The sequence below is a fragment of the Cervus canadensis genome, chromosome 12 (assembly GCF_019320065.1).
Source record: "Cervus canadensis isolate Bull #8, Minnesota chromosome 12, ASM1932006v1, whole genome shotgun sequence".
Taxonomy (NCBI): Eukaryota; Metazoa; Chordata; class Mammalia; order Artiodactyla; family Cervidae; genus Cervus; species Cervus canadensis.
The window spans coordinates 36,632,540-36,704,628 of record NC_057397.1 but is presented as its reverse complement, the minus strand read 5'-3'; the positions used below and the strand labels follow the sequence as shown (position 1 = coordinate 36,704,628).

The 72,089-nt window shown below is 37.8% G+C and overlaps 1 protein-coding gene across 3 annotated transcripts; it reads right to left on the bottom strand.

The window, feature by feature from the left end:
* Positions 1 to 16,040: 16,040 nt before the first annotated feature.
* Positions 16,041 to 67,753, bottom strand: CRISPLD1 (cysteine rich secretory protein LCCL domain containing 1). 3 transcript variants are annotated; one of them, XM_043483987.1, is made up of 16 exons: positions 67,623 to 67,753; positions 66,984 to 67,271; positions 65,729 to 66,048; positions 36,951 to 37,069; positions 36,468 to 36,600; positions 35,207 to 35,322; positions 34,327 to 34,427; positions 32,458 to 32,598; positions 32,233 to 32,293; positions 32,058 to 32,124; positions 31,750 to 31,880; positions 29,552 to 29,595; positions 29,384 to 29,456; positions 25,585 to 25,660; positions 20,170 to 20,300; positions 16,041 to 17,149 (listed from the first exon to the last, which is right to left on the bottom strand). In XM_043483987.1, exons 3-16 carry the CDS (start codon positions 65,984 to 65,986, stop codon positions 17,098 to 17,100), a joined length of 1,503 nt encoding a protein of 500 aa, XP_043339922.1. In that variant the 5' UTR covers positions 65,987 to 66,048; positions 66,984 to 67,271; positions 67,623 to 67,753; the 3' UTR covers positions 16,041 to 17,097. The 3 variants fall into 3 exon arrangements, with proteins under 3 accessions (XP_043339922.1, XP_043339921.1, XP_043339923.1); XM_043483986.1 differs by lacking the exon at positions 67,623 to 67,753 and having other exon boundaries at positions 66,984 to 67,455; XM_043483988.1 differs by lacking the exons at positions 35,207 to 35,322; positions 36,951 to 37,069; positions 65,729 to 66,048; positions 66,984 to 67,271; positions 67,623 to 67,753 and having other exon boundaries at positions 36,468 to 36,535.
* Positions 67,754 to 72,089: the final 4,336 nt, after the last annotated feature.

Below are 72,089 nucleotides of genomic sequence, written 5' to 3'. Positions count from 1 at the left end.
AGTTTTCACATCTATATCTGTTTCTCCTTTCCAGTCAAGTGCTCCAACCGGTGGGCAAGGCTGCCAGTAAGCAAAGATTTACTCAGCGTGTGAAGACGTGGAAGAGTATTTGGCTGGTGTGTGCCCAGGCTAGCTTTCTCTGGCAGTGCTAACTGAAGGCTACTGTCAAACAGAATGTCATATTGACCAAAAGAGCTGGGGAAGAGCCATTAGAACCAGCAGAAATTATCTGTGGGTTGGTCTAATTTTTTTTTCCCCACTGTGGAAGAACATTTCTTCTTTTCTTTGTGGATTGTTATATTTCTTCAATTGCCATAAGAAAAATGTTTAAATGTTTTTTAAAAAATGAATCATATAAAGAAAACACAGTACATGCAATAAAGTTGATATTTAATAATACCTGTTGATAAAGAACACATAACAGATTTCCTAATTTATATTCTGATTTTTCAAATGTTTGTCAAGTTTCACACTGATTGTATTAAATGTCAAATGCTATAATTTTAACATTTTTTCATCTGTGGTACTGTAAGGGAACAGAGTATGTGCAGATAAAAAGAAAAAATGCATACATAAGAAATAAATTTATTGGTCTGGTCTTGCAATCACACATAAATTGTTTTTACTATGCACATACTATGTGTGTGTTCTTGTACAAAAACCAAAAATGTACATGTATTTATAAACTCTACTCTATGAATAAAAAAGTAATGATTATAATATGTAAGTATTCAGTGAATCCCTGATTTATAATGTAACAAGTCTCAAAAAGGTTGAAATATCAATCATCAAAGTAGATACTACATAGCAATAAACTAATATCCTCTTAGATGATCTTAGGTGGGTCCACACCAGATCATATATATCACTACTTCTTTTATACACAAAACAATGAGAAAGTCAAGCATTTCGGTTAATAATACTATTTCAACAAGGAAAGGTATAGTGATAAATATTCCTGAAGTAATGTACACAAGGTACACATTAACACACTTATCTTTGTTGCATTGATCCTAAACAAGCTTTCAGGGCTGCTGAACCATACATTTTTCTTTGACACCACAGACAAATAAACCTGTCCAGACTATTATCCTTTTCTGCATTATCACTGTTTTTGTATTTCAATTATGTTTATTTTACTTTATCAACTTTAGCTATTCCAGACACTGGCCTAATTCATCAACCACGTAATTTCCCAACACTTTTGATCTTCCAGATCTTGGGCTCCCCTATGACCTGAAACAATGAAAGCTCTCCACTGTTAACTTGTCAGCAAAACTTGATAACTCATTGACTTTTGAACCTAAGTGTCCACCCTATTTATCTGACTGCAGTAACCCTGTATTTCAATATGGCATCAATCAGACGAATGAAGGATTTTCTCCAAGCATTGATAGATATTTAAAATGGTCTCTAGTATATATCTGATAACTCTGTGGAAAAAATATATATAAATGCATGGAAAATTTCAGAATCACTGCCATAGGTTCTTAATAAATTTTTTAATAAACAAAATTAGTAGCAATTATATTTAAAACAGAAGTGTTTTATTTTATTTTCAAACCATTTTGGAGTTCAGTGAGTAGAGTTTTAATCTAAAATCATCTAAAAAATTCATTTAACATCTCTGTTTCTGCTCTTCTTATTTATAAAATGGAAATATAAACATCTATTTCATGGAGGTTTTGTCAGACTCAAATACTATACGGGAAAAGAGCCTGTAAGTTTTAAGACATTACTGGAATTTGAAGAATTATTAAGTGACACGTTCATAACAAAACTCAAACAAAACACTAACAAAAACTAACAAAAATCAAATTAAGATCATTTTCCTCTATTAAAATATGTGAAAGAAAAATTAAATATTAAATGAGCTTTTTGGTGTTTATCGCTTTCATAAAATATAGGCTGGAATCATAACTTAAAAGATGCGAGCTACGAAGTTTTAGACTTTGTGCTTATCCCAACACAATACGTATTTACAGAAGACATAGTGAGAGCCTAACACTGGGTGAAAACATTCGCTCAACAGTTCTCGATGTTGAAAGATACTTGGCCACCTTACTCTTCTCAGTGTTGATGACAACTTCTTGCCTATTTATATCATGTACTCCTCTGTAACATGTTTTATACATTCATGTCATCTAAGTCCTACTTGGGCTTCCCTTGTGGCTCAGCTGGTAAAGAATCCGCCTGCAACGCAGGAGACCTGCGTTTGATCTCTGGCTTGGGAAGACCTGCTGGAGAAGGGAAAGGCTCCACTCCAGTATTCTGGCCTGGAGAATTCCATGGACTGTACGGTCCATAAGATCGCAAACAGTCGGACACGACTGAGCGACTTTCACTCTCAAGTCCTATTATAAGGGTCAGAGTTACCGTGTAACAAGGCAGAAAGAGAAAAGGATGATCTCTCCCAAAAGGATTCTGCTGGGCAATGAGGATGTGTACAGGGAGAGAAAGAAAGTCACCACATCATGAAATGCATATGACATATGACCTCCCATCACAGGCTCTGGGGATATCACTGATTCAGTTTAATAAAAAGTAGAAAATATGGCAAGCAGGAACTGCAATTGTGACCAAAAGCATAAAGTATCCAATACTAAACCTGTTTCTCAAACTGGACTATTTAACTGGCCAAAAAAAAAAAAAAAAAAGATTTTACACTTCCTATGAAAACATTAACACGTGAGACTAGCTGGGAAGTTTTTTAAAAACATGAGTAGTAAGCCACACCAAACATTAAAATATATTACAAAACAAATTAATAAAACATGTTAGTACTGGCTGATAGATAGCTAGATCAATAGATCAGAAGATACAGGCAATAATTATATCAAATATTTACGGAAATTTAGTTCAAATAAGGCAGCATTTTCAAATTTATGTGGGAAAGGTGAATTATTCAAACAACAGTGTTAGGAAAAATGGATAGCCATTTGGAAAAATATAGTTGGATTTCTCCTTCCTCAGTCCTTATACCAAAATAAATTTTAGATTGATCCAATATTTAAACATAATAAACAAAAACCTTAAAATGCTAGAAGAAAACATTGAATTTTTTTTTTAATATATGTTTGAAGTAAGAATTGCTCCTCTAAGCAGAATATCGGAAACCATTAAGGAAAAGATCTAAGAAATTTAACAACACACAAATCCAAGTTTAAAAGCAAAAAGAAAAATGATTGGCAAAAATGTTTCAAATTAATGAGGAAATATTAATTTCTTAGAGTAGCACAGTGGTTAAGAGTTCACATTGCATGTATGCACAAGTCCACAAATACAAAGACATGCAGATCTATGATTGTTAAGCCATATGAGGCCTGGCTGAATTTATAAAGGGAAGTTGGGTGTCGAAGTAATATATTTTTCATGATATAACTTCAGAAACTCTCATTTTCTTTTATTGTTGTCCTGGGTTACATTGCCTCTTCCAAATAAAATACAGCTTATAAAAACAAACATTTGTAACTTTTTGGTTCCAGCCAGAGTAGAATAGCCTGTTTTGGACTAACCTTCCAGCACAGAATAACTATAAAAGTGGATCTATAAAACATGGATCTGAAAGTTTTGGAAAGCATCAAACATAGGGATTGAAGGGCTAAAATCTTTGGGAAAAGGGAAGTGTGTAATGAAATAGCAGACCAGGGAGACAGCAGAAGCCCAAAGTGCAAGTCTTACCATCCTGAGAGGACTGAGGCCAGATGCTGGTGCTACCATACTGGCTCAGATTTAGTGAACAATCACCGGGGGAGAAGAAAACCTCAGAGACAGGGCTCAAATATTAGTATACAAATCTCCCCTAAATCACTGGCTGACTTCTACTGTGCACTCACAGAGTAAGACTCAAAAAAATTTTTTTAACTTAGAAATAGCAATCTGGGAGGTTAAAATGCTAAAGCAGAGATGGCAGTAGCCACATGATTTAGAGAGAAGAGTTGGAGTTCAAACCCTGCCAAGGTGAGGTGGCTCTGGTTACTATCCAGTGCTTTCATTTGAGACCCCAGGAAGGCTATGCTCTAATAGTAAGGGCCACAGAGGATGAGATGGTTGGATGGCATCACCAACTCAATGGACATGGGTTTGGGTGGACTCTGGGAGTTGGTGATGGACAGGGAGGCCTGGCGTGCTGTAGTTCAGGGGTCGCAAAGAGTCGGACATGACTGAGCAACTGAACTGAACTGAACTGGAATAAAATAAAAAATAAAATAACTAGCCCTAACAAAGATAAACACCAAGCCTCAATAGGACCAAGGTGATCCAAGAGTGCTCTGGTTGTTTTCCAAAAGAAAATTTAGCCCACCTGGAGGAAGAGAACATCACTTAGAATTTCTACTATATTCCTCCAATCCAAATATATGAAGAATGCAAAAAAGAAAAGAAAGAAATGACCCCAGATCAAACAAAAATAGAGAAAGAGAAATCTACAGGTGATTTAGATATTTTAGTTACCAGTTACTTATTAGTCTGATTGCCAAAAAATAAAGAGAAAATTTTAAGAGCAGCCATATTTTGCATTCAAAAGAACAAAAATAAAACTTAAAACTTAATGGACATCATCACTATGGAAGGCAGAAGACAATGGAATATTTTAAAGTGATCAAAAAGAAGAAAGACAAGTTACCTAGAGATTTCTCTCTAGCACAAATGTCCTCCAAAAAGTGAAGATGAAGTAAAGACATGTCAGATAAATAAAAGTTGAGCAGATACACAAGCAGTCAGCCTATACTACAGGAAATTATATTTTTCATATTAAATAAATATAACCATATATTTCCACACAGAATTTCTGAAGTGAACACAAACACTGGAAAAAGTAAATACAAATAAACATTTTCTACTTCAGTGAACAACAATAATGTCCTGTAAGGCAAATCACAAATGCAGAAGTAAAATTTACAACAACATGAGCACAAAAGGCAGGACTGCTGTTAAAGGAAGTTAAACTCTTTGAAGGCCACTTGCATTTAGAAGTGACAAATGCGCTAACTGAAGGTAGACAGTAATAGAATAAAAAATGCATATTAGAGTCCCTATACATTACCACTATGAGAAAGAGCTAAAAAGGTAATGGAAAAGGAAAAATGGAAAAATTAAATATACTCAGCTAATCCAAAAGAAGACAAGAAAGGAGGAATAAGGAATAAAAAACATGATCAAATGGAAAATATGTACCAAGTGTAGGACATTTCAGAGCTAATCAAGGAACAATAACCACAAGGTGGCAGAAGCACACACAAACCTTACTGGGCAGAGCATGGATAGGTTTTCATGGGGTGGGGGAGATCCTCACAACAAGAAGCTTTGGAGTGGCTAAAATATGGGGAAGAAAAACAGGAAACTTACTTGTCTAAGTGATGTCCCTCACAACCCGGTGAGCGGCTCGTTGGCCTGGTTATTGAAGCTTCCTCTACAGCAGATGACTTTGCGGGGCATTTGCTTATGACAAAAGTTATCTTCATACTTGGTACCCATTCTGAAAAGTGAAAGTGAAAGTGAAGTCACTCAGTCCAGTCGTGTCCGACTTTTTGCAACCCAGTGGACTGGAGCCTACCAGGCTCCTCTGTCCACGGGATTTTCCAGGAAAGAATACTGGAATGGGTTGCCATTTCCTTCTCCGAAAGATCTTCCCCACCCAGGGATTAAACCTGGGTCTCCCGCATTGCAGGCAGACGCTTTACCATCTGAGCCACCAGGGAAGTCCTCTGAAAAGTATATGTGCACAAAAAGATTATATACTGTCTATATACCTCTTAAAAGATGCTGACTGAGGGAGAGAAATAACTAATAAGAGCACAGAATCTAGAGCCATATTTTAGGAGTTCAGATCCTGGTTCCAATATTTATTTTCTGAATGATTTTGAGGAAGTTACTGAACTCTTTATCAATCTATAAAATGACCACGATAATAATGGCCCTTTCCTCACTGGATTGTAATATGGATCCTGTGAGTTTACATACGAACTGTTTAGGAGGGCACATGGCACAAAATAAGCACTCTATAAAAATAGCTATTACTAGTACTATTCATAAAAGCACTTGCTAAGCCTCTTAGTATTTCACACAGCAGTATGAGTGGTCTGGCAGGTTTTTAATGTCTTAGAGTCTGAGTGTGTATGTTGTAATTTTTTTACTTTCTAAAAAATACTTTCTGATGCAACAAATGATTATGCTTCTAAACTGACCCACTAAACTACCTAATTAGGTTTATTCATTATTAGTGCGGTGTTCATCCTTACAGGCAGAGTGCATGTAATATTAATATAATCACTGACTTGATACTTTGTGAAGTTTGTAAGGATGTAGTCAAAGTATTTAGGCATTGGGACTCTTAATTGGGTCGGATGGCATCACCGACTCAATGGACACGGGTTTGGGTGGACTCCAGGAGTTGGTGATGGACAGGGAGGCCTGGCGTGCTGCAGTTCATGGGGTCGCAAAGAGTCAAGACACAACTGAGTGACTGAATTGATTGATTGAAACTGGGTCTGTGTGCTTATTCCTGGCTTTATCTCAGGGAAATAAAGAAAATGTGATTAGAAATCTTGAGATATTTAAAATCAGTCAAAGTTCTATAAGACTTGGGCCAAAGTAATGCTATTCAATTTTTCCACCTGAAAACTGAGAGGACGAATGGTAGTTAGAATACTAAGTTAGAATGGTAGTTAGAATACTAAGACATTTATCTAACACACTATCAATCTAGGAAAAATATAAATTTATACACACAGAAATTCATTCACAACAGAGGCGGAGGTTATCCAGCTATAATTCTCAAAGGAACCTAAGATTTGTTTTGCTTTGCTAATTAAAACGGTATCAAAGTTACAGAACAATGTCCAGCTCATCTGTTCTGGATAATATTATCATAATTACTTCCTTCCATTGAACATCTCAGTTGCACCAGAGTAAGGAGCCAAGTAGGAGTAAAAAAATCTTAACTATTAAGCAGGAACAACAGTCCCCTAATTCTTTTCTTCGCTGATGTTTGATAACTGAAGTCCATTAAAAACTTCTGGTGGGATTCTTTAAGTTAAAAGAGGAGCCTGGCAGGCTACAGTTCATGGGGCTCGCAGAGTGGATATGACTTAGTGGCTAAACAACAACAAAAATTATTTGTATTTAATAGCTATAAGGGGACCACACCTCCGAGGTTAAATGCAAATACAGGATGTGGCCTATTTTGATGACCGTGGGGTCCAGCAGGCCAAGATCCAGCCCGCTGCCCAGGCGGATCTGGGCAGTGGCGGGAGAGGCTGGCCTGTAGGCTAGGGCTTCTGGGAAAAAACGCTGCCAAGATCCAGCCCACCTCAAAATAGAGATGCCTGTTTCCCCGAAATCTTACCTCAGGAGAGCGCCTCAGTCTTGCTGTCCAGGGACACATGAGGAAGAGTCCTCCGTTGCTGAGAGACGCCTGGGAGGCCTGACTCCCAGAGGCCCTGGTGTACCTTCCCGGCACCAAGAACCTTCTCTTCTCTGGGTCAGGAGTGGAAGAGGGTAACTGCTGGCCCCAGGAGGATGGACTGGGGACCTAGGCCGGCCCTCTCTGCACAGTCCTAGAGCTCAGGGATGCCTGAGAGTAAGTGCGGGGTGTGGAGGCTGAGGGCGCGCGTGAACTGAGGGGAGCGCGTGGGCAAGAAATGCCGAACTGCGCATGCGCCTCCTGCTGACTCAGCATCCTGGCCCCTCGGAAAAGAAAGGGGTCGCTCAGTCGTGTCCGACTCTTTGTGACGCTATGGACGGTAGCCCTCCAGGCTCCTCTGTCCATGGGATTTTCCAAGCAAGAGTACCGGAGTGGGTTGCCATTTCCTTTTCCAGGGGATTTCTCTAACCCAGGGATCAAAGCCGGGTCTCCTGCGTTGCAAGCAGATGCTTTACCCTCTGAACCATCAGCGAAGCCCCTCCATCGCAAACCCACACCTCATGGGGATGGTTAGTATGAAGATCCAACCAGTCCATCCTAAAGGAGATCAGTTCTGAGTGTTCTTTGGAAGGACTGATGTTGAAGCTGAAACTTCAATACTTTGGCCACCTGATGCAAAGAACTGACTCGTTTGAAAAGACCCTGGAGCTGGGAAAGATTGAAGGCGGGAGGAGAAGGGGACGACAGAGGATGAGATGGTTGGATGGCATCACCGACTCAATGGACATGATGGGTAAACTCCGGGAGTTGGTGATGGACAAGGAGGCCTGGCCTGCTGCAGCTCATGGGGTCGCAAAGAGTCTGACAAAACTGAGTGAATGAACTGAACTGAACTGAAGTGTGGACAGAGGAGCCTGGCTGGCTACAGTCTATGAGGTTGCAGACTCGGATACGACTGAGCATTTGTCAGCAGCAGCAAGCCATAGGTAGGGACTTTTAACCAGGTCTCTGGAGAATTCCTTTGCATCCCAGGCAGCACCAGAAAGTTGACTGATGAAAACTACCTGGGAAGCCTGACTCAAACTGGCTCTATGTGTGCCTTCATAGCTCCGAGCCTTGAGTCCGGCTGCAAAGCCGTTCTTCTCTCCTCTTCTAGAGTGCAGTTGCGGGAACTGCTATCTACCTCAGGAAGATAACGGGATGGAAAGAGTTGGCCCAGGTTCACAAATTTTCATGGAACGCTCTGGAGTGTTTGCTTAATACTAGCCTGATTCAAAAAGAGCCATGAGAGGATAAATGAAACCATTTCCAGAGCTCCCCAGGACCCAGGAAACAAGCTCTGATCAACCAGAGGGGCTATTCCTTGCATATCAGTGGGAGCACTTAACAGAGACCCCAGAAAGATTAGACTTTAGTGACTAAACAGTCTCTGCATAGTGATAAACAGAAATATCTTAAAAGGTACCAAAGGAAAAAGAACTGTTATGCAGAGAAAGATACAAGTAGAATGACCACAGAAATCTCCTCAGAAAATGTTAAGCCAGAAGCAGTCAATGACATGATATCTTTAAAATGATAAAAGCAAGCAATTGTGAATGCAGAATTTTATATCCAGTGAAAATAGTTTTAAAAATTAAAGCAAAATAAGGACTTTTGGAGAACATCTGTAATAAAACACAAAAACCAAGAGTAATTTGGACTCCCTCAAATTTACATTTTCTGCTTTCCACAAAACACCATTTCAAAAAGTAAAATATATATGTATGTGTGTGTGTATATATACACACATACATATATATAGTTTAAGATATATATCCTTATATATATATGACAAAAGCCTTGTATCCAAGATATATAAAAATCTTGCTATAATTCAGTCATAAAAAGATAACCAATCTAATTTTAAAATGGGCAAAAGTTTTGAATAGACACTTCACTGAGTAGATATATAAATGGCACATGAAAAAAATCTCAACATCATTCATCAGGTAAATGCAAAATAAAACCACAATAAATCAGAGAGAATTACATGTGTGTTGAACAGATAAAATTAGAAAGATTAAATATAATCAAGTTTGCCAAACAAGCAGAGCAACAAGAGCTCTCCTACATTACTTGTGGGACTGTAAAATGGTACAACCACTCTGAAAAAATTTGGACAGCAATCATTGAAACACATATTTGTTATATAACCCAGAAATTTTGCCACCTGTGTATCTAAGAGAAATTAAAATATGTGTATAGACAAAGTCTTGTACTTGAGTGTTATTTGTTACCTAAAATATGGAACATTCATCTGCAGTAGATGAACGGATGAATGAATTGATGGATATTCATACAATAGAGTACTATTCAATGATTAAAAGTGAAAAACTACTGATAAATGTAACAACACGAGTAAATCTTAAAAACATTATGAAGAGCAAAAGGAGCCAGACGTGAGTATTATATACTACATAGATAATTATATGAAACCCTAGAGAAGTTAAATCTATTCTTGATGAAAAGCACAACAGTGATCACTGAATCTGGGGGCATTTGGCAGATTGACTGGGAATAAGCACCACAAAATTGGGGCAGGGGGATATGGAAATGTTTTATATCTACTTATGATGGTAGTAAATGCAAGTGTATACATTTGTCAACACTCTTGTAGTTTAATTGTGTTCTCCAAAATTCACATTTAAATCTTAATCCGCAGTACTAGGCATGTGGTACCTTATTTGGAAATAGAGTCATTGCTGATGTCATCAGTTAAGATGAGGTCATTGTGGATGACTTCTGTACTTATAAAAAGGGAAATTTGGACACATGCACACACAAAGGAGATGTCATTTGTGTATTGGGTTTATGCCACATGCCAAGGAAAAACACAAGAATGTCATCAAACCAACAGAAGAGAGAAGCGAGACATGGAACAAGTCATTCCCTGGAGCATTCAGAGGGAGCATGGCCCTGCCAGAACCTTGATCTGGGACTTCTAGTCTCCAGAACTGTGACTAAGTTTCAGCAATAAATTTCTTTTGCTTTAACCACTCATTTTGTGGTACTTCATTACAGCAGGACTAGGAAACTAATACAACTCATCAAAGTATATAATAAATGCATGTTAAGTCGCAACAGTAGTGTCCGATTTTTTGTGGCCCCATGGACTGTAGCCCTCCAGGCTCCTCTCTCCATGACATTCTCTAGGCAAGAATACTGGAGTGGTTTTATTCCTAGTTTTTTAAGGAATCTGCATACCATCTTCCATAGTGGCTGCATCAATTTACATTCCCACCAACAGTGCAAGAGTGTTCCCTTTTCTCCACACCCTCTCCAAGATTTATTGTTTGTAGGATTTTGATCATGGCCATTCTGACTGGTGTGAAGTGATATCTCATTGTAGTTTTGATTTGCATTTCTCTGATAATGAGCAATGTTGAGCATCTTTTCATGTGTTGGCCATCTGTATATCTTCTTTGGAGAAATGTCTGTTTAGTTCTTTACCCCACTTTTTGATTGGGTTGTTTTCCTGGTATTGAGTTGTATGAGCTGCTTGTATATTTTGGAAATTAATCCTTTGTCAGTTGTTTCATTTGCTATTATTTTCTCCCATCCTGAGGGTTGTCTTTTCACCTTGCTTATAGTTTCCTTTGCTGTGCAAAAGCTTTTAAGTTTAATCAGGTCCCACTTGTTTACTTTTGTTTTTATTTCCATTACTCTAGGAAGTGGGTCATAGAGGATCTTGCTTTGATTTACGTCATCAAGTGTTCTACCTATGTTTTCCTCTAAGAGTTTTACAGTTTCTGGTCTTACATTTAGGTCTTTGACCCATTTTGAATTTATCTTTGTGTGTGGTGTTTGGAAGTGTTCTAATTTCATTATTTTACATGTAGCCGTCCAGTTTTCCCAGCACCATTTATTGAGGAGGCTGTCTTTGCCTCATTGTATATTCTTGCCTCTTTTGTCAAAAATAAGGCACCCATAAGTGCATGGGTTTTTTCTGGGCTTTCTGTCTTGTTCTGTGGGTCTATATTTCTTTTTTTGTGTGAGTACCATACTGTCTTGATGATTGCAGCTTTGTAGTATAATCTGAAGTCAGGAAGGTTGATCCCTCTGGCTCCATTCTTCTTTCTCAAGACTGCTTTGGCTATTTGGGACCTTTTGTGTTTCCACATGAATTGTGAAATTTTTTGTTCTAGTTCTATGAAAAATTCTAGGAATAAAATCACCATTTGACCCAGCAATCCCCCTCCTAGGCATATACCCTGAGGAAACCAGGGTTGAAAAAGACACATGTATCCTATTGTTCATTGCAGCACTATTTACAATAGCTAAAAGATGGAAGCAACCTAGATGCCCATCAACAGATGAATGGATAAAGAAGTTGCAGTATATATACACAACGGAATATTACTCAGTCATAAAAAGAAACACATTTGAGTCAGTTCTGATGAGGTGGATGAACCTAGAACTTATTATAGAGTGAAGTGAATCAGAAAGAGAAAGATAAATATTGTATTCTAACACACATATACAGAATCTAGAAAAATGGCACTGAAGAATTTACTTACAGGGTGGCAAGGTAGAAATAGACATAGAGAATAAACTTATGAACATGTGGAGAGGGGAAGAGAGGGTGAGATATATGGAAAGAGTAACATGGAAACTTACATTACCATGTGTAAAATAGATAGCCAATGGGAATTTGCTGTATGGCTTAGGAAGCTCAAACAGGGGCTCTGTATCAACCTAGATGGGTGGGATGGGGAGGGAGATGGGAGGGAGGTTCAAAAGGGAGGGGACATGTGTATACCTATGGCTGATTCATATTGAGGTTTGACAGAAAACAATAAAATTCTGTAAAGCAATTTATCCTTCAATAAAAAAGATAAAAAGAAAAGAAAAAGAAAAAAGGATACTGGAGTGTTTTGCCATTTCCTCCTCCTGGGGGATCTTCTCGACCCATGGATTGAGCCCGCATCTCTTACATCTCTGCATTGGGAGGCAGGTTCTTTACCACTAGCACCACCTGGGAAGCTGTCAATAAGTGCAAACATCTTCTTAAATGTAAATTACACCTCAATAAATTTGATTTAAAAATGATTGACTCTAGTTCATTAATATCTGAAATAAAGTCCTTATAACTTTGGAGAGTTCACATGGAGATAAGTTATATAATCTTTTAGAATCTGCATTCTAATACATAAATTTGGGAAAGTAATCTTGCCTCACAAGTTTGTTGTGAGAATCAAATAATATGTATGAAATGTAAAGCAGTGTTTCTAACACACTATTGGAGCTCAATACATTTTATTCCTTCCTCTGGAATGAATGAAAGCAGAAAGCTTCCCAGGGCCTGGAGGGGAGGGCTGCTATTTTTTGTTCTGTTTATTTATTTCTGTTTTTCATTGTATTGTTACTAACGAAGTTGTTCTCATATGACTTAAAAAAATATTTATTTGTTTTAGCATAAGTTACTGTAGCCATGAAATTACAAGATGTTTGCTACTTGGAAGAAAAGCTATGACAAAACTAGACAGCATATTAAAAAGCAGAGACATCACTTTGCTGGCAAAGGCCCATACTGTCAAAGCTATGATTTTTCCAGTAGTCATGTTTGGATGTGAGAGTTGGACCATAAAGAAGGTTGAACGCTGAAGAATTGATGCTTTCGAACTGTGGTGCTGGAGAAGACTCTTGAGAGTCCCTTGGACAGCAAGAGCAAACCAATCAATCCTAAAGGATATTAACCCTGAATGGAAGGACTGATGCTGAAGCTGAATCTCCAACACTTTAGCCACCTGATGCGAAGAATTGACTCATTGGAAAAGACCCTGATGCTGGGAAAGATTGAAGGCTGGAGGAGAAGGGGGTGGCAGAGGGTGTGATGATTAGATAGCATCACCAACTCAGTGGACATGAATTTGAGCAACCTCTGGGATATAGTGGAGGTCAGAGGAACCTGGCATGCTGCAGTCCATAGAATTGCAACTCAGCAACTGAACCACCACAAAAGACTTCAGTCAGGCTGGGACTTAACATTTTTGAAGTTATTTTACATCAGCGCATACAACTTTAAATATTTATTCTTGATTTCCATTTTATCTTACATGCATTTCTCTTTCTAAAAGTGAGCTTATCAGATGCAGTCTTGGATAGGCCCTCTGTTTTCATCTTCATCGGTGTAGTCATAAATATAGTTGGCAATTAGAGTTTCAATTAGAACATATTTTCAGCAATTGCTGAAAAATATTTTTCACAATTTAATGATCTAGTACAAAGATATTTGCTTATCAGCATTGTTTTACACTCTGATTATTTTGCAGACTATGGCAGGGAATGGAGAATAAGAAGAAAGGAGAATATCTAACTGCTAAGCATAATAGTAGATTTCTAAAAAGTTTGTCTTTTAAAAATCTCAAGCATATAATTTAGCCTTTAATTCCAACAAATTAGTGGAAGTTCAGATAATTTCACTAAACTATTTCTTCAGCTCCTAAATATTATGGTGCCAGGGATGAAACACCACATCAGATAAGGGTTTTAAATCAACTTAAACAGTGTAATTCTGTGCACAATAGATTAGCTGAAACCCCAAATCAGAAGTTGGTATATTTGTAAAAATTATAGATGTTTCTTTGCTTAGTTCACCATGTTCTTCAAAAAAGAGTTTATACTTCTTTTAAGAACATTGTAGAAATGCTAAAGTCAAGACTTCAAATTACAATAGTGAAATAGAAAAACATAAAACATATAATTTATCAACATATTTAGGAGAGAAAAAAATTTTTGACTACTTTATTCCACTTGAAATGCACAAATGTTTTGTATTAGATGAAGATATTAAAGTAATAGTTAACATGTGGTCTGGTAAACTTTGAAAGCTAAAATAATGATGTTAATACTACTGTGTAAGCATTACCTCTGTTTTAAGTCTACATTTAGAATATTTTATCAATAAGCTATTTTAATTAGCTTTAATATTTTATCTGCTGCTCAGCTAACATGCACAATGTCTACTTACATCATCAAGAATTAAATTTGGGATTGTTGGAATATTCACTCAATAATCCTAACTGTTTATAGAGGATATATACTGTTTCTGGAGTAGAGAGACAGGTTAAGCATATCACCATTTTCAAGATTATCCCAAAATTTAAAGAACTAAATATAAGGCAAAATTTTAAAATTAATATGGTTAAATTAAAAAAGCCTATTAGAGAGCATTATTTTATTCTTACCAAGACAATTGCAGAAAAATTCCTGGAGTAGTTCACATTTAGTTAAGTGCTAAAGGATCAGTACTATATTATGACAGATGCATAGTTTCCCCAAGCTAAATAACAACAAGTATTATTATAAAAATACTAGTAATAAAAACTAATGTATTGTTAACATATGTTAGTCAACATACTGACCACATATTGTTTAATGTTCTTTTAAGTAGGTTATGCATGATATCTCAATTAATTCTTAGAGCAATCCCTATGAGGTATTATTTGTCCCATTTCTCAATTGAGGTAATTGAAGCATGAAAGTGAAGTGAAAGTCACTCAGTTATGTGTGATTCTTTGCGACCGCATGGACTATACAGTCCACGGAATTCTCTAGGCAAGAATACTGGAATGGGTAGCCTATCCCTTCTCCAGCAGATCTTCCTGACCCAGGAATTGAACCAGGATCTCCTGCATTGCAGGTTTCTTTACCAACTGAGCTATCAGGGACGCTGATATTGAAGCATAAAAAGGGGTATAACTTATTCCAGGCCACACTCTGTGAAGAAGAGCACAGATAGGGAGCAAAACTTGAAGGGGATTAAATGCTTTTATAGATGATTTGGTTTTCTTAAATAATGGAGTCTATGGAAGAGAAATTACAGTAAAAAATTAATGATGTACTGAAAAAGAATGGAGAGGAACCAAATGAAAAGGGCCCTCATGGAAACACTGCAATGGTACAGAAAACTGATGATGAGTAGCTAAACCAGAGTCAAATATAACAACTGACAGAACTGATGGAGTGTCCCTGCTTGGGGTAGGAAGTGAGGAACAGAAGCTGAATCTGACTAAAGTTTACATTATAATCACAGTATTTAAGAAGGTGTATGTGTCCTTCAGATAAAAGATGATCTTATAAAATTTGCTTTAAAATTCTTAATAAATGGATACTTTTTGATTACCTATATTTTGAACCAATTTGCAGCCAATATTTGATAACTGATCATGATGTTAGTTTCTTCATCATTCGCTCTTCAGCAGCTATTTATATGAGCCCTTCTTTTCTTTCCATTTTTGGTATTATCCAGCTATCTTGCTTTCTCTGATCCCTGCATGTAATTTATCTCTCTTCTATCTGTTACTAAATGCCTACTCATTTCCTTTCTAAAAATATTTGAAGTATTTGTTGTCAATTTTTTGTAAATACTTTGTATCTTTCAGATTCTTTCCTTCTGACTTATAACCCTTTTTCCCCAAAATTTTCCTGTGATACAATGCTTCTAAATATATGAAATATGATCATCTGTCTTCTCTTTCACAAATACCTAAATAATCACAGTGACTCTGACGACAGCTGGTATGAGGGGTGTTGTTTAGATTAATGTTGATAACCCAAATTTAAAAGACTCACATAATTTTGCTAACTGAAAATAATTTCTAAATCAAAATAAGGATACAAAACGGACTAAAGAAAATACTTTGAGACATGATTCATTTTAATATGTTTACAGGGAAAGAGTAAATTCACCAGCAGAAAAAAAATTACCAAAATTAACATTTTACAGTTTTATAGTCTTAAAGCACAATACATTTTCCATACAAACAAATATATCACCATTACAGATACAATAATATGGCAACATTTATACACAAGGCCATTTGCCAGTAAGAAAATCAGTGGCAATGGTGATACAATACATTAGTTCATCTTTGTTAAATTTTTTGCTATTATACTTCCTGGCCTGCAGGAGTATTTGCCAGGATAACACTATAAATGTGTGACCTCAGTTTGAACAATACATAGAAGGCTCTGGTTGCCCATGCTTAATCCTAATCTATTATAGGATCACTAGAAATGATTTCGTACCACTACTCTGACATAATTCCATTTATTATTAAGGTCATTCCCAAAGGAATCAAACATTTTAACAGATTCACTTGGATATTAAGAAATTATTTTATACAAAATAAGTGCAATATCAGGATTTAATATTCTATATACCTAAACTTAATAGAAGAGAAAAACTATACAGGTATTTCATTGAAAATTATTTGATATTATATGAAGTAGGTAATTATAGCACTGAACCTGGGAAAATAAAATCTTTTTCATCCTTAGAGTTACCATTTTTATTATTGTTTTTAAATGCACCAGGTGATCTTCTGAGGACCATTCACATTCAATGTTTAGTTTCATCTTACTAGTGGCATATACAAAGCACCATATAACATAATATATGAAATGTAGAATAATTATGACTATGTAATACTGTAGAAATAACTGCTAAGAAAATATAGCAATATTTAACACAGGATTTCTAAAACCATTACATATTCATTATTTTTCCCCAAGCTAATAATGTCCCATGTTTTATTTTACAGATGTAGTCTATCAAGATTTATACGCATGTGGCCCTTTTGGGGGACTGAAAATAGTTGATATCTTCTGTACAGTAATGTTACAGTTTTATACAAACTTCATAAATGTGGTATTTGGAATAGTCTTTACAATCCTCTTCCAACTGTTCCATTTCACACAACAGCAAATACTCTGAATGCCTTTCCTCCTGGAGGATTCTGTAAGCTGCAAAAAAAATACACAAAGTACACTGATGTCATCTCCATGCATAATCCTTCAAACAAATCATGCTTTCTTATGACAGTCAATAAAACAGCTCTGTGAATCCAGATGGTCATCTTTCTCAAGACTACTATAATTTATAGTTCTTGGAAAGCTTGAGTGGGGATGACATAATTCTTTAAATTATCTGCTGGCTACAAGTTTACTAAAGAAATTTAAGGTGCACAGAAGTAATATTGGTACTTTATATTAAACTTCAAAGATTCCAGGTCACGTTTTCATACATTACCACCTTTAGTTCCAATAAAGTAGAGTTAAGCAGTTCTTATGCCATTCCACTAGGGAAATACTAAGATCCAGGTTTACAACTGACTGGCATGGTTAAAAGCTTGTGGTGTTGGTGTTCAGCCACTCAGTTGTGTTTGACTCTTTGGGACCCCATGGACTACAGCCCGCCAGGCTCCTCTGTCATGGGATTTCCCAGGCAAGAATACTGGAGTGGATTACCATTCCTGTCTCCAGGGATTCTTCCTGACCCAGGGATCAAACACACATTCCCTGTCTCTCTTGTATTGGGTAGGCAGATTCTTTACCACTGAGCCACCTGGGAAGGACTATATAGCTGGCATACTTATTAATATTTTTAACATATGTGGTTTAAAAAAAATCTTAGGGAATTTAGTGGTCAAGTCTGGAAGGTTCTAAATATTTCTTCACCGAAATGGAAACACGAATACAAACACAAATCACTCAATCTCTTTTCAGAAATATTTTAAAACAGAACTTCAAAGCAATGCAGAATCATTCCTTTTACTCTTTAATAAATTATTTATATGCTCTTTCACAATATTAATCAGGGTATGTTTTGCTTAAATGCCTCAAGTTAAAACCAGTTAATAATGCCACTAATCATCATTTATTCTAATCAAATGTAAACTTTTGAAGTCTATACTTTTGAATAAAAGTTTATTTTCTAAACAATACAAAAAAGCTTTTAGAGATAAATACAATAAATGCTATGGGGATACAAAGTGCAATTTCTTTTATATATTTATTCATGTACTACAAAAGGAGAGAATTTTAAAATAAAGAAAAGATTGTTAGAAGTGTGCACACACCACATTACACAATAACACACACATACAACAGGTTTTGCATACAAGCAGATGGATAATTGAAAGGCATTTTTATTTGTAGGAAACAAATTGACAAAATGCCCAAAAAGTGTCTTTGTACACACTGATACACTGGAAAAATGTGTTATTTCTGAACTTACAGAACTAGTGCTAAATCTGATCTCTGAGACTGACAGGTTATATGACCTTGGGCATATCATTTAACCTCTCTGAGCCTCAATTAACATATCCGTAAATCAGAGTTTATAAAACCAACTTTATAAGGGTACTGATGGAGCCAAGTTCACATACTTAAAGGGCCAACAGCATTTGGAAAATTCATGGTAGGTGTTCAAAAACAGTCTTAGTTTTCTTAAGATACCATCTACCTTATTCTTTTTAAATGAATTTTTAAGATATGATAGGTAAATAAGGCCACATTACTCAATTTAATATATAAAACTGCATTATCATTCTCTTTGACTCAATCTCCTTTGAAGTGAAGTGAAAGTCACTCAGTCATGTCCAACTCTTTGTGACTTCAAGGACTATATAGCTCACTAGGCTCCTCTGTCCATGAGATTCTCCAGGCAAGAATACTGGAGTGGGCAGCCATTCCCTTCTCCAGGGGATCTTCCCAACCCAGGGATCGAACCCGGGTCACCCTCATTGCAGGCATAAGCTTTACATCTGAGCCACCAGGGAAGCTCTAATGTACTTTACATAACATATATATATGTTACATCTGTTATACGTTATATATATGATGTGATATATAAAGTAGAGAGCGAGGGTGACAAATGGGGGAAGGGGTATAGGGAATGAGCCTGTTTACATTTCATTGAATAAATTCTTAGGATCTTCCATGTTTGACCATTAAATTTTCTCACCAAATTTTTTCTTAAAACCATTAATGTTAAAAATATTAGTAAGTATCATGGCAATACAATTTCAATTTTGTCAGATTTAAGAAACGGTAAGTTAGTACTCTAGGGCGAGCCAGATAAGTCAAGTTATTGAGAAGTCAACTTCTTAACAATAGCCTCTTGATGATACAGTCTCATTGGAAACTAGATGCTAGATATAAAGCTGTCATTTGATGAAGAATGGCACCCAGGTGCTTATGTGAAGGCAATCCAGATAACCTGCATGGCACATCCTTTGGTGTTCTTTAGAAAAACTTTACCATATATGCAAACAAACCCTTGAAGAACTCAGTAAATGTTTAAAAGTTAGGAATTTTCCTGTATCTATACACAATGCACAGACTTAATTCTACTTCCACAAGTAGCAATGATTTGAAAAATCACTACCGGGATTTTGTTTTCTTCTCTTAACTTTTATTATTACTTGATAAAGTAAGTTACATGCATTTTTCTCAAACCACTGAAATATGTCATACTAATGAGCCAAACGTAAGGTAACTTGAAAGGGTTCATTTATACCATACTAGGCATCCAACTTCCAATCAAACAGAGAATTTGGTTCCAGGGAAAATTGGACTCATTGTTTTTGGCAAATACTTTGTCAGATAACTGGATTAGAGAAATATTCAGTGCCTTGCTTACCTAGAAAGAATTACATGTAAAAACTAATCTAGAAAATCCGAAAGAGGATGAAAGAAATTTCCTTATTATAAGATCAGTTAACAAAAGAATGGTTCTGACTCGTAATCCGATCTTCGAGTTGATTTTTATAAGCCTGCAGGAGACAGGCACCTCTGGTACTACGGCTCCTCCCATCCCTGGAAGGCCAACTAGTCTACAGCCTGCAAAGGAAGCACACTGGCTTAGTTACAAAACCTCAAAGCCATGCAGGTTGGCTGTAAAGCCAGCATAAAGGGAGAGATGATATATAAATATATATATATGTGTTTACAAATATATAGGTACACTTATGTTAATTTACCTTTCTGAGAAGATTCCATTCTGAAATGAAGCAGTGTAAGTCTTTCTCTTGTCCACAGGCATCACATCAACGTAACCCCCATGGTTCTGAACCACACCAGCATGTACGGCAGCTCTGCAGATACTGGACAGCTGAGGAAGCAAGGAAAAACCCACCATCATTAGGAAATGCCTGCTGAATTTGTCCAGTTTTCTCTTTGATTGGACACAAGGTCACTGACATCCATCTCTCTACGGATTCCCAGTGAGCAACTACAGGATGTTTTGTGCATAAAGGAATCTTTCAAAAGTCACAAAGTATTAGTCAATGAGTTGTGTCTGACTCTTTGTGACCCCATGAACTGTAGCCTACCAGGCTCCTCTGTCCTACCCATGGAGTGGGCAGCCATTCCCTTCTCCAGGGGATCTTCTTGACCCAGGAATTGAACCCAAATCTTCCCGCACAGCAGGCAGATCCTTTAACTGTCTGAGCCACCAGGGAAGCTCATTCAAATTCACAAAGTTAAAACCAATTTTGACCTAAGACTTGGTTTGTGTATTTTTGTAAATAGTGTGATTTATTTCTTGACCCATATGTAAATATTTACAGTCTCATTTCTTTAAAACTTATTTGAAGCTAAGTTGTGGATTTGGGGTTTTGTTTGTTTGTTTGGGTTGGGGGTGGGGGGAGGGAAGGTATTTTGTACTCTGATAATCCAGGTAGATTTGGAAATCAACCCTGAAGATTCATTGGAAGGACTGATGCTGAAGCTGAAGCTCCAACACTTCACCCACCTGAATTTGAAAAGCTGATTCACTGGAAAAGACCCTGATGCTGGGAAAGAATGAAGGCAAGAGAAGGGGGTGACAGAGGATGAGCTTGTTGGATGGCATCACCAACTCAATGGACATGAATCTAAGCAAACTCCGGGAGGTAATGAAGGACAGGGGAACCTGGCGTGCTGCAGTCCATGGGGTCGCAAAGAGTCGGACACAACTTAGTGACTGAACAACAACAAATCCAGTTGGAGATATCTTGTGGTTTAAAGCAAATGTCCTATTGAAAGCAATTCAAATATCAACAAAATTATTTCAGGTTAAAACAGAAAATAAATAAAAGCCAATGTTGAGCAAGTGGAGACCTGAAGGCCAATCTTTAGGGTGGCTGCATGGATAAGATCCCCTCACCAGCTAACCATCCAAACAGCAAACTTTTACTATTGTCCAAGCAATAAAATGCAAATTAGCTCCTTTTATCTCTTCAAGGGCCTATTTATTATTCTTAAATTTCAGCCTCTGGGACTTTGGTGGTCCAGTGGTTAAGAACCCACCTTGCAGGGTTGGGGGACACATATTCTATCCCTAGTCTGGGAGCTAAGATCCTACATGTCACAGGGCAACTAAACCTATGCTCCACAACTACCGAGCCCGCATCACAACTAGAGAATCTGCGTACTGCAGAGAGGGGTCCCACATGCCACAACTAGGAACTGACGCAGCCAAATAAATAAATAAATATTTTTTTAAAAATTGAGCCTTTGCTAGTCCCCACTCCAGTCACTGAACAAATGTTCCCAGGCTGGATTATCTGCACCCTATTTATATTCAGTTTTGACTAAACAACTCACACATAGTTATGGATATCTCTATAGTCCCTTTTCCAACATATAAGCATGTATTAAAAATGGGGTGGCTTTTCCTATTAGATAATAAAATCTATGCAGAGAAAACCTGCCCAAAAGAATAACCCCAAGAAGAAAAACATGAAGTAACATCATAGTTTCTACCTAGATGTGGAAGGTCTATCACTCTGTTTTGAACATTCTGACAAGAAGTACCAGGAAAGTTCTATGTTTGCATTCTACCAGTTATATAATCAGAATTGAATGAAATTTCTATAAAGGAGAGAATTGTTTCAGGCCCAACAAACACTGCCATTTTTTTACACGACTTAATTCTAGAAGTCAACGCTTTTCTTTTGACCAATTAAAGTCTTCTGTAGATTTTAATATCTGCTTTCATCCAAATGTTCTACCAAAATTTGTCAATAGCTGAGTAGAGTCTGAGGAAATCCCACAAAAATGAAACACTTAAACTGTTTCAGTATAAAGCAATCTATGCCATAGCCCCAAGGGTCTTTTCTGAACCCACTGATTTGCTCTTTTCTTAGCTCTATGCACATATGAGTGACTTAATGTGCTTTTTTAAGTTCACATAGGCATGTGCATCTTACATGACCTTGCTTTATTACTGTGCTCTGAACTCTGCGGCATCAGTCAGTATTTATTAGATCAGAGAGACCGAACGCCAAGCTGTTTAATCCTTTTCGTGTTTTCGCTATATCACAAAATACCATACATCTAAAACCTTGAATCCTTACTCTGAGGAATCATTTTACTCACCATTTAAAGTCCCTCACTGAATTAATATTTATGTCCAATAGGGTTCATAACAGATGGAATTAAAAGTAACTCTGTACACATTTCAGTACTCATCCTGTTCTGTTAAAAGGGTATTATCAGCATTTTTCCCAAGGCAATAAAAGTGCTTAGATATAACATTCACTAAATCCAAGCACTTAATATGGTTTGAAACTATTGTTTTGCCCATAACTCTGCAGTCAGCAGGCATTCCAATTTGAGTTCAAAGGTCAGAGGAGATTTTCTTTTCCTGGCCACACTTTATAAGAACTAATATATCACAAAAAGAAAAAAAAATTTTCTCTGTGAAATCAGCGGAACATTGTTAATGAATGCAGAAATTCACTTCATCTCTAACAAATGAGAAATAAAAGCTCAATGAAAGAGGTGTACAAGTTGTAACTCTATAAATGGAAAGAAAGAGAGAGAGAGAAAGATGGGGAAGGGAGAAAAGTTGGGAGATCGTTTCTCATTTGTCCATATCTTGTATATTTAAAGAGATAATGTATTTTGCAGGGGAAGTGTGAAGATTATTTCATTAATGGTTGCTTCTGTACTTAGCACATAAAAATATTTATATTTCTAACTTACTCTGCATAGTAATACATAATATTTTACCCCATTTCACTGAAATAAGGTAAAAATAATCTCAAGTTAATAAACCCTTAACTCTATCAAAGAGATGGCTTATAGGTATAAAACTGTATAGGATATTTTGAAAGATTTTCACTAGACATGAATAAAATTAAAGGGACAATTCAGGAAGAATGATTTCTTTAGAAATGTCTGATGATTTCATATTTGCCCATTCATATATATCTATTAACTTATTTTTTTAACAAACTTTTCTGTGCAAGGTGTTTGCTGAATCACTGAATGTTCTAAGTTCTGTTAAAGCAAGAAGTAGGAGCCACAGATTCGACCACTGGGTTGGGAAGATCCCTGGAGAAGGAAATGCCAACCCACTTTATAATACCTATGAGAACCTGTTAACTGCTAAATAAAAGGGGGAAAAAAACTAATAGAGTTAAAGAAAAGCAACATCATACTTAGCTTCTTTACAGAGAAAGAGGCAGTAATTTAGGATGTAAAGAATGACCATGGACCATGATTTTGACAGAAAAATCAGAGAAAGGATGTTAACAAACAGAAACAAGAAGCTAAGCACAAACAGTGAGGACCACCAAATTAAGACACCAGCAGGATTTAAGTTGCAGATAAGAAGACTTCAATTCTTCCCTGCTGGCTCAGATGGTAAAGAATCTGCCCACAATGCAGGAGACTGGAATTCGATCCCTGGGTCAGGAAGATCCCCTGGAGAAGGGAATGGCAACCCACTCCAGTGTTCTTGCCTGGAGAACCCCATGGACAGAGTTGCCTAGTGGGCTACTCCATGGGATTGCAAAGAGTGGGAAATGACTGAGCGACTTTCACTACTAAGATGACTGCAAACTTGGAGCTGGAGAGAGACTTAGATGTGGAGAATAATTTCAGGGATAAAGGTGAACTAGGAAAAAACAAACAGACAAACCTGAGCATAAATAAATTCACCAAGAGAAGTACAGGGATAATACATACATTTCAGGCCTCTTTTCCCGATCATATTCCCATAGTATTCTATTGAATAACTGCATCAAGAATATACTTCTTAAATTTGTTTTTGTAACTCTTTGAATGAGATATTGGTGAAAGTAAAAGTCACTCAGTCGTGTCCGACTCTTTGCGACCCTATGGACTGTCATCCATGGAATTCTCCAGGCCAGAATACTCAAGTGGGTAGCCTTTCCCTTCTCCAGGGGATCTTCCCAACCCATCTGCCATTTAAAATTTAAACTTATTAGCATGGATTGATATTTAGATTCTCCAATTACATGTTTCAAAAGCTGGATCTCTCCCTTTATCCCTCACACTAAACTGGATGCAGCCACTTTTAGCTCTAATTCTCACCAGCTCAAATATAAGCAAACCTGCTGTGACCATTTGAGATTTTGCCATGCCCACACAATTGGATGTGTGCCAAGCTGTAAATAAGACAGGCTTTGTTGCTGTTGCTCAGTTGCTAATCCATGTCCAACTCTTTTGTGACCCCATGGACTGCAGCCCACCCGGTTCTTCTGTCCCTGGGCTTCCCGGGCAAACGTGCCATGCCCGCTTTCAGCTCACTTGCTCTCACCTCCACGTCTCTGGAGCAGCCTTTCGCCCCACCTAGAATGTGCACTACTCCTCTTTACCAACTCACTTGAAACCTGGATTGGAAAGCACCATTTATCCACCCTGAAGCCATGACAGCTACACTTGCTGGTCCACCCCAGTGCTGGCATCCATTACAATACACCGTCAACTGGTTTGCTTTTGTGTGTCTTGTAACGATTACCTGTTTTTGATACTATGCTACTTTTTAAATACTCATTTGGCAGTGGAGAAACTGTTTATAAATTTGACAAATTCTTAACTATCCAGTTTATACTTCAAAAGCCGAAGAGCCAAAAGGAAGATTAAAGAAAAGCAAAATGCTTTATCCTTCTCAAGGATGCATCCAAGCTATTTTAGTGTCTGATATTGAATACAGTATGCAAAAAATTTTAGTCAACATAAATTATGCATGCATATTTGCATATGGATATTTATTTTCACTGCTATTCATGACTGACTCTTTTGAGAATACGTATATCAACACAAGAGTCTGTCCCTTTTTTGTATACAAATTATATACATTTGAAAATATGTACATTTAAATACATATGTGAGTATATTTGGATGGACAGATAAATAAGTGCTTGTAGGCTTAGTCCTGTCTGACTCTTTGCAATCCCATGGACTGTAGCTCACCAGGCTCCTCTGTCCATGGAACTTTCCAGGCAAGAATAGTATTCTTTCCATTTCCTACTCTAGGGGATCTTCCGGACCCAGGGATCAAACCTGTGTCTCCTGCATTGACAGGTGGATTCTTTACCACTGTGCCACCTGGGAAGCCCAGATATACAAATACCAAGACGTATATAATTTAGGATACTTACATCAGAATAAATTCGAGTTCCAATTACACGAGCATAATGTGGATTTGCCTGCATACAGTTACGAGGACAGTATACTCTGAAAAATAAATACATATTTACAAATACTAAGCAGCTGGTTATTTTAGTCTTTCTTATTAGTAAAACCATAGACAAGTATACACAAGAGTAAACTCAGAATTCTAAACCCTACTCATTTTTTTATTGAAGTATCGATGGTGTATAAAATGTCATAGGCATAGAATAGGGTGATACACAATTCTTATAGGTTATATCCATTTATAGTTATTATAAAATATTGGTTATATTCACTGTGTTATACAATACACCCTTGTAGCTTATTTCATACCTAATAGTTTGTGCCTTTTAATGCCCTACCTCTGTATTACTCACCCACTTCCCTCTCCCCACTGGTAGCCGCTAGTTTCTTCTCTGTATCTATGAGTCTTTTTCTTTTTTTGGCTATATTCACTAGTTCACTGCATTTTTTAGATTTCATTTCTCTGTATGACTTATTAAACTTAGCATAATGCCCTCAGGGTCCATCCATGTAGTTGCAAATGGCAAAATTTTATTCTTTTTTATAGCTGAATAGTTTCTTTCCTTCCGAAATAGGTCAATTGTAGAAGCCAGGCAGCAGACACAACTGCTTCTATTTATTTATCCACTTCCAGCTTTTGGCACAAATGTGTTTCTTTTGTCTCTCTCTCTTTTTTTTTTGTTCTTCTCTCTCTTTCAAAAGAAATTTAGCCAGAAAGCTTTCTAACTTGTGAATTCAAAGCAGAAAGATATATCAGGAAGTATCGTTCTCTCAGTATCTAGGAATTTGGTAACTCATGTGGGTGCAGAAATTAGCAAATATATAACTTGGAAAAACTGAACGACTGTCTGCCACATATATCTCATAGTTTCTTTTCTCTATGATCATATCTTTGGTATCTCATCCAATTTCATGGTTTTAACTGTCATCTATAAACTGCTGATTTCCAAATTTACATCTCTAAATCTTGGGATGTAGAGATTTAGAGTTGGAATCTTGTCTCTTAATTCTCAATCTGTATTAATATATCCTGTTGTTTATTCAATATCTCCACTTGTTTTTGTTGTTGTTCAGTCGCTAAGTCATGTCCGACTTTTTGCGACCCCATGAACTGCAACATGCCAGGCTTCTCTGTCCATCACTATCTCTCTGAGTTTCCTCAAACTCATGTCCATTGAGTCAGTGATGCCATCCAACCATCTCATTCTTTGTTGCCCCCTTTTCCTCCTGCCTTCAATTTTTCCCAGCACCAGGGTCTTTTCCAATGAGTCAGCTCTTCACATCAGGTGACCAAAATATGGGGCTTCAGCTTCAGCATCAGTCCTTCCAAAGAATATTCAGAGTTGATTTCCTTTAGGATTGACTGGTTTAATCTCCTTGCTGTCCAAGGGACTCTCAAGAGTCTTCTGCAATACCACAGTTTGAAAGCATCAATTCTTTAGTGCTCAACCTTCCTTATGGTCCAACTCTCACATCCATACATGACTACTGGAAAAATCATAGCTTTGACAATATGGGCCTTTGCCGGCAAAGTGATGTCTCTGCTTTTTAAAACACTGTCTAGGCTTGATATAGCTATTCTTCCAAGGAGCAAGCATCTTTTAATTTAGTGGCTGCAGTCACCATCTGTGTTGATTTTATCTCCACTTAGGCCTAATAAACATCCCAAATTCAGCATGTTTGAAACCGAATTCCTAATCTCCTCCTCCAGTCCCCAAAATCTTCCTTCTTAAATGTCAACTCCATTATTTGGTAGCACAAGCCAAAACCTTTATTCTAGCCTTAATCTCCCTCCTTACCTCAACCTTATATTCAACCCACCAGCAATTTCTATTGGGTGTACATTGAAATAAACTCAGAGCATCCTGAAGTACCATGATCACTGTGACTCTGGACTCTATCATCTGACTCACTGCAATAAGCTCTCCTATGCTCTCTGCTTTCAATCTTGCCCCCTCCATTCTACTTTCCCCACACACTTATACTGAAGAATGTAAGTCCAATCATATCATTTCTCTGCTCCAAATATTCTAGTGGCTTTCCATCTGATTCAGAATAAATGATAAGATCCTTACAATGACCAATAAGCCCTGAATATTGTCTTCCCATTTCCTCTCTGACATTATATCCTACCCCTCTTCCACTTTCTCACCCAGCTCCAGTCACACTGGCCTAATGGTTATTCTTCAAAATATGGAATAATCTTATCTTCTGGGTCATTATGCTTATCTTCCCCTCTGTATGGAACGTTCTTTCTCCAGATATCCTACTCACTTACTGATATCTTAGCTCATTCTTTCAAAGTTTCCAAAAGGTTTTTGATTTAAACATAGAATTCAATCATCAGCGTTCAGTCAGTCACGTGACATTAAAAAAAATCCACTTCCAAAATTAAGAAACTGTCAAGTGGCACTTTTTAAAATTGATTGGCTCTTCAAAATCCATTCACACACACACACACACTCATAAACTAAAAGAAAACCAGAGCTAAGACTGGGGAAAACATAATTCATTCTACATAGTAAATCAGACTCTCAACAAAATGCATGCATGTGTGCTCAGTTATGTCTCTTTGCGACCCCATGGACTGAGGCCTGTTAGGCTCCTCTGTCCATGGGATTCTCCAGGCAAGAACACTATAGTGGGTTGCCATGCACTCCTCCAGGGCTCAGCAAAATGATCCTATGAAAATCATTATTTGATGAAAGTATCAATTATTTTCCTAAAAGTATTATAAAAAATGTATCAATTGCAACTATCTTTACCAATTGAAGCAGGTCTTCTGCAAGGCAGTTTTTAAGAAATGGCTACAATTCTTATTTACATTTCATGTTCCTAAAGTCTGTATGACTCCAGAGTGCATATACTTCCTGGAGCATCTAAACCAGAGCCATTTAAATATAAGTAATATGTGAATCTGAGTTTTTATAACTTTGAATTAAAGGGTTGATTTTAATAAAAGATGCCTTCTGTTGGAGGAAGGGTATCCCCACTGACAACAAAACTGTTTTTGTATCTGAGAACTGTTGGGCATTCCCTGCCCACCCTACAGTGGCAAAACCACCTGCTCTGTCCTTAGGACCAGGCTGTGCAGGCTCTGCCTTGACCATACTTAGCACTTGGTTTATGGAAGACCAAGTCAAACACAGTTCAAACTGAGTTCATTTCTACTTAGGTAAGTTCAGTTCAAAGGAAGAATGTAGGAGCTTTTTGCTTGTTTGTGTTCCAATCTCTGGTTTTAACACTGTTATTATATACACTTGTGAGAATGTAGACAGTGATCTAGTATTTCTTTCCTTTGACTACAACTTGCATTAAGCTTGAATAAAAATGCTGACACATTTCAACAGTACCTCTTTTTACATCTAATCTTAAGGAAAGATGTTTGGCCCTGATGTGATCTGGATCTGTGAAAGAGTCATGCAATGACCTGACAAGTGACTGATGTGTGTAACATGTCACTCATTGGGTGGCCAAGCCTCCGTAAAGCTGTCAGAATGAATATATGGGTCTTTTTTTTCCAAAGTGAAAATAAATATTTTTCATAGAGACAAAAACAAAAAATTTTAAAAACCTACGTTTTTTGGAGAAAGGACACTAAGAATGCCTGGAGTGCATGCAGTGTGTGGTGCCTACTGCTGGCAGTTCAAGACCAAATTCCCTTGAGTCCTAGAGGCACGAGGATCTCAGGCAAAAGCAGTTATCTCGGGTAAAAGTCCCCCATTCACTGGTTAAAAATGAAGAAAATTTAAAACACAGTACCTCGGGCAATGTGAAGCAGGCTTATGGAAAGGACAGAGCTGTTCCACAGTTGTTTCACAAGTGACAGCCTGAACTGAAGTATTCAAACACAAAACAATAAGTGAATCCTTTAGAAATGATAACATGCAACAGAGTGATAAGAAAATAAGACGAAAAAACAGTGCTAACCTGTTACTTTAGAGACTGTGAAGGAATTGGCAGACTGATATTTGCTGAAGATAAAAATATAAAAATTTCAATCATCAACATCTTACATGCATTGACATCAACATAAATTCTTACATTTTTAAGTCTGTAGAATTTGATTTCATCTTAAACATTTTTATTTAAATATCTAGACATGGAGTAGTATAAGAATTAATCATCTATTTTATGCCAAACCTGTATGACCTTCAAGTATGAACCAAGTTGATATGATTCTTGATATCAGAGAATGACCTCTTTTCATTATCAATCTCAAAAAGTTATAGGTAACAGCAAGAAATAATACACATTTGCATCTATATATTTGTTTCTTATTAAAATTAAAATTCTCAATATACTCATGCTTTGTCATCACAGAACCAATTTATTCTTTCAAAACAGTCAGTACAAGGCACTGTAAAAAGACTGCTAAAAATAAGTACCTTAAAGGAATGTGCATTATTCATTTTTTGTTCCCTCTAGTACTCCTTATATGCATTATAAAAGCAGGAATAAAAAAAAAGGTATACCATTATATATGAAATTTTTAATTGGTTTATCTATACCAGTTTTCAGAAAAACATCTATTGCAAAAGGTAAGGCTTATTTATGATAGTACTTTAATTTGACACACTCTGCAAGTTTCAAGAGAGTTTCTAAAATAAATAATAAACACTAACTTAAGAGAAAAAAGTAAATAATAGGATAAATGTTCTCTTTTTTGTTATTTTTTGTATCTTTTAGTAATCGGATAAATGTTCTTTAATGCAACACCCAGTGTTTGCCTTCCTAAAGTGAATACTTAACATTGATTACTTATTGAAGGTAATTAATAAATATCTGCTGGGTGAGTAAGTTAATAAATGTTTCTATAAAACTTTTACTTAAGAGCATAATTGCTAATGCCTGAAAAACACACATCAAGCCTTTGAACAAAACTATATATACCACATCATTCTACCAGTGTTTAAGGATCTTTAATATAAAAAAATTCTTTCTAATCATTGTGAATTCCCTACTGTGGAGTTTTTTGCAATTGTATAGTTACAAAGGAAGGGCAACTATGTCATATTTCCTAAGAAAAGGCATCCCAATATGAGATTCAATAATGTTTATTATTTTACACAGGAGAAAGAGCAACTACAAAGCCTACATTTCAAAAGCCTACATTTTTCCATTTTCTACAGAGACTATATGAAAATATTTTGTTTTAGAATAATATATTTACTATGTTTAATGTGACAAACATTTCAAAAGTTAATCAATACTTTTGTTGTTGTTTAGTCATTCAATCGTGTCCAACTCTTTGTGACCCCATGGCTTATAGTGCCCGCCAGGTTCCTCTGTCCCTGGGATTTCCTAGGCAAGAATACTGGAGTGGGTTGTCTCCAGGGGACCTTCCTGACCCAAGGATGGAACCCATATCTCTACTGGGAGGCAGATTCTTTATCACTGAGCCACCAGGGAAGTCACCAGGGAATTAATTCTTTTATGTTGGGTCAAATTACATTTTAAGGAGGAGAAGAAAGGTGACATGATACATTACATATTTAGAGACTTTTCAAAATGCTTTTTTATCTAGTACTTAATTTATCTTATTGACAAAGTTAGTGTTGCATAAAATAAATAATTGTCTTTAAACAAGAAAGGAAGAATATGCGAATCAATTAGCCTTCTCGGGCATTTTCTATCACAGGTGAAAAATATACTATTTCACAATGGGAAAAACTATAAATTTGTACATTCTTAATGACACGAAATTTAAAATTTAAGAGTTTTAGCATTATCTGTATAAGGTGGCTCAATGGTAAAGAATCCACTTGCAATGCAGGAGACACAGTTTCAATCCCTGGGTCAGGAAGAGCCCCTCGAAAAGGCAAGGGCAACCCACTCCAGTACTGCCTGGAGAATTCCATGGACAGAGGAGTCTGGTGGGTTACAGTCCATGGGGTCTGCAAAGAGTCAGACACACCTGAAGCAACTTAGTTAGCATGTATAAGCAAAAGGGTTCAACTGAATTTAGAGACTTTTCCTTCTTCTTGCCCATGGATATTATGTAGCGGAAATAAGCCTTTCTATCTTCTCTCTTTATAAATTAATTTCTTCTGTGCTTTGTTCTAAAAGAATGCAACTCATTGTTGCAACTTAAAATCTCTGGTTCAAAAGACTATTCAGGTACTTACCCAATTGTTTGAACACCATTTCTGTTGGATTTGATGAAATAATGTTTCCTTCCTTGTCTAGTGATATCCACCCAACCACCATCATTGTCTATTATCCCATAATGAATTGCAGCCCTACAGATACTGGATTGCTGGGAGAAAAGAGAGAAAAGAATGTGAAAATAAGAATTCTGCATGGGATACCACTCATTACTATTTATGGCTTTAAACATTGCTGAGCAAAATATCTATAAATATATAAATTATTTTTTCCATTAAAAAACAAATATTATTTGAAAGGAGTCTATCCTCAAATTTATAATACTTACCATTTCATAATGTACACTGCCAATAACTTTAGCTTTACTATCCAAACAGCCAGCAGGGCATTCATATCTAAATGAAAGAAATGGGAAATGAAATTTAGCCTCTCTGAATGTCTGTATAAAATGAAAGTATTTTTGTATCTTGTCAATTAATTTTGAGTGCAATCATAAATATTACCTATTGCAGGTTGTTCCTTTGCACTGATCTCTTAATCTTACTTCACAAGAAACAATTTGAGCTAAAATTGAAAAGATAATAATAATTTAGTTGATGCTCTAATTCATCCATACAGTCTAATGCCAAGTTTCTGCCACTCTAAAAAATGTTCAAGATTAATAAAATACAGTTGAATATGTCAGCAATGTAACCTTTAAATGCTTGTAAATAATGCAAAGGTCTTACACATTTGCTGTGTGCTTATGACTTCGTTTCTGTTACTATCATCTGCTACTGTCCGGATGTGGGTGTCATGGACTTGTGACTGCTGCCGTTCAATTTCATTTGTTTCTTCTTCTTGAGGAGGATAATAACTATCTGATCCTTCTGTTAGAGAAAATGGATTTAAGAAACATGAGTTCATCTTAAATGTGCACAAATTATCAATAACAATACACCTTTACATGCCTGTTTAACACTTAATACTACTAGAAAAATCCATACTATATATTGGCACATGTTTTGGCTTACAGTAGTGACCTTACATACTGCATTGGAATAAATAAAGCAGGTGCATAAACTTTTGAGCCCTTGATTCATTTATGCTACCATTTGGCTAACATCAAATGGAATCATTTCTAAGCTTTCCTTATATTTTAAAGTGAAATCAGTGATTCGCTTTCATAATGACACCAGGAAATCTATACAGTGATCTAAATGAAGTTGAGGCTTAGTGACTTTTCATTTCTTTTCTCAAATGAAACCATATTTTCAGGAGAATAACACTTAAAATTTTCAAAAGAATCATATTTAAAATTCTCCTAAAAGGAAATTCAGCCTAAGAAGAATTGACATTCGCTTGTTATTTACCACAATATCAGTTTCCATGGAAAGGTTTCTATTGTAGAAGGAAATTCAATGTGCAGAAGCAAATTCAATGTGCAGAAATTTAAATGTAACAATGGAAAATATGCAAACATTGAATTTAATATGTTTTTCCAGGCTGGCTTATATCAAGGGCTTGATGGGTACACTTTGAAAATGTGGTTATTTTCATGTATGTCCAAGAATTCAGAACCTAAAAAAAGGAAGCATGAATTCAGAGGAAAGTCAGCTTTAAAAACACTGTGGTCACTGACAATAAAGCAAGCAGGTTGGAGGTTTGGGGACAGAATGGATGGAAAACAGACTTGTGCACAAAGAAAAATGTTTTCAGGAATTAAAAATGGCTCACGTAACAGAGTGAAATATATGGTTACTTCTTGTCTAGTCATTATACCTAATGAGCTCTCAATCATTAAGAGAAAAAGCTCTCTCTCTGAGTACTGAAAAGTGGCTTCACTTACACATATTTTCTAATATACTTGGTCTGCATTAAATCTTCATTTAGTCATCATTAAGAATAAAGTAGTACAAGAGAGTAAAATTGTTCACTTGGATGTCCAATAAGAGGATGACCTTCATAAAGTTGTGTCAGCTAAGTTTTATCTTCATGTGCTACAAATAAGACACCATGCATTTACTTTATATTTACTTCTGAGGATATCCAATGTATGCGAGACAGCACTTTTTGCAACAATTTTATAATACTATTTTATGTGTATATATATATATGCACATATATTGTTATTTTGGCATGAGAAATTATATACTCTGCAGTAACAAGCAGAGAATTAGTATAATCCATTGGGTATGGTTCAATATGAGTCATGGATAGGTATTTAGGCAAAAATTTTTAAAGCACTTAAAATAAATTGTGTTAAATTGCTAAATTTTTCAAAAAAAATGACATTCATGGAAGTAATTCTAGCCAACACTATATCAAGATGGTTTCTAAGACTGTAAATATACTCATCACTCTGGGATAATTTCAAAGTAGAAGTGGTCATCTGAAGCAATCATGCAACTTTCCTTTAAACACAAATTAGTGTAATAGACTTATTAATGTTATAAATATTCTTAAAATATTTTAAATGATTTCTTCAGAATATTTGAAATAGAGTTCTGAAAACTTTTCATGTAATAACCAAATTTGCTTTTTGGCTTTTTAAACACAAATTAATGTGGAAGTTGGATTAAAGTATAAATCAAACCAAATGTTACAACAGCACATACCTTTGTAGCACAGATTTTCTCTACAGCCTCCTCCAAAACTTGGTGGGCAAGCAGAACAGGGCCGGCCATGTTTGTAGGGGGCATGGCCCCACCAGTTTCCCCTTAAAAAGATAATTCACTCCATTAAGTGGTAGTTTATATTTCCTATTTTTGAGAAATCTTTATACTGTTTTCCACAGCGGCTGCACTAATTGACATTCCCAGCACCAGTGTACAAGGGTCCTCTTTTCTCTACATCCTCACCAACACTTGTCATTTGTATTCTTTTTAATAATAGTATTTCTGACAAATGTGAAGTGACATCTCATTGTTACTAACTTTAAACATACATTGCTATCCCATTCTTTTGAAAATATTCTAAATAATGTGCTATATATATTGTTAAGAATTACAAAACCAAACTTCTGCAAAATACTAACCTCCGCTATGGGATATTCATCTATATTCCATTTGTCCTAATAAAAAGAGATTTTTGACTTACATTTGACTGAAGTTTAGTTGTGTAATATTTTCAATGTAATTATCTGAAGGGTCTTTACATAGGTGAAAATACATTTCTTAGTCTATTGTTTCCCATCTCTAATAAACCCAAATTATTAAATATTTAAACAATACAATAGTGCAATAAATAAAACTGAAGACCTAAAAATATGACTCTTATCTTTACAAAGATCATATTTTCAATTTTCACATTCCTTTTAAGCACCAATTTTATGCATCAGGCAACCATAATTGTTGCCATATTAAGTAAAGTGAGTTAAAACAGTGCACTTTACTTCATAACACACATTGAAAATGAGAAAAAAAAGCCAAAAACATAAAGTTATATCTACATTGTTAAGAAATATTTACATATAAAAGCAGTGTTTCATCTACTCACTTTGGGGAATAATTGCACACCAGGTAAACAGCTTTGGGCCATATTTGCCCCCAGATGTTCATGTTATGGCACAAATTAATGGCACAGCCTATTCTGCTGCTTGTGGCCCACACCACCTACATTAGAGGGGAAAAAAAGGCTCAGAGAAAGCAGGTTGAGATGAAATAAGACAACAACATATCTGAGAGGAAATGTACAGAAGTGAACTCGAGAACCAGCTGTTACCATTCAAAATGAAACGAGGCAATGTCCAAAAGGATATTTTTCTAGAGATTTTGGGAAGTCCTTAATTTAACTTAAAAAGAGAGAGAGATACATAATAACTCTGCAAGGGAAAGTGTTAGGTGCTCAGTCGTGTCCGACTCTTTGTGACCCCATGGACTGTAGCCCACCAGGCTCCTCTGTCCATGGGGATTCTCCTCAAGAATACTGGAGTGGGTAGCCATTCCCTTCTCCAATTTTCATATATAAAACATAAAAATCTTATTTATTACTAAATAATTCAAATGTTACACACCTTCACAAGCCTAAATGGTATATTAATTTTTTTTATGAAGAAACGTAACAAAGGAATAGAGATTCTCATCTTAAAACAGAAAGTACTGGAGCAAAAGTTTAGGTGTTCAAATTTCTCACATTTTAATGTGTCACTGCCTATTAGGGAACCTCCTGCTGACCTTAATCTTGGACATGCTAAGGTATACAGAAGCATTTGTCTGCTTTATATTCAGTAATAATCGGTCATTGAAAGTCTAGAAACTCAGATCTGTGGTGAGTTTTATCTAGTCAAATCTGCCATTAATTGGTTGATTTAGTAGTTTAGGACATATCCAATGGGAACACTGAGAATTTTTGTAGAAAGATAAATGCTGCATGCATCAAATATACTGAATGTCATGGTAAATAAAACCACATTTTATTTTTGAAAAATAAAAAATAATGACATCTGAATATAAAGATGGTAAATTTCCTCCCATCTGCATTTATTGGGGCCATATTAAAATATTTTAAATGTAAAATCACTGAAATAATATTTTTAAGGAAATGTCTATACATTTCTCTGATTATTATTGCTTATAAAAATTTATAAGCCTATTCTACATGCATCTATATATTTGTAACAGCCATACTAAATGATATAAGGAAGACAAATGTTCAGTACTCTATAAGTTCTCCTACAAAAAACAAACAAACAAACAAACAAAACTTTGTTAGTTTACACAAATTCAGAGGAATAAAGTATAATATACCCCAGACATACCTGTGTATAATGAGTACATACAGGACCAGAACATCTGAATGGACAATACGGGTTACATTCATGTTCATATGGGTAGCTAAAGTCTCTTACTTCATCATACCATGCTTGCACATGAAATGTTGGGGGCCTGTATCTTTTTCAAAGAAAATAACCACAAAGATCAAGTAAGGTTGGAGAAAATATAAAACTAAATATTGCTGAAAGCACTGATAAAATTTGGTAGAGAGGCAGTTCTGTGGAATTTATTAATATTAAACACTTTTGCACATTACGTCACTAATATATCAATTACTTGAAACAAAAACATGTCTAGGATACTCCTGATCATTCTGCTATAATATTTACTTTTTCTTATTTGTCTTGGTGTGACTGCTTGTTTTCCTTATAGGCACTAAGCCTTTGAAAACTTACAATGATGAATTAGTAAGTATTTCATTTCAAACTCTTCTGTTTTCAGAAACAAAAAGTTATATTTTAAGCTACCTTCCCCAATGGGCTCCCAAATTCTGTCCAATTGACGGAAGCAAGCTTGCAGGTCCATGTTCCCACAAACAAGTCTCAGCCCAGGATTCTGCAGACCTCTCCAGTTCTACATCCCATGTCTACGATTCAAAACAAAAACAAAATACAGACATGAAAAGATAATGTATATATAGAGTTCAGACATTTCTTTAGAATATACAGTTAGCTACGTTTTCTTCTTTCTGACTTCTTTGCAAAGCCAGCATCTTAATCTGGGTTCTCTCCATCTCTCACATAGATTTCTGCACTAGCCTCCTAATGAATCTCCTTTCATCCATCCCACATCTTTCCAATCTGCTCTGTAAGTGTTAAGAATTGCCTAAGTGGACACAAATACACTTAAGTGATTCCTCTGTCTAATCACATTGAACAAATCCCTGGACACATAAAGTCCAAATCCTCGCTCGCAATATTCCCTGTCATAAAACCTGTTATTCCTTGCTTTTGCTAGCACTGTTTCCTCTGCAGAACACATCCTTGTCCCAATTATTTGTCAGACAGATCCTTAGTCTTATCACGATCCAACTTTATATAATACATTCTTGACACATTTTCATTTCTCTTAAATGTAAGCCATTTCCTCCTTTGGACTCTAAAGCTTTGTTACGCTCTTCGCCATGTGGCACTAGTGGTAAACAACCCACCTGCCAACATAGGAGACTTAAGAGACATGGGTTCAATCCCAGGGTCGGGAAGACCCCCTGGAGAAGGGAATGGCAACCTACTCCAGTATTCCTGCCTGGAGAATCCCATGGACGGTAGAACTTGGTGGCCTACAATCCATGGGGTCGCAAAGAGTCGGACACAACCGAAGAGACTTAGCACCGCACTGAGATGCTAGCATCCATCTGTATGTCTCTGTCCCGGGACTGTGAGTTGCTTGGGGACAGTTATTTAACTCATGTTTGTAACTTCAGCTTATTATCTATGTCTGTCATATGGACAAGGCGGTCAGTAAATGTCTGCTGAATAAATGAATGGTTAATGAATCTGAAGTCCATAAAATAGAAATGTATTTTTGTACACAAAAAATTCAACAAGAGTGACTAATTCACACTGTAATAACACTTGATAAAGAAACATTTACAATTACAAAATCATTACCAAAATAATTTCATATGTCCCGAGTTTAATATTCTGTTTGTTAATTTGAAAAGCAGGATAGTGAATGGGGTGGTAAAAACAAAGAATTTTCCAATACCAGGTTCAATACTGGCACAATTACAGGATTCTGGGCATGTTAGGAGGATAGAAAAATAGGCCTGGAACTAGAAAATGAGGACACAACCTAAGGTGAAAGCAGTGAAACTGGAGAAAAGCAGACAGACTGAAATAATGTTTAGGAATTTAAATTCCTAGAAGTTGATGGATGACTAAACGCAGGCAGTGAGGGAAAGGAAAAAAAAAAAAAAAAGGTGAAGACTGATGAGATTACCAAACTGTGAGAAAGAAAAACAGAAAGAGAAATAGACTGTTGTAATAGAAGCGTATGTCTCTGCACTTCAATGCATATTTCAAGGCTGATGGGTGAGGTGTCTGTGATACACACAGTATATACATGTCAAGTGGAGAGTGGAGATAGATGACTGGGGTTCTGGGGAAAGAAATATACTCCAAAGACATGAATCTTCAAGTTATTCACTCAGAGATGAATTACTTCAGGAAGATGAGACAGAATGAGAAAAAAATGTAATGAAAACTCGGGTTATCAAAATTGAAGAGGAGGAAAAAAATGTTTACGCAAAACGAACAAGGAAAAGTGGAATCAGAAAGGCTAAGGGAAAACTGAAAGAGGATTAAATTATAAAAGGCACATGACAAGGGATTCCAGGAGTAGAGAGTATGCAATTAAGCTTAAATGTTACAGAAAAGTCGAAGAAGATGAGGTCCGCTCGGTACTAATTCGTTATTAAGAGAAATCTGAGGGACTTCCCTGCTGGTTCGGTGTTTGAGAATCCACCTTGCAATGCAGAGGAGATGGGTCTGATCCTTGGCCAGGGAGCTGAGAGCTCACGTGAAAGTGTTAGTCGTTCAGTCGTGTCCCACTCCTTGCAACTCCATGGACTGTAGCCTGCCAGGCTCCTCCGTCCTTGGAATCCTCCTGGCAAGAATACTGGAGTGGATTGCTATTCCCTTTTCCAGGCAATCTTCCCCACCCAGTGATTGAACCCGAGTCTCCTGCATTGTAGGGAGATCCTTTACATTCTGAGCCACCAGGGAAGTCCTTTTAAAGGATGGAAGAAACCTAACCATGATTATAGGTCAAAAGGACAAGATACTAGAAAACAGAACAAAAGAAAAAAAAAGTATGTGTGAAGAAGGGAAGTTTCTTCATTCTATGTATAGTCTCCATAAAATCTTACAACAAACATTCTTGCTAATTCAACTGTGGATCTGAAATACATAAAATCATGCTTTCGAAGCCAGAAAAAAAAAGTATACAAAATTAGGATAATACTACATCTTTATTATCTACCAAAAACACACAAAAAAAGTATACTTACATGCCACTAAAAAATTAACAGCACAAAAATATCTGGATTTCATAAAAACTTGAATTTCACTTTGAATTAACACCTAATGTTCAAGACGACTGGTTTTGTGGTATAGACATCAGAAACGTATGCTATCAATAAGTATCAGGTAAACACTTTGCCAAATGTGAACATACTATTAATGAAATTCATTACTTAAATTAGACCTAATTTTATAATTACATATTATGTAAGATGCAAAGGCACAATTCAAATTTCTGTCATTATTTACCCAAACAAATTAGGGAAGAAACAAAGAATCTGGCTGAAGTCCCCAAAAATGAGCAGGGTGCTGAATTCCTTTTGTATCCAGATGGTCAGAGAAACAGTCATCTCTCAAAAGCAAGCTTACTTCTAGGTAGAATTCCCTGGTAAGTAGGTTGTCCTTAAGAGACAAACAAATTTTTGCCTTCAATCTTGATAATCAGGTTCTTGCATAATACTTTAGTCATACTCATGGCTCAGCGGTAAAGAATCCAGCTGCCAATGCAGAGACTCCAGGTCTCTGGGTCAGGAAGACCCCCCTGGAGGAGGAAATGGCAACCCTCTCAGGTATTCTTGCCTGGAAAATCCCTTGGACAGAGAAGCCTGGTGGACTACAGTCCCCATGGTTGCAAAAGAAGCCAACACGACTTAGCACCTAAACACCACCACCGTGAAAATATATTTATCCATAGGTTTCTAATCTAGCAACAAAGCAACCTCACAAAGAGCAGCCAGGCACCAGAAGGAAAACACAAACATTCCTAGATGGGGAAGAAAAAAAAAAAAAAAGGGCTTGAAACCATTGGAATGGTTTTAAAACACTCTTCCAATGAAGGGTGGAGTTGAATTCCCTCCCCTTTCCTTCAAGTTGAGTTAGATGGTGGCTCCCTTCTAACAAACAGAACAGCACTGTGAGATTTCCCCAGCTAGGTTAGGAAATAAAGCCTCTATCTGATTCTTTCTCTTTTAAGACACACATCTTAAAAGACCTGAGTCAACAAATTAGGACTTCAGCTACCCAGAAGAGGTAGCTAAAAAAATAAGATGGAGAGACCACACAGAAACAGAGAGATGCAAGAGGAGTCCCTAGTGTTTGTGTGTTCCTAGCCCAGACATGAGACTTGTAAGTTTGCCTGTCCAGGTCACTACAAACAAGTAAGAGACCCAGAAGAACCACCCAGCTAAGGGAGTTCTTAAGGCTCTTATTCAAGATCAATTTACTCTTGTGTTACACACAATTCTGCAACCTTAGACGTCAGTTTTTCCTACAAAATTGATGGATTCTTTCTAGAGAAGATACACAACTATTTCCAAGTTCACAAATATGTTGTATATCCAAAGTTTGTTTATGTATCTGTTGTGTAGAAACTGGAATAAAATCTACAACATATCATTCAAATGCTTCAGGCTATGTTTTCTTATTTGTAAAATATGTCAGTTGAGATAGAAGATAATTCAGGTTCCTTTAAGGACTAAAATTCAATTGTTGACTATATATTATGGACAAGTTGTTTTTACAGCATGACTTCTCTTCTATTTAATCCATTAAAAATGGGGGTGGGGGACATCCTTGGTGGTCCAGTAGTAAGATACCACCTTCCAATGCAGGGAGTGTGGGTTTGATCCCTGGTTGGGAAACTAAGACCCCACATGATGCAGGGTGTGGCCAAAATTAAAAATGAATAAAACTATTTAAAAAATAATAAAATGGGGAGTGGAGCATATCAAATTAACTATGATAAAGCTAAAACAGGGACTTACATTATTTTAATGCAAGAACTGAGGCAAAGAGCATGCAGCTAAAATTTACTATCAATATTTAATAAATATTAGTGACAATTTTGAAAGTAATCAATTGAAGAATCTAATCAAGCACTGCTATTTAGGATAAGTTCAATAATATGAATCAAGAACATTCTTTAAAAAAAAAAAATCACTGAAAATATAGCTGTCCTGGAAGAAATACTATCATATAACATGACAACGCACAGAATATATATTTTTATGCTACAACATAATATTTCAGGTTTGAAGACAGGCAATAATTCATACCCATCCTATTTAAATGCAGGTTACTCTCTATACATTTCTATTTAAATTCAGGATTGTAAATTAAATCAAGATGGCCTAACCAGCTTCATTTTTTCTCTCTGAACTATTCACCCAGGACTAATTTAAAGCCAAGCCACACTTAAAATTACCGTTTCTTTATAGAACGGGTACTTGAGGTGTGCAGAAATAAAAACCACTCTATTTTCCAACTACATGAATAAGCTGTTCCTTCTGAGAACATAGTAAAGTCTTCAATTTAAGTTTTATTACTAAAAGAAACATTTAGAATATCACTAACATACTTTGTCTCCGGGGTCATTTTTCAACCAGTTGAACATAGTGGCTCTATCATTTCCCATGTGTATGTATATGAGAAACCTTAAACCTTGACAAAGGACTTTTAAAAGTAAACCTTGAAATTTATAGTAGTTTTAGCACTAAAAGGGCTTCCCTTGGTGGCTCAGATGGTAAAGAATTTGCCAGCAATGTGGGAGACCTGAGTTCAATCCCTGGGTTGGGAAGATCCCCTGGAGAAGGGAACAACTACTCACTCCATGATTCTTGCCTGGAGAATTCCATGGACAGAGCTGGCAGGTTCCAGTCCATGGAGCTGCAAAGAGTCGGATACAACTGAGCGACTTTCACTTCACTTCACTTTAGCACTAAAACAATGTGTTGTAAAATCTGAAAATTATGTAGCTATCCAGACGTACACAGAAAATTCCACTGACTGCTCTTTGTGAAATGTGGTGAGCATACACAATTCATACTCCTACCAGAATACCTGTTACGCTGTTATAACAACAGTCAATGACAGCTGCAAATCATTGAGGAGTGTAGTTTTTAACAGAGTTAATATTGCTAGCTTAACAGAGATTGTATGCCTATACATGAGGCAAAGACAGTCATTAGTAATATAACTCTTTCTCTTTGATACTGAGAATAGCTCCTCTCTTAAAAAGGATTCAGTTCAGTTCAGTTGCTCAGTTGCGTTGGACTCTGCGACCCCATGGACTGCAGAACGCCAGGCTTCCCTGTCCATCACCAACTCCCAGAGTTTGCTCAAACTCATGTTCATTGAGTCGGTCATGCTATCCAACCATCGCATCCTCTGTCGTCCCCCCTTCTCCTGCCTTCAATCTTTCCCAGCATTAGGGTCTTTTCCAATGAGTCAATTCTTCGCATCAAGTAGCCAAAGTACTGGAGTTTCAGCTTCAGCATCAGTTCTTCCAATGAACACCCAAGACTAATCTCCTTTAGGATTGACTGGTTTGATCTCTTTGCAGTCCAAGGGACTCTCAAGAGTCTTCTCCAACACTACAGTTCAAAAGCATCAAATCTTAGTTGCTCAGCTTTCTTTATATAGTCCAACTCTCACATCCATACACGACTACTGGAAAAATCACAGCTTTGACTAGAAGGACCTTTGTCGGCAAAGTAATGTCTCTGCTTTTTAATATGCTATTTAGGTTGGTCACAGTTTTTCTTCGAAGAAAGATTTTCAAATATATTTTACTATTGTACATTTATAGCTCTTTCCAGATTTCTTGCTGTTTAGTTGCTAAGTTGTGTCCAACTTTTAGAAGCCCATGAACTGTAGACCACCAGGCTCCTCTGTCCATGGGATTTTCCAGGCAAGAATACTGGAGTGGGTAGCCATTTCCTTTTTCAGTGATGTTCACAACCCAGGGATCAAAGCAGCATCTCCATGATTGACATGTAAATTCTCTACCACTTAGCCACCTGGGAAGCCCATTTACATAACCTTAAAATTCTCATCCTGGAAATCACTGTCTCTTTGCAGTGTCAAAATTATTGCTGCAGTACATTAAACCAGAGTTGAAAGCAATGTTGATTAGTCACTAGGAATCTGCCTGAAGAGAATTTTCTTGTAATTAAGGCTTCAAAATTATTAGTACAAAAACTAAACAGAATAGTAGATTATTTTTCAAATAAAAGTCAAACATTAATTTTAACTTTTTAGTTAATTATTAGTACTAAAGATTGTATTAAAGCACATGGAGTAAAGTTTTGTGATATTATCTGCTTGATTTCTGTACTTAAACTCTTCATACATAAATCCTCAAAGATGAGTGGGAGGCCAAGGAAACCAGAATCAAAAGAGACACATGTACCCTAACGTTCATCGCAGCACTGTTACAATAGCTAAGACATGGAAGCAACCTAGATGTCCATTGGCAGATGAATGGATACGAAAGTTGTGGTATATATACACAATGGAATATTACTCAGCTATTAAAAAGAACACATTTGAATCAGTTCTAATGAGGTGGATGAAACTGGAGCCTATTATACGGAGTGAAGTAAGTCAGAAAGAAAAACACCAATACAGGATATTAACTTATATTTATGGAATTTAGAAAGATGGTAATGATGACCCTGTATTCGAGACAGCAAAAGAGATACAGATGTAAAGAACAGACTTTTGGACTCTGTGGGAGAAGACGAGGTGGGGATGATTTGAGAGAAGAGCATTGAAACATATATTACCATATGTGAAATAGATCACCAGTCCAAGGTTGATGTGTGAAACAGGGCACTCAATGTGGGTGCACCAGGATAACCTGAGGGATGGGATGGGGAGGGAGGAGGGAGGGGGGTTCAGGATGGGGGACACATGTACACCTGTGACTGATTCATGTCAGTGTATGGCAAAAACTACCACAATATTGTGAAGTAATTAGCCTCCAATTAAAATAAATAAATTAATTTTTTAAAAAAGGATGAGTGGTAGGGATGGAAATGACAGATGTCTCTTTATCCACAAAGATACTGATGAGCACTTCCTGGTGAAAATATCATGATAATTAGTCTACCGAAGGAAATATTCTAAATGACACTGAAGCTGTAAATAGTTTATTTCATATATTGGGTTGGCCAAAAAGTTTCTTCAGGTTTTTCCATAAGATATTACAGAAAAATCCGAACAAACTTTTTGGCTAACTCAATAGTTTAGATTCACCAATGAAAAAAACATTATGAGTAAACAAAGAAATTTTAATAGGAAATTGACCAGGATGATCTGACACCTTTAAATGCACACAGAAATAATCTACTGACTGGAAACTCTCACATAATTTAGTAACTGTTTAATGTCATTCTAAGCAGGGAGAAATACGACTGCAAGATTTTCTACCATTCTAGAAAACCCCATCTAAGTGGCTGGAGCTATGATAAGTCTTTTTGAAGATATGCTGAGACATGAAAAGACATAAGTCTTTTTGAAGACATTCTTGCCTGGAAAATCCATGGACAGAGGAGCCTGGTGGGCTATAGTCCATTGGGTCACAAAGAGTTGGACACAACTGAGCACACTCGCTGGGAAAAAATAGCTTTAAACAGTTAAGATAAACATTTACTCAAAAAGATTTTTAAATAGCAAGCAATGTTGTAATTTTCTATTCAAAAGAGTATCTAAATAATCTAGAAATAATGTTTTCGTTCATTATAACTTTTGGCAAAATTGATACAGTTTTACTGGGTTTTCAAGCTAAAGGCAAAAAAAAAAAAAAAAAAAAAGATGGTCCTTGACTATCTTACTGTTAGGTGTCTTAATTAAATGGCAACTAACACCAGTCCATGGCACAACACAGTTTGAAAGTATCGACTTTTAAAATATGCATTGTTGTCTGGCAAAGTAACATTATCAAAGCACAATAGTGTTTGAAAATGCAGTTATGTTGGACATCTAGATCTTGACTGAAAGCTCTGGTCTTACATTCCTACTGAAAACTATAAATTACAATAAGACTATTTAAAAATATATATAAGCACTTGCAATAAAATTTGAAAATGAATTCCACGAACATCTGTCTTTTTTAGATGTATATATCTGCATACAGAAAACTACCCTCTTACCTTTTACCCTACCTCAGTTCTGGATTAGGAAATGGCAACCCACTCCAGTATTATTGCCTGAAATATCCATGGACAGAGCAGCCTGGCAGGCTATAGTTCACAGGGTCTTAAAGAGTTGGACAAACGACTGAGCACACATGCATGCACACACACACCTCAGTTCTGAGCAGTTACTGGCTGTCAGAAGTAATGATACCATTCTAGCTTCCAATATATTGAAAATAACTGTGAGTACTGAAAACCTTTCCCTAGTGCTATGCCTTCTAGTCACATGCAAGCGAGGTCATTAGTGATGCGTTTCTGTCCATTTCTTATACAGACAGAGATAAAACTAAGCTTGCACTTGTTCTGATTACTCAAACTAAGGTTAAAATTAAAATACATGATACACCCTGGAAGAGTCTTCTTCCCATTTAAATTATCTATTTTCAAATGTATCTGATTATGTCAAGTTTGGCTTCTGTTTCCTTGTCTGCGACATTAGTCAGCTGCAGTTTTAAAGTTAGTTAAGTCGCTCATTCGTGTCTGACTCTGTGCGACCCCGTGGACTGTAGCCCACCAGGCTCCTCCGTCCATGGGATTCTCCAGGCAAGAATACTGGAGTGGGTTGCTATGTCTTTCTCCAGGGGATCTTCCTGGCCCAGGGATCGAACCCAGGTCTCCCGCATTGCAGGCAGACACTTTAACCAGCTGCAGTAAGGCTCTTCAATTTCTTTTAGCTTTAAAATTCTATTATTTTGTATTTACAGTCTCTTCTAGAGTGTCCCGTATGGTTTGTAGAATCCCATAAAATCTTTCAAATATAAAATAGTATTTCTGATAATAATAGAAGCTATTTCTTAGCTAAGAAGCAAAAGTTGATTTGTGACTTTCAAGACTGCAAAGCCAAAGTCTTAGTTGCTGTCAGGTCTGACTTTTTGTGACCCCCATAGACTGTAGCCCACCAGGCTCCTCTCTGTCCCTGGGACTCTACAAGCAAGAATACTATAGTCGGTTGCCATGCCCTTCTCCAGGGAATCTTCCCAACCCAGGGATCAAACATGGGTCTCCTGCATTGTAGGCAGATTCTCTACCATGCTACCATGTAAGCCTCCAGGGAAGCCTAATTATGATTTTAGAGAACGGTTTCTGAATCATAGCTATTGGATAAAAGTTTTACTACTGTGCCAAACAGAGAAATACAACTGAAAACCTTCAATAAAACCTCCCAGTAAAACATCAACATAACTGAATAAGACAAGAAGTTATTCTTACAAACAGTTAACACCAGGTATCTCTTCTTCAGCTTAGTTCTGAAAACCCAATGATAAATCTTCAAAGTAAGGCACAGACTTTCACATGTAATTTTTCTACACAGCTAAAAGGATGATCAGGATTTTCTAGCCAGCTCATGAATGTACAAGCTGTTGAAGAAAATAAAAAACATATAGAGTTATCTCTTTCTAAACACTACCTTTAAAAGATAATTCTTATCCTGGCCTTTCTGGAAAAACAGGTTTATAAATATCCATCATATGTCAAAACATAAATCCCTCTCAAACCACTGTTGTGTTGTCTATTTACATCGGAAAGTGCAATCCCCAAATCTGATGGAATAAGCTGTCAGTGTGATCTGCTCAATAGCAATTAACTGGAGCTCTAGGAAAGAACTTGTTTTTCGATGGAAGTAACACATTTGACAGTTCACAATGCTTCAGTTTCAAATTCCAAAAATAATGCCTCATTATAAAATCTTAGCCACCTTCTTTTCTCCCTGATGGTGGTATTATCAGAACTACAACGAAGAGCCAGACATCAAGATTAATCAATCATTCAATCTTTGCTAAAAGAGCCTATGAGGTTTTTGTGACAAAGTCCTCTGGTACAAAAAGCACTGGAAAACAGTACATTCCTTACAACTCGGAAATTACCTCAGGTGTTTTAACTCCTGTGCTTCACCTGCTTTGAAAAGACTTTGTAGTCACTGGGAAAATGAATGAGGTTCAGATTTCAAAGGGAACACCTGTGTTTCTGGACAGAGAGGCTTTGCCAGGTACTGAGAAAATAGCAGCATCACCCCAGGGCAAGGCACATATGAGGGTCTCCTGGAAATGACAGAGATGTGAGGCAGATGTGGCAGTGTTTTACCTAAAATCTACTTCAAAACAAGGCCTTGGAAGTCTTAGCAAAGGAGTGACTTAATGATTGAAGAAACTGCCTCTTCAGTTTACTAAAATTAAAATAATTTTTGGAATGAAAATTTCATGTGTGGATGAACTCACAAGATCATTTTAGTTACACCCACTGTTTTGATATTATACAGACAGACTGAACGCATGATGTAAGGCAGATTGTCCTTGTGACGCCACAGAGCTGTGAAATCAACAAAATCCTTACCTTTCGCCACAATGTCTGCTCATTTGCATCTCATCTCCCTGCCTAGGCCCTCCCAAATCTGGCTATAACTCACTTACCTACCTCACTTACAACCCACCCCTTCTCAACCTGAGCTGACTCTACTGCTGACTCTACTGTAACATTAAAATGCCTGTACATCATCAGGAGATCTTGTTAAAATTCAGATTCTGACTCAGTAGGTCAGAAGAGAAATTCAAGTTATGACATTTCTAACAGAAGCATACACTGAATAACCATACTTCAAGCAGCAAGATTCTAGTACCTGTCCGTTCATATTTCTAGGCCACTGAATCCATCAGAAATTTTTCCCTACGAGACTATTCTTTCTTTCCTCCCCTCCTTGGTTACTTAAACTTAATCCTTTCACCAAGTCCTGTTAACAGTCTCTCAACCGCAATACGTATTCTATTTATCTCACCCTTCTCTGAATCGTCTTATTAAAGATGACAATCACTACGTATTCTCCGACATCTGCTTCTACTTTGGATTTTAATTCTCAAAGCATAATTTTAAATCAAAAACTGTCTCATACTTTTTCTGTGTTTTCCATGTCACCTAATATAAAACTTGGCATACAATATATTGCCAATATGTACTCATCGATTTTCTCTAGCCTCAGCTGGCCTGGCCTCAGCAATAACTTGGATCACAAATACAGGAACCTAAACACCAGGCATCAAACATACTAGTGTGCTATAAAATCAGGTGAAGGTGTATTCACGATGCTGCTGTTGTGTATTAGCTATTAGCTAAGTCTTTCTGCAATCCCCTGTACTGTAGCCCTCTAGGCTCCTCTGTCATGGGATTTCCCAGGCAAGAAATGGAGTGGACTGCCATTTCCTTCTCCAGGGGATCTTTCCACTCAGCAATCAAACTCAGCTCTTCTGCATTGGCAGGTGGATTCTTTATCACTGAACCACCAGGGAAGCCCAACTCATGATGTACCTAGGCTAGGCTAAATATAAACTTTTGAATAGTTGAACATGAATTATTTTTGTAAAGGCCATATCTTTTTACTGACTTTGTGATCAATTCAAGGCTAGAGAAAATCGATGAGTACATATTGGCAATATAATGTTTTCATTGTTTTTGTTGCCATTTAGGAGAAAAGTTGTTAATCTTTAAGACTATTTAAGAGACCTCAGTATTTAAGGAAATCCTTTAGTAATTGAGAAAGTACAACACCATCTATCAGTTCTCTAAGTCTTGATCTATTAATATTCCAAAATCACTGCAGACAATGACTGTAGCCATGAAATTAAAAAGACACTTGCTCCTTGGAAGAAAAGTTATGACCAACCTAGACAACATGTTAAAACTAACAGCATTTCCTTATTGAAACAGAGTTAATCAAATCCTTTTTCATTCCATTTTTAGAATCCCTGCTGAAAATCTTGTCATCTTTTTACTTTTTTATTCATTCCATTTTTTCCCTTCCAATTAACATAAATGGAGCTTACAGTATGTGTCAGCCTCTCAGCTAGGAAATGCAAAAACTACTAAAGCACAGTTCCTTCCCACAAAGGAAGGTAAGGCAAGAGAAAGAGACAAGGCTGTAGATAAGAGAGGCAGAGACAGGTATGAAATGCTGTAGAAGCCAAGGAACTGGGGTTAGAGTGTACCTAACTTTGGACAGGGGGGTTTAGACAAAAAAGCAGATTAGTCTTTGGGTAAGTCCTGAAGGAAGAGGAGAAATTCACTGGAGAGAATACAAGATGCACATAAGTCATTCCAGCACCTGCAAAAGCAACAGCTGGCAAGATGCCTACAGCCTAAAAAGCCCAAGGTATGTGGAATAACGATGCAGATGCTTTTATGAAAGAGCACTGCTCTTCATTTGTTTGGATGTATTCACTGCATTCACCAAACTCAAGTAACAAAGCTCTTCTCTCAGCCTTTTCTTTCTAGACAGGAGTTCTGAGGTTCTTACTTCTTCATTCAAAAGCCTCCCCTGCCCCACCTCTTTCTTTTTTGGCTTATTTTCCTGTCTCTGGACAACACCTGATCTCACTAAAGGTTTTTGTGCGCCCATCAGTCAATCATTCAATATTTCAGATTTGTATTTGCCATGTCTTGAACAAACACAAGATACAGTTTTATATTTTATTCCTAGCACCTTTATTGGATTGTCTCCTGTTTAGATAAGGTTACCTGAACTGTTTGAATTGCAAAAGCAACACAAAGCGGAGAGTTATAAAAAGTAACTCCTATGCTCATTCTTGGGTCTTATCAAATAGCTCACTATCTGATCTAGCTGACCTTTTCTCCACCCCCACCCCTACCCCCACCCCTCACCTCTGTTCTTGCTCACTTCTGAATTCTACTTCCTTCCTTCTCATTCATGAGGCTTTTTGAGTTTATCCTGTCACTGACTGCACTTCTGTTTTCACTATCCCACAGAAATAACTAATTTTGAGATTCCATTTTCCACTACTCCTCCAAGTAGATGGATTTAAACAGTGAGTCTTGGGAAATCTTACTGTTTAAGCTTCTCTATCGTTTTGGTTTCTAAGCACTTCATGAAAGGGAGTGATTTCTATTTTCCTGCACTAATAATTAAGAGTTGCTATCTTAGAAGAAGGAGAAGGTGAATGTGAGAGTGAGGTGGAAAACGATCTGGATCCTAGAGTCAATTTTTAATGTCTTTTTTTAGACCTCAAACTTCCTCTGGACAGTCTCAAGCTTTCTACTCAGAGTTCCATTCCCAGTGGCTGTGGGTCTGCCACAGTGGCTGCCACATCACCTGGGAGCTTGTTAGCAATGCAGAATACTGGGGGCCACCCAGACCTCCTGAATCATACTCTGCATGCTAACAAGATTCCCAGGGAATTCATATGCACAGCAAAGCTTGAGTGACACTGGACTAAAGCACCCTGATTTCTATTCCCCAAATCACACCTAGCTGCTTTTTCATGAAAAACATTTTTGCTACTCTTAATTTTCTGGTGATTGACTTCAAAATTTTCTTTGATTAAACACTTAAAACATAAAACCTGTCTAGCCTATTAAATAATGTCCATGTTCATATTTTGCCTTTGTGGTTGATGAGCTGCTAATAAAGAAAATCTGTTGTCTTTTTCGTAATAAGCTATTAAGAAAAAGTGGACTTAGTTAACTTAATTGCATTTTATTGATTCTGTTAATCAGTTAAAAGAAAAAGAGAAAAGAAAAAGTAAGATTTATTGGCTTACAGTTCTCGGTTCTTTTTTTTTTTTTTTTCTTTTTTTTTCAGTTCTCGGTTCTTATGTTAAACTCACCAGTTTAATAATCCACTAATCCAAGTCACATATCTGGGTCATTCCCATAATTTATATTTTGGAGTTCCCATACAATTAGTTGTATTTAACTTCCAGTCTGCAGTTTGAACCTCAAACGCATTATGTGGTCTGTATCTGCACTTGATTTGTATTACAGAATATCTGAACACTTTAAAAATCAACCCCTTTCTCCCACCCTGGCTAACATGACTTTAACCTCATTCACATCTCCAGGAGCTGCCCAGTCAAATGTCCTCAGAGGTCAAGCAGCTGTCACCACGTGAAGTGGCTGTAAAGAGTGAAGTGACCTATGGCAAACCAGAGAAATTGTCACTTTAAATCTTCCTGCTTTTTGGAAATACTTGACTATTACACATGATAGGAACACATACTGTAGTAATCCCTATCAGATTTTGTAACTTAAAGTATGGTGAAACAAATGAACACAAAGTACCTCAAAACATTTCATGCATTTGACTCCACAGAGATCTTTATGTAATAACCCCCAAAATACCTTTTCATAATATCCCATCCTCACACCGCTCCATTTCTGCCCTCTCAATCTTAGCTAACAATCCTGCTCCATACTTCACTGGGAAAAACAGAATCATTCATATGAAAATTCTTTTTTCACTAAATATGTACCTATAGCCTCAGCCCTTCCTGTCAGAAGAAAAAAACTGACTCTGAAATTATATTTTCTCCCTCCCATGTCAAGTGCTTTTACAATTTGTGCATTTCCATCAACTTCCAAGCACACTCTTCAAAAAACAAAACCAAAAACATTACCATATACCCATGTAGTGCTAGCTGATTCCATTTCTCAAATCGTTCTCAGCTTTCTTTGCATATTTCTCCTTTCTGCTCAGTCTCTACATATTGCTGGGCCATGGCTCCATTTAAAGCATTCAACCTTCATCCATAAAAATCTTCTTGGATGGTTTTATTCAGTCAGTTAAGATGGTTCTTAACAGCATCTATACATCATTTCCACACTTTTATCTCAAGTCCCACTTTTTCGCTGACCATTAAACTCAGCTGAGAATGACAAGGCAATGCAAAATAAGCTTTGCCTAAAGGAAACCTTCTCTTGTTTCTCTTCCTGTCTCAGTAAATGCTTCAATTATCCATCAATATGCTTAAGTAAGCATATTGGGCTTCCCTGATAGCTCAGCTGGTAAAGAATCCGCCTGCAATGCAGGAGACCTGGGTTCCATCCCTGGGTTGGGAAGATCCCCTGGAGAAGGGAAAGGCTACCCACTCCAGAATTCTGGCCTAGAGAATTCCATGGACTATATAGTCCATGGGGTCACAAAGAGTCGGACACGACTGAGCAACTTTCACTTTCTTTAAAAAGTCCTCCTTATCTTTCACCCTTCATATTAAATTTACCAAAAAACCATCAGCAATGCTATCTAAACAGACCTGAAACCACCCAGCTCTCTCCATCTTTACCACTGTCACCCTGGTCCCAGCCATCATCGTCTCTCATTAGAATATACCAGTGGCTTCCTACCTATCTCTCTGTGCTTTCACTGAGAATCCTCCTGCAACCCATTCCCCAAGGCAAAGAGTAATTGTATAAAACTGGAAATAAGACCAAAGGTCAGTTCCTTGCCAGAATTTTCCAATGGCTTGTAATTTCCCTCAACATAAAATCCAAACTTATCTCCACCAATATGGCCAAAGAGGAATTCTGGCCCCTGCTTATATGTCTACTATATTTTCTAACACTTTCCTCATTACTGAATAAAATTCAGCCATCCTAGCCTTCTTTGTGGTCCCTGAAGACTCCCACCTCATTTCTGACTTAAAGACCTCTTACCTGATATTCCTGCTGCCTAGATTTCTATAGCTTTGTTTAGTTGACTCATTATTCTCATTTGGCTCTCAGCTCAAAAGTCATTAATTTAGAGAGGTCTTCTCCAACTACTCAGTATGTTAACTCCACCTCTATCATGCATGCGTGCTAAGTCACTTCAGTCGTGTCTGATTCCGTGCGACCTTACAGACTATAGCCTGCCAGGCTCCTCTATCCATGTGATTCTCCAGGCAAGAATACTAGAGTGTGTTGCCATGTCCTCCTCTAGGGGAGCTTCCCGAAGAAGACATAGGAAGAACCTATGTCTTCTTCTGTCTCCTGCATTGGCAGGTGGGTTCTTCACCACTAGCGCCACCTCGGAAGCCCCCATGTCTGTCACACTCCATCATCTCACTTTGCTTATTTTCATTAACTTGTTGAACTTTTTATACACGAATGTATTCCTTAGCATCAAAAACAGTGACTGGTACAAAAATGCTAAGTCGGTATTTGTTGAATCAAATTCTTTGTAAATCACAAATTTATCAATTAGAATAAAATATCAATTAGAATAAAAAATTGTTTTAATCAATTACAAATGCCTTTCTGTACCTTCTTGAAATTATGAAAGCAACAGATACTCAGGAAAATAAAGAAAGGGTTACTTAAACATACTTACTGTTATATCTTCACCAGACAATTCATTACCAATTGAATTTTCAAATTTTCTTCCAATGAACTAAATATTCTATGTAACATATACATATATTGTGTTCATGGAGTTCTCGAAAAGAGTCAGACACAACTTAGTGACTTAACAACCACAATGTATATATTATATATATATTATACATGACAACATTTAAAACTATAAAATGCTAATTTTATAAACTTAAATTCAACTAGTAAAAATCATTAAAAAGATGAGAATTTAAGTTTTAAATCCTGTATAATTTCTTGGTTATATAAATTCCCAAGATAAGTATGTGAGAGAACACAGCTGAACAAAAAGCAAAGAATGTTCTTGAACTAAATATCATTCTTAATTGTGATTATAAATGATTATAAATGACCATGTTGCTTTTCATGAAGGCACCCGGTAAAGGTAACTAAGAAACAATTAGGCAAAGAAACTGCATTTCCCTAACGACTGCAATTATAAATTTCGGATATGTTCCCAAACTGACTTACCTCTTCTAAACTGACTTACCTCTTCTAAAACTAAGTTGAAAACTTTGGATTAGAAAACAGTTAAGGCTGCAGATATCACCTGGTCCAGAAGAGATAGTTCATGTTTGATGAATGAGTGGGTGAACAAGCTTGATCATTTCTCCCATCCATTCTTCCCTGAACCATCCTTGAACTACTATGATGATACCCAAACTGTTTTATCAGACTTCCGGTATAGCCTCCATATCTCAGAATTCAAGGATCCTCATTTTACTTGATCTTTATAAGGAACATTTAACAGAGTTGATCATCCTTTCTGCCTTTCTTCATTTGACTTCAGGACCTCTTACTTCCCTGGTTTTTTTCTTAATTCTCAACTCCATCTGCTGTTCTGTTCCTCCTCTCCTTCCCTAACTCTACACTGTTAAGTATGTCGAGGGCTCACTTTGTGAATATCTCTTCCTTCTACGGTGGCTCAGACCGTAAAGAATCCGCCTGCAGTGCGGGAGACCCGGGTTCGATCCCTGGGATGGGAAGATTCCCTGGAGGAGCGCATGGCGACCCACTGCAGTATTCTTGCCTGGAGAATCCCCATGGACAGAGGTACCTGGCAAGTTGCAATTCATGGGGTTGCAAAGAGTCAGACACGACTGAGCAGCCAAGCCCAGCTTCCCTCTATACTCATTCCCCTGATGATTTCATCTCTCCTGGGGCTTTAACATCATCTAAATTCTGATGAATCCTTACTTTACGGTCCAGATTAGACCACATATATCGAGTTGCACACATGAAAAATTCACTTGAATATTTAAGAAAAAATCTTGAGTTTAATTTATCCAAAATTGAGCTTCAGCTATCTCTACCAAAAGCTGGTCAAGCCACATTCTTCCATATCTTAAAAAATGGTAACTCCAATATTTCCCAGTTCCTCAAGCAAAATCTTTACAGCTACACCAAGCATCCAAAATATGTCTATGTTACCTCCAAGATGGAATCAAATCCCAGTGACATACCCCACAATGGTGCAATGGGGGTTTAATGAGCAGGAGCTACATCACTGTCCTTTCTGCTATAGTTCTCACTTCCTCTTGCTTTTAGCGGGAATGGGAGAGTAGTGTGGAGGTGAGGGCAGACCATGTGGAAAAACAGCAAGTATCAGTACCCTAGGAAGTGAGGAGACAAAGTTTGCTTCTATCTCTTCTCCGCTCTTGGAACTGGGTGGGTGAAATGGCAACGGGTAACCTGCAGATTTCCAGAAGTCAGGACAAATTGAAATTTCCCCATTGATTTTTTTTTCTTTCCTTTTTTTCCCCACTGATATTCAAACCAGGATGGAAAGTACCACCAGTGTTCAAAAACTGCAGTCAGGGCTCGGATGGATTTAGACATTGCACTAGATGTGGGAACTTGGCTGCCTGGTTGCCCAAGCCAATTGCATGAGTCTTGAAGCAAGGCTTCCTTGAATTTATCAAAGTTGATGTCATGAATACAAATGAGATTTAGTGTGGATTCACACTATACCACTTCTCACCTTCAAGGTGCCATCCCACTCCTAGCCACCATCAGCTGCTGGACTGGTTACTGCAGTATTCTTGACTCCCTGCCCATACTATGGCCCTACCTCCCACCATGTAAAGTCTATTCTCAACAGATTCAAATTGATTCTGAGTGAGCATAAGTATTAATAAGATCATTATATTCCTCTGTTCAAATGACTTCTTGTCACTTGGATTCAGAGGGAGTCTCTACAATGACTACAGTGACGTGTATCTGTTCTCCTCAGTGAAAGCTGGACCTCATTTTCTACACGACTTTCACACTCCTTGTGTCAGCCACACGGGCCACTTGCTGAGTTGGGAGAGTTAGGGTTTTTACACCTATTCTAGGCAAGTTAGACTGTTTGTTGTATTTACAGCTGGGCCCTCAATGGTGACCGGCATTTGGTAAACTAATACTTGTCAAATGAAGGAATAAACAACAATAACAATTTCAAAATTTTGTGACACTTTTCTGGCTCCGGGTAGTCCACTCTCCTGTGAAACTGCTTCTCATGCCTTGCCTTTCTAAGATCCTAGATCTGCTCTCATTTAATGAGGGATCTTTAATCTCCCAGAATCACAGGGTAGCTAACAAATTCAAGCAACTGAGCTGTAATGTAACTCTCTTCCTACAGGTATTGCCATCTACAAGTGCAACTTTCAAAATGAAAATTACATTAATATGAAGTGTCAATGCTAAAAAAAAAAATACTATGTATCCAAATTAAGGTTTTAAAAACTTTTCAATTCTGTATACAAATTAACTTTAAAAAAAAGCTTTACTATATCTAAATAATATTAGTGAAGTAAAATAAAAACTGTTTAACAAAATTAAATGTTTAAGAAAATTAAATAAATCAAGAAGAAAGAAACTTTAAAAACCTTAAATAGGAGTAACAATCTTTCAGTCAAGATATTTCATGAACTTTTAAGTGCATATAGATTACACTGCATACCCTTAAAAGATGCAAATATTTAACTTTGAAAACTACCAGGCAAGTGCCAGAACACAGAAAAATAATCATTTTAGGAATCAAGAGTTGAAATAACACCTTACTTGCAGTGAATTCTGGCCACTTTTAGCAAGGTAAGAAATTTGTCAACATTAAGCTCTGGGTAAATGAGTTATGAGGCCATCAATTTATTAATTGCATTTTCTCTGGGTATTGTATCAGTTCATTTCAGTTGCTCAGTTGTGTCTGACTCTTTGCAACCCCATGGACTGCAGCTTGCCAGGCTTCCCTGTCCATTACCAACTCCCGGAGCTTGCTCAAACTCACGTCTATCGAGTCAGTGATGCCATCCAACCATCTCATCCTTTGTTGTCCCCTTCTCCTCCTGCCTTCAATCTTTCCCAGAATCAGGGTATTATATGGATAATACAATATCCATACATTGTTTTATTCAGTGACAATGATATATGTCATTGGTGGCAGATAATGTCAGAAAATGTACGTTTATAAGAGTTGCTTTGTGAGAGCAACTCACAAGCTAAAATTAACTTTTTTTAGGCTTGGACTCAGGGCCACAGCTAGTCAGAAATAGGGCAGAGCCCAGATTAACATCACCCTGGGTTGGGGGCTACATCGCTCCTTGACCAGTTTCTGCAGTTATCTGCTGTACAGAAGAAAAATCTGCACAGAAGAAAAATCACTTCATTTCCAGTGTTAAGCATGGCCATATAAATAGTTTAAGTGACAAACTGGTACTAAGCCATTGTTTGTACCAAAACATGTACCATGGACTGCAAGTATGACTAGCTGTTGGCTTGGAGCCTCTGGTTGCCCAGTGGAAGGACAGGTAGCTAGATGTATTTTGTTCTACATTTGGGAAAATGCTGTGCAAAACTTCTGTCCCGAGTCTTATCATACGTGAAGTAACAGCAAGCAGGTACAGCCATCAGCCCTCCCAGCAGAGTGTCTGTCAACTGTTCTGTGACTGACATGGAAATAGTTACAATAACGGGAAATAGCTTGTATAATTGGCATCGTGAGACACGGCTCGATCTTTGGGTCAGGAAGATTTGCTGGAGAAGGAAACAGCAACCCAGTCCAGTATTCTTGCCTGGAGAATCCTCATGAACAGAAGAGCTTGACATGACTGAGCATGTACAAAGGCAAATGACACATACACAATTTTTAGGGAATATGTCCAATTGTTGCTAAAGGACATTCTAGACTTAGATACACTTTCTATCACAGTGAGTTATTTTGGATTTTAGCCAATCTATAATTTAAGAGACTTATTAAAGAGTTGTTACAAGAGATAAATATGCATTAATTTATTATTTAAATTCCAGAGCATCTGAACATCTTAACCACTGTTCAGCAGCTCTATATTATAGGACAATTTTTAGTACACCATGAATATTTTTAAAAATAGAAAAAATAATTCTGAATTACTTGACTTATTCTTCATCTCTGATATTTCCAACTTATCTCTGGTGTTGATGATATCCTACTTATAGAATTTTCCTTATTTTAATTCCTCTTTCTTTGTCCTTTATATTTATATCATATAATTTTATCTATTTTCCATCCATGGCTTTATTCAACACATATTTACTGAACATTCCACAGTATTCAATCAACAAATATTAATATCTACTGGGTACATCTATGCATCAGACACACAGTTGTAAAGGTAAATACATCCTTATCCTTCCAGGAAATTCAGTCTTGAAAGGAAAATGGACATGTATATATTTAATTGCAACAAAACTTCAATACTATAAACAGGCTTAAATAAAATACTTTGGCTTCCCAGGTGGCTCTAGTGGTAAAGAACCCACCTGCTTACGCAGGAGACGTAAGAGATGTGGGTTTGATCCCTGGGTCGGGAAGATCCCCCAGAGGAGGGCATGGCAACCCACTCCAGTGTTCTTGCTTGGAGAATCCCATGGACAGAGGAGCCTGGCGGGCTACAGTCCATGGGGTCACAGAGTCAGACACGACTGAGTAATTAAACACAGCACACGCACAGCAAGAAAGACCCAGCACAGCCAAATGCATTTTAAATAAATAAAAAAGAAAGAACAGTGTATAGTTTAATGTGAACACAGACTCAATTATATGCCAGGGAGTTGAACTTTCAAACTGTGGTGCTGGATGGAGAAGACTCTTGAGGGTCCCCTGGACAGCAAGGAGATTAAAATAGTCGATCCTAAAGGAAATCAACCCTGAAAGATCATTGTAAGGACTGATGCTGAAGTTGAAGCTCCAATACTTTGGCCACCTGACGCAAATAGCCAAATCATTGGAAAAGACCCTGATGCCGGGAAAGATTGAGGGCAGGAGGAGAAGGGAACGACAGAGGATGAGATGGTTGGATGGCATCACCGACTCCATGGACATGAATTTGAACAACAACAACAAAGGGAGTTGAGGGCTATGGGGCTTATTGGACTAGACATGCTTCCTTTTGTAAGTTCTTCAAGATGGGCTTTAACTTGTGAGAAGCCAAAAGTTAACAGAAGCTTTGGACAGTTGAGTAAGCACCAGAGATTTGTTTGAGGGAAAAGACAGATTGTGTAGCAGTGAGGAAGGTAGATTAAAGTAGAAATAAAGTAAGACTAGATAGTATAATCTTCTGCAGGGGCAGCTGTAATGCCTGTCTCAGGGAGACAAAGAACACAGGTTTTGGTGAAATAAGAGATAGATTCAAACATTTCTAAGACAGAGTCTAAGACTCTGGCAAGTAACTGTGTATTTATATTTGTGTGTACATATTACATGGAAGTGGACAGAGGGAATGAGACCAAGGCAAGAGTTGAGGATATCCCTAATGATCTGTTTTTGTTTGGACAGGACTTAGCAGATGTCTATGACATTCACTGAGAAAGAATCCAGGGAGGGAAGGATGACCATGGGCAAGAGTGGAACAAAAGCAGCTCATTTTCTTTTTAAACATCTTAAACTTGAAGTAACAGTACTTGAAGCAATGTTACAATATTACTTTAAGATTCAAGAGATGACCCAGTGGACAGTAGGAAACATGAAAACAATGCTCAAAGAAGACTATCAGATGGAGTGTCACCCCGGAGCCATCAATAGACAGATAGTATTTAAAGTCAAAGGAATAGATATAATTCCCCAGGAAGGGAGAAGACCAAAAGTAAAACCATGGGGGCCAAAAGTAAAGTTTGAAGAGATGAGCAAGACCCTTGGAAAAGACCCTGATGCTGGGAAAGATTGAAAGCAAAAGGAGAGGAGGGTGGCAGAGAATGAGATGCTTAGATAGCATCACTGACTTAATGGACATGAACTTCAGCAAATTCCAGAAAACAGAGGAGGATAGGGAAGTTTCTTGTGCTGCAGTCCATAGGGTCACAAAAAGTCAGACATGACTTACAGAACAACAACAACAACATGATGAAGAAATAACCAAAAAAATTAAAATAAAAGAACCAAGTGATGGGGCTGCTGCTGCTGCTGAGTCACTTTAGTTGTGTCCGATTCTGTGCGACCCCATAGATGGCAGCCCACCAGGCTCCCCCGTCCCTGAGATTCTCCAGGCAAGAACACTGGGGTGGGTTGCCATTTCCTTCTCCAATGCGTGAAAGTGAAGTCGCTCAGTAGTGTCCTACTCTTAGTGACCCCATGGACTGCAGCCCACCAGGCTCCTCCGTCCATGGGATTTTCCAGGCAAGAGTACTGGAGTGGGGTGCCATTGCCTTCTCCGAGTGATAGGGCTAATACCCACAAAAAGGAAAGGCTTGAAGGAAAATAACAGTATGCTCAACAGGATCAAATCACTTATCTCACTGCAGCCCATGGGCTATATGTTCCTAAACCTATATACATAGGAATATATAGTCCATGGGCTGGTATAGAATTGGTATCCCTATACCAAGTCTACCAATGACAAAAACAATGCCAAAAAAAATCGTTGCTGTCAGACTTCACATGCCAGTAAGCAGCAGAGACAACACAGGTCTAAAGGCACTGTTTCTTCCTCAAATATCCACTGCCTCTTCAGTAACAGCTTCATTTGATGACCTAAAAGCTTCAGTTTTTCAATGTATCCTGAATTAAACACTTGTAATCTCTCTGCTCAGGTAACTGGTTTCTATAATTAATAATGCATTTCTCCTCTCCCTGATTCTACCACAGGGCTTTGCTTTCATCAACCTACTCTGCTTCTGGTTTCCTAGAAAAACAGTCAGCCACTCCACTTTGTTGATTCCTTTTTTTTTAAACTTCATTAGAATACAGCCAATTAACAATGTTGTTATCGTTCCAGGGCATAGCACAGGGACTCAGCCAGACATATACATGTATCCATTCTTCCCCAAGTTCCCCTCCCACCCAGGCTGCCACATACACTGAGCACAGTTCCTTGTGCTATATAGTAGGTCCTTGTGTGTTATCCATTTTAAATACAGCAGAGGGTACATGTGACCCCAAACTCCCTAGGTATCCCTCCCCACCATCCTTCCCCACTGGCAACCAGTAAGTTCCTTCTCTAGGTCTCTGAGTGTGTTTCTGTTTTGTAAATAAGTTACTCTGTATCATAGCTTTTTAGATTCAGCATGTTGGTTCCTCTTCCAGCTGAGACATGCCCTTCACTCTTGGCCACAGTTTGTGGTCCTGACTATCTGCCAGAAACAACATAAACGTCATCTTCCCCATTGATTAACTCTCCTGTAGGAATATTCCAGTACCCTGTGATCCCCTGGCATCAATCATACATGTGAACGAAGAATTTCATGTTCCTGCCTACTTGAAAATTTTCAGACGTGTCTATTCTTTCTTCTCAATCAGCCTATAAGCTCTTCCAGCAAAGATGTGGCCTTCTGGAGGTCATTTTTAACCCTATTAATTAATGAACCTTAGAGTGGGGGTAGGGTTGCGATGTTAATGAACATGGATGTGGCTTGGCTGCGGTAGGTTCAAACACAAAAAACAGACTAAAACAAGCACCAAATGTACATAAGGTAACTGGCTATTCAAACTTTTAATGCAGTATAACAGAGTATAGGACTTCTGTGGTAGCTCAGATGGTAAAGAATCTGCCTGCCATGCAGGAGACCCGGGGTCCATCCCTGCATCAGGAAAATCTCCTGGAGAAGGGGAGTGTAAGTGGCCAAAAGCAGTGGCACTTATCACACAGTACTGCAGATTCTATAGAAAGTGACTCTTTAGCTTTTCATTTTATCAAAATACACTTTTTTTTTTTTTTAATATTTATTTGGTTGCAGCATGTAGAATCTTTAATTGAGTCACGTGGGACCTAGTTCCTTGACCAGAGATTGAATCCAGGCTCCCTGCATTGGAAGCATGAAGTCCTAGCCACTGGACCATCAGGGAAGTCCCCTGAAAGAATTTTTTTTAATCTTTTTATTTTTTATTGGGATATCCCTGATAGCTCAGTTGGTAAAGAATCCACCTGCAATGTGGGAGACCTGGGTTCCATTCCTGGGTTGGGAAGATCCCCTGGAGAAGGGAAAGGCTACCCATTCCAATATTCTGGCCTGGAGAATTTGATGGACTGTATAGTCCATGGGGTCGCAAAGAGCCGGACACGACTGAGCGACTGTCACTTCACTTCATAGCCAATTAACAATATTGTGATAGCTTCAAGTGAACAGTGAAGGGACTCAGTCATACATGTACATGTATCCATTCTCCCTTAAAAATACACTTCAGTCAACTATTTGAACCAATTTTCTTTCCAGGGGTCGATCAACATCTGTACTTACATTATTATTATATAAAATATAAATCAACAGTGTTTCAAATAAAGCAGTATTGTTCTTTTAGACGTCCCCTTCTATGTGTATTCTAGAAAATGTGTTCCTGTGTTACCGTTGGGAAATAAACTCCTCTGCAGCCCAGTTATTAGCCAAGACATAGTTCTAGTGTTCACAGTATCTAAGGGCAACGCAACATAAACCTTGGCTGGTTTCTGAATCTACATTTCAAGGAAAGAACGAAAGCAATGAAATTGAAAAGAAGTGCATATAAACATTCTAGACCATACATCATACAATAGGCACTTATTTTCTTTGGAAGTCAGACATAGAAAACGAATCACAGAACTGTTCTTTCATTATTTCCATATTACTTAAAACACACACAAATATTCTCAGATTTCTTTTTGGGGTTTGAACTCCCAAGTTCTTCCTTATTTTGAATAAAATGCAACTGAGTACCTATCAACATGGAATAAGCATAGGGTGGCCTACTTGGAAAAACTCCATAATTAACTGGCTCTTTCTGTTTGAAAGCTCACAGATGAAGAAGTCAGAGAATTCTGTACTTTGAACAAACATTTTAAAATAGAAAATGGGAGACATTACTGATGTCATATCACGCATGGCACAGAATTTTGAAAAGAGCAAACAAATTTCAGATGGGCTATTTAAATGGTATTAAGGAAACCTGGTGGCTCAGATGGTAAAGCGTCTGCCCTGCAATGCGGGAGACCCAGGTTTGATCCCTGGGTTGGGAAGATCCCCTGGAGAAGGAAACGGCAACCCACTCCAGTATTCTTGCCTGGAGGATCCCATGGACGGAGGACCCTGATAGGCTACAGTCCATGGAGTCACAAAGAGTAGGACATGACTGAGCGACTTCATTTTCACGGAAACATAGTATTGGTTTTATGTCTTAGTAACACTTACCAGGACCTTGTAATTGCAATATGGTTGATAATAAGCTAAACTTTACACAGGTCATCTCATTTCTTACATAACCCTCACAACACCCCTCTGAGGTGAGCTCGTCTGTTAGACATGCGGAAACTAAAGTAGAGGGCAATTTATGATTTGTCCAAAGTCATAAAGTGGGTGGGTGCGTGCATGCATGCTCAGCCACTTCAGTCATGTCCGACTCTGTGTAACCCTATGGACAATAGCCCGCCAGGCTCTTCTGTCCATGGGATTCTCCAGGCAAGAACACTGGAGTGGGTTGCCATGTCCATCTCCAGGGGATCTTCCCGACCCAGGGATCAAACCCATATCTCTTATTTCTTCTACTTTTGGGGGAGGGTCCTTTTCTCCTAGAGCCTCTTGGGAAGCCAGAAGTGTATCAGTGCCAGAATTTAAACCCCTACAGCCTGATGGTTGGGACTGATTCCTTATCTCTGATGACTTCTCTTGCATGCTACCTACTTTCTTTAGGGTAAAATATTTTTCTAGTAAAAGTTAAAATAATATAAGGAAATATTTTGTAATATATAATGAGAACTTAGAATTTCCATGTTTCATCCAAGTTACCAAAATAGAGAATACCTATCCAAACTAATGTAAGTGGGAAAAAAAAAAGGAAAAACTAGAATATATTAAAATTAACAGGACCCTGCAATGTGTCCAAAGGAGAAATGTCAGCATCAATGTTCATTAAGTTTGTTGTCATCAATGAAAATTATCGATCTTTGCTATTATTGTGAAAATCATTTAGTCGTGTACGACTCTTTGTGACCCCATGGGACTGTATAGTCCATGGGATTCTCCAGGCCAGAATACTGGAGTGGGTAGCCTTTCCCTTCTCCAGGGGATCTTCCCAACCCAGGGATCGAACCCAGGTCTCCTGCATTGCAGGTGGATTCTTTACCTGCTGAGCGACGTGGAAACTTTGCTAGTGCAGTCCTAATTCATGCAAGCAGTAAGATTTTTGAAAATTTTTCTATATATTTAGGGTATGAAGTATCCTAATGTTAATGAGTTACAGTCTTGAAAAAGTATTATTTAACAGTCTTTAAAAAGTAATTTTGTTTCTCAAACTTGCTAATTGACTCTCAGAATTCATATAAGGTTATTAAGGATATCACGTATTTTTATTGAATCCTTTACCCGAACGTATTTTCACACTTTGAAGTTCACAAATAAATTCAGAGGGTAAAAAGTTATTGCCAAAGTATTCCTTAACATAAAGCAACCACAGAAAAGTACACTTTATAACATGTCATTTACATATTGCTAAGAAACAATGGCCCATTAGAAACTATATATATATATATACATATATATATATATAAAAGTATACATATACTTTATAACCATGCGCGCGTGCCCAGTCACGTCTGACTCTCTGTGACCCCATGGACTGTAGCCCACCAGGCTCCTCTGTCCATGGGATTTTCCAGGCAAGAATACTGGGGTGGGTTACCATTTCCTCAGCCAGGGGATTTTCCTGACCCAGGGATCAAACCTGCGACTCTGTGTTTCCTACATTAGCAGGTGGATTCTTTACCACTGCGCCACCTGGGAGACCCTATACCTATCTATCTATAATGTATCTACATACACATATGTATATGTGTGTGTGTGTGTGTGTGTATGCACACATCAGTCATCTGGAAACTGTCTTCAAATTATTCATCCTTGATTTTTTCAGGTCCACCATTCATAAGAAGATTCCATCAATTAGGAATTAGGAAACAATTTTTCTACTAAGTCATTTAAAAGCAAATACATCAACTGTACAGCATTTTCGGGACAGGAATCTTTCTCCTAAGAGCAGAATTTAAAGTACTTAGTTGGAACATTAGATCTGAAGGTATTTAATTTTACTCTGAAATTTATAGATCTCTTAAAATGAAAGGAACACTAATAAAAGAATATGTAGAAGAATATATAGGACAGGGAATTCCCTGGCGGTCCAGTGGTTAGAACTCCATGCTTTTCCTGTCCAGGGCCTAGGTTTAATCCCTGGTCAGGGAGCCAAGATCCCACAAGCCTTGTGGCAGTGTTAAAAAAAAAAACAACAACAAAAGAATATACAGGACTACACCACTGCTTGTGTGTAGTAACAAGATTGGAAAATTGCAAAGATGGATTTTAATCAAAGATGGATAAAAAAAAAGTGGTGCCAGAGAACTTGACTCAATACTCCGTAATGACCTATATGGGAAAGAAATCTAAAAAAGAACAGCTACATATATAACTGATTCACTTTGCTATACAGCAGAAACTAACAACATTGTAAAGCAACCACACTCCAATAAAACTTTAAAAAATGAAAAAAAAATGCAGAAGAAAATACTCTTGAAGAAAATCTTTTTTAAAAGCTTCATACAGGACAAATGGTCAAACATTAAGTATCAGCAGGATGGATTTTAACCACGGGAGCTAAAAGCATCATTAAACATTTCTATGTACATACCATTTGAAAAATATTCTTACCATATACTCCATATTAGAAGCTGTAGGATACACCTGACTTCGCAACTTGTTATGAAGGTCCAAGATACTCTGCATGTCATTGTCTGTGATGGCCCTTTTCCCTCTTTGCTTGGCTATCCACCACACACCATCCTCATCCATGTACTTTTCCAAAAGTTTTTCCAATAAAGTGGCATTAGGAACCACCATGGCTGGAATCGCTCGGGCCATGAGGAGAACTGTGGTTACCCTGAACCACTCCCGCACGGTACACTTCATAATGAATGCTCTCAGGATTTCCCCGGGAAAATCTCCAACACCGGCTCTTCCACTCCTTTTGGCTATAAGGACATGTAGTGCAATTAGGGTGAAAATCCCGGCACACATTAATTTTCTAACAACAAAAATAATACAACAGTCACAAAGGGATGGAGCCAGTTTGATCTGTTTACATAATTCCAGCAAACGGAATAAATTTTGAAATAAATTTTCTCCAATCCATTTTTACTCCAGAGGACTTTTCACAGTGCACCTTTCCCACAAAACAGAAAACTGTATTTTCCAAGATAATGTACATGATGCCAAAAACAAATGGCAAAAGCAACCCAGAAGAGTTAAAGCTTGAAAGCGATTTCTGAATTACAAATCTTTAAATGGCTTTTTGTGGCACACAGCCTGCAAAGGGTCCTAGAATGTTTATCCTAGAATGTTTTATCAGGCAATCCAGAGATCCGTGTTTCTCTCTGTGTTTCAAGGTATTTTATCTCAGTGCCCCATCTCTGGTTCAAACATTCAGAATGTCAACAAAATTATGAAATCGAGGGTAAATGTTTTAAAGAAGTACAAAATTTTACGCATACCTGTCCATAGAGACTTCTAAAGGCACCAGTGAATTAATGCAAGTGAACAGTTAAGGTCACTGGGGGAAGTATCTTAGCATACAGGCACAGGTCAAGAAGAAAAAAAATCATTATTTCCTAGAAAGCGTGTGCCTAACCTGTGGCCCGCACCCGATGAAGACAACAGTCCACGGGCGGTTTGGGAGCCTCTCCGGCCACACGCCGCAGGCGCACACCGTTCACCCAAACCAAAGGAGGTGAAATTCACAAACTCACTGATAAGCAGGAGAGCCCAGAGTTCTCCATCGTGGCTGCTTTCCGAGTACACACCCACCCCTCCGTGATCGACCGTTCTCTGCAAGTGGATTTTTTTTTTTTTTAAGTAGAGTTTAAGAAGAAAAAAGTAGATAGAAGAGGGTGGGAGCTTGACGACTTACCTCTCCAGTGTGAAGTTCCCTAAGATGGATCAGCCGAACCAGACGGCCGGCCTCCCCAGCCGCCTGCAGCCAGCACACAGACGGCCCGGTTCGGGCAGGACCCGGGCGCCGCGCGTCCTCCGGCGCTGCCTGCAGGGGGATTGCTATCCTCGGCCTCGGCGGCTCCCCTCGGACCTGGAAGCCGGAGCTGGGAAAGGCGCGGCGAAGTTGGGAGGCCGAGGCTGGGGTGGAACGGCAGCGGCCTGGTTAGCTCTGCAGGGTGGGCGCCCGAGCGTCTCGGAGCAGAAGCTGCAGGAGCGAGAGGGGCGGGGACTCGGGTCAGGCTGGGCGGCGAAGGCTGCAGGCGACCCCGCGCTCCCGCTGGGTGCAGCCGCCGTGCGCAGAGCCAGGCGCAGAGCGCTCCCGCCGCTCCCCCGAGCGCCCGGGCATTTATTGCGGTCCCCGCGCGCGCGCACGTGACGTGAGCGCCCCTGCTCGCCCACCCCCACCTCTGCCCAGCCCTGGACGCGTGCCCGCGGCGGGAGCGAGGAGAGGCCGCCCGGCTTCTCCCCACCCGCTTCACCATCCCCGCTCCCCGCCCCACGGCCCAGCGCCGCCAGGACGCCTGGCGTTTGTGGCGGTAGCTTGGGCTTCAGAGACCAGAGAGTGGGAGGTCTGGACCCGGTGAGAGGCCGTATGCAAGGAGGATCAAACTCCCAACGCCCCCTCGCAGTTCCCCCAACTTTCCGAGAGCCTTCTAGTTCCTTCCAGATTCGACGCTAAACAAGGAGCTGTCCCAGAGAGCGCGCGTAGCGGGTGGAGTGAGGTTACTTTGGAAACTGGGAAAGGTAACTGGGACAGGGGAGCGTAGGCTAGGGGAACAGAAGTCTTGTCCTTTTATTTTCTCCAGGGAATCACTTCCATTACCTAGACCGGTTGTCTAGAATTAGAAACTTGTTCTTTTTTGCTGCGTTAGAACATTGATGATGATGAACAAATGGGACAAGGATTTCATACAGTGATGGATGATCTGTGACTCAGGGTTGCCTGACAGCTGAGAGCCCCACTTCATCCTTAAAATATGTTGCATTCGCTTCGTAAGGTGACCGCAGCACTTTTCTTTTTCTTTCTAATGATGTAAACATTTATGGAGTTGATACAAAGAGTAGCCTCAATTTATCAGAGCTATCTTGACAGGAATTCAATACCCAAACCTAGAAGTGATAGTGAAATGAGAGTCAGTCTCCTAGATGTTCATGCTAAAATTCGAAGTAGGAAAATTACTAATTTTAAGTTCATAAAGGCTCACCATAATTAATGTGGTGCTACTTCTACAGGTACTTTTTTTATTAAGCAATTATTTGATTTATTTACCTTTACTTTCCCTCTGTGGGCTTTCCTCGTGGCTCAGATGGTGAAGAATCTTCCTGTAATTCCAGAGACCCAGATTAAATCCCTGGGTTGGGAAGATCCCCTAGAGAATGAAATGGCAACCTACTCCAGTATTCTTGCGTGGAGAATCCCATGGACAGAGGAGCCTGGTGGGCTACAGCCTATGGGGTTGCAAAGAGTCGGACATGACTGAGCAACTTCACTCCTGCATTGTGGGCAGAGTTTACCGCTTGAGCCAGCAGGGAAGCTACTGTCTATCGCATATGATCAAATAAAGTAAAACTCTGAAAGTAATTCCAAAATTCCACCACCCAATTACTTTATCAAACCAAAAAAAAATTCACATCTATGCCTCTGATGAACATGAGACCTTGCTTCCTCTCAAATATAGAAAAGAAACAAAAGGGAAATATGGCTTAGCAGAAGAACCCAGAAGGTGAAAAGTGTTGATGCACATAACCAGTTTCATAGAAGGTGTCATTTTTAGCAACTTGTTACATTTGCACTTTTCAAATATTTATAACTTTTTGCATTGGTTTTCCTTCTTGGAAACTGATGAAAGACCCCAAAGTATGTGATACAAGAATTTTCATTTGTCATATCAGATGAAGAACACTTTTATATACTGCAATTTTAATGTACTGGAAATTATGCATGTATGTGTGCCCAGTTGCTCAGTAGTGTTCGACTCTTTTGCAACCCCATGGATTGCAGCCCACCAGGCTCCTCTCTCCATTGAATTTTCCAGGCAAGAATACTGAAACAGGTTGCCATTTCCTACTCCAGGGGATCTTCCCTACACAGGGATCAAACCTGTGTCTCCTGTGTCTCTTGCATTGCCAGGCAGATTCTTTACCACTTGAGCCACCTGGGAAGCCCTGTTGGAAAGTATACTGAGTATCAAATAAAAAAGAGTTAAGAGTAATAACATTACTTGAAACATTTTCAAAGAGAATTTAAGTTAAGATGCTAAGAAATGAAGTTAAATGCATTGACTCTTGAATGTTTCCATCATAAAACTTTCCACAAAATACACAGATCACACACCTAAAGGCTTACATTAAAGAAAATTAATTTTGGTTTTAAGGTTTTAATTCCCAAACTTTCTCCAGGCAAGAAAATATAAGTTTGTATTCCTTGTCTCAGTGTTTCTGCTGGCTTCCAATCTGCTCCTGTGGGTCATATTTTTATATAAAGGAATGATTTAAACATTAGCAATATTAAGCATTAACACTTTGATAATATGTCATGTCATATCTGGTTTAATATATATGCTGGGGATGTCATTTTAAAGAGTAATCAAACACAATGTTCTGGAATACTCTACAGATGACACTCTTCACTTTTTAATTTTTTGTTGGGAGATCTGTGTGGAGACTAAAGAAAGTGTCACAAAATTCGTGTATAAGGTGCACTTTGGTTTGTGGCTAAGACTGATACTTGTAAAGCCACGGTTGTTTTTAGCATTGCTACTTTCTTGTGGCAGACACTGTTGGTCGCCTAACCCAAAACCAGCCTTCCACCCCTTTTCTTCCAAGCCCATAGCTGCCAATTTCCTGGGGGTGTTCACTTGCTCACATTCTGTCAAACTATCCTCAGGAGATGAATGTTGACTAGTGAAAGGCAATCATCACACTACCAGTAGTTGACTTAGCTACCAGTAATTGACTTAACCTGTATATGACTTGCAACCCTGGATCCTGAAAGGAGGGAAGAAATCTGCTTGGGTGAAAACAAAGGTTGGCAAGGGCTTTGTTTTGTAATAAAAAAGAGATGCAAAAAGAGAAAATGTCCCTCAGGTGCTAATGTATGAGTTTGTGAAATTTAAATATGGACCTGTTATCATACAAAGAGGGACAAGTCTGAAGACAGGCTTACCATATTGGCTGAGCAGAAAGACAGACAGTGCCTGAGTCTCCCTGCCCCTGAGCAGTCACTGAATACCTAGCCTTGTTTTACTAACCCTACAAGACAGGAAATGTATTGTTTAAGCCACACTGACTTAGGAATTCAGTTACTTGCAGCTCAGAGCATTCTAACAAATATATTTCTACAAAGAGGATACCTTCCTTTGACAATGTCATATTTTCTCTGTGCTGCTGCTATTATGTTCTGCTCACCTGCATACTGAGGAATTATCTTTAAGTGTATTCTTATATGGCTTTTCTATCCCCATGTTTCAAAATTGGGTATATGTTCATCTCTAGGTATTTAACCCACTGCATAGTTTCATGGCCCTAAACCTCAATCTCAAACACGCACACTGGCTGTTCCATCATCATATTGTCAGTAAGTCCATCCTCCGCTGGGGAGATGTAGGAATAGAATTTGTGTTGTGTTTTGGGAGATGGAATCAATGTAATGCAATGTTTTAAAACATGTAATTTTAAATTTGGCTTCCCTAGTGGCTCAGATGTTAAAGAATCTGCCTCCAATGCAGGAGACCCGGGTTTAATCCCTGGGTTGGGAAGATCCCCTGGAGAAGGAAATGGCTACCCACTCCAGTATTCTTGCCTGGAGAATTCCATGGACCAAGGAGCCCGGCAGGCTAACGTCCATGGGGTCGCAAAGAGTGAGACATGACTGAGCGACTAATACACGAGCACATACACAATTTTAAATTAAGATACCTGGGTTAGTTTCATGACGTGTCACTGGGTCCTTGGAACTTGATTATGCTACTTAGCCTCTACCAGCCCTGGATCCTTTTCCCTATAATGAAAGAAATAACAGTAGCTATCTCACTTTTTCACTTTGTGAATTAAAATGAATTATTACATGGAAGCACTTGAAACAGATGCATAAAAAGTGCTCAATAAGAGTTAAATATTATTGTTATAAGAACTAAAGTAGAAGATTTATAGCTGCTATTTTGTAAACTCAATGGGCTTTAATCAAAGTGTTATGCCATGTAGGAGATTAATCTTTAAGTAGCAGATTGAAATAACTGGTCATAAACATGATGAAAACTATCTGTAATGTCTCTGGCAATGCTCAGTGGATTTTCCTCTCACAGCTTATAAAGGATCCTCTTCTGTTTATGGTAGGACACAGTTTCCATTTTTATCCAAAGTAGCAACTTGTCTCCACCTCAAGATAGTCACATATACGTCTTTCTACTCTAACTACAAATGTGAAATTAATTATTTAAACCTTATTTTTTGAATGTAACGTACATACATTGAAGTAAAAAAATCTTAAGTGTGCAACTCAAGGAAATTTTACAAAGTTAACACACAACATGAAAACCACTCAGATCTAGATGAAGAACATAGACGTCTCCTAAAAGCTTTCTTGGTGCCTTTTCCTGGTGCATTCTCCCCAAAGGTAAGTAATATTCTAATCTCTTATTCAAAATTAGTTTTGCCTGTTTTTTGCATCTTTACATGCATGGAATCATATAGGAGACAATTTTATTGTCTGGCTTCTTTTGTGTCTTGTTTCTTTTATTCAGTATGTCTGCAAGATTTATCCATTTTGTTGTATGTAGCAACACTTTGTTCTTTTTTTTTTTTTCATGAGCATTCTACATTTTTTAAACCCATTCTGTTGCTGAATGTTAATAGTCCAGTTTAGGCTATTAAAATAATTCTACTAAGGACATTCCTGTACATGCCTTTCTGAACACATATTCACACTTTTTTTTTATTGGCTATATAGCTCAGAGTAGAACTTTTGGGTACTAACATATACCTATGTAAAACTTGAGTAGATAAATTGAATTATATACCTTTT

Bases quoted from the DNA above. Each gene is read 5' to 3' on its own strand.
- CRISPLD1 (XM_043483987.1), bottom strand. From the start codon at position 65,986: ATGAAGTGTACCGTGCGGGAGTGGTTCAGGGTAACCACAGTTCTCCTC. The intron at 35,323-36,467 runs GTATGTCTGGGG...CCTCTAATGTAG, and splicing joins TATGTACTCATTATACACAG to GTGGTGTGGGCCACAAGCAG. The intron at 32,599-34,326 runs GTATGTGCTGTT...TTTCTCTAACAG, and splicing joins AGAAAATCTGTGCTACAAAG to AAGGATCAGATAGTTATTAT.